The sequence below is a fragment of the Pollicipes pollicipes genome, unplaced genomic scaffold (genome assembly GCF_011947565.3).
Source record: "Pollicipes pollicipes isolate AB1234 unplaced genomic scaffold, Ppol_2.1 Scaffold_4740;HRSCAF=5597_pilon_pilon_pilon, whole genome shotgun sequence".
NCBI lineage: Eukaryota > Metazoa > Arthropoda > Thecostraca > Pollicipedomorpha > Pollicipedidae > Pollicipes > Pollicipes pollicipes.
Window position 1 is genome coordinate 1 of NW_023596545.1, and position 71,783 is coordinate 71,783.

The 71,783-nt window shown below is 54.9% G+C and overlaps 2 protein-coding genes across 2 annotated transcripts; one reads left to right on the top strand and one right to left on the bottom strand.

Moving 5' to 3' along the window:
• Nucleotides 1-871: 871 nt before the first annotated feature.
• Nucleotides 872-47,899, bottom strand: LOC119098817 (peroxidasin-like; the record flags this gene model as incomplete). The annotated part of the gene is made up of 7 exons (XM_037221864.1): nt 47,617-47,899; nt 7,245-7,316; nt 6,848-6,919; nt 4,306-4,377; nt 2,612-2,680; nt 1,666-1,737; nt 872-1,024 (listed from the first exon to the last, which is right to left on the bottom strand). Coding segments are annotated over exons 1-7 (677 nt in total), but the record flags the coding sequence as incomplete, so codon positions are not given.
• Nucleotides 47,900-61,743: 13,844 nt separating this feature from the next.
• On the top strand, nt 61,744-68,621 carry LOC119098818 (centromere protein V-like). The gene is made up of 3 exons (XM_037221865.1): nt 61,744-61,764; nt 66,715-66,818; nt 68,432-68,621. The coding sequence occupies exons 1-3, from the start codon at nt 61,744-61,746 to the stop codon at nt 68,619-68,621; spliced, it is 315 nt and encodes a 104-aa protein (XP_037077760.1).
• The last annotated feature ends 3,162 nt before the right edge of the window (nt 68,622-71,783 follow it).

Below are 71,783 nucleotides of genomic sequence, written 5' to 3' on the forward strand. Positions count from 1 at the left end.
CACGACCCGACACTCATCTCGTGTGAAGATGCGCTGCGTCGATAAAGACAAGGTCACGGGTTCAGCCCCTACTGAGACCGACCTCGGTGACCCACGCCCTCTGCACGACGACAGCCAGCCTTGCACGCTTCACCGCAGCGAGTTTTTAGCTCAGCCAACCGCGTGACACGATCCGGTACAGCTCGGGGCCGGCGGGGCGGGCGCAGCGTGGAGCGGCCGCCTCGCGCCCTTGCAAAAGTCTCACACTAACCCCGCGGGATTGTGGAAGAGAGATAAAACTGCGTTCGTGCAGTCCTTCCAAGCCCTCCCCGGGGTACACTGCTGTCGGCGTCGGTCCACCCCCAGGACCCTGTAAGCCTGCGCTGGACCCCGTGCCAATGCAGGGGATGCGCTGTAGGACACAACACTAGGCTACGCGAGCATTGTCCTCTACATCTTCCAATTGTTAACACTATCAAATAGGCACAATACCCAGTCCAACGTAGACACTCACTTCATCACCACGCCCGGTGCCAGAACTTAGAATTTCCATAACATATTGTGGTACAAATGTCATTTTTGGGCCATTCATTCCATGCAACGTCAAATCCTGATGATAAGTTGCTGAAATGTTGTGCAGGCAGCCGCACTCCTACTCAGCGGCAACGCTCAACCACGCCTGGTGCACACCGAGTTTCTGAGACAAACCAGGTACGGACCCGACACCCTGACCACGACAACGCCGACAACACTGCCCATTTCACACCTTGTTTAAAGAAATCCATTCATGATCATCACGCCACGATAACTTTGCCAACATGTGCACGGCTCAACCGCACGTGATACCATTCAAACCAACGGGCGTGCGCTCGGATCGCTTACAGCACCGCACATTTGATCCTCGATGTCGGCTATACTGCGGCCGTTTAGTTCGGCCGGCTCCTGACAGGTGGCACTGGCTACCGACCGCGACGCGTGCTCCTTCAGCATGTGCGCCAGCCACAGCATGCGGCAGTCGCAGATCAGAGCGTTGCTGTCTAGCCGTCTGAAACGACGAGAAGCCGCACTTGTAATCGAAACGTGTATGCCATGCAAGAGCACGTGTCTGTCGAGGTCAGCGTTAAACAACTAATCACCAGACTCTTGTTCCGCCCATGCGCTGTTCTGCCTGCCAGATCTTAGCAGTCATCTCCTGTCAACCACTGGAACCGTCCGGTCGGCCCGTCCGGCCGACACCGGCCGCCGGAGACGGCCGACGCCCATCCTGAACCGCGGTGGGGGCGAGGCGGCGGCGCGAGCCGGGCTCCTCGGCCGCCGGACGGCCCGCCGCACGGTGGCGCCACACGAGTCGCGCGTAAGGAAAGCAAAATAAACGCGTTCGGCGGGGCGGCGCCGGGGTTTATTTGGCCGGAGCGACGCGCCCGTCGACCCATCAGGTGGTCGCGGTTTGTATGGGCTTCCGGGCGTTTCCGACAGGTCAGAACACGGGGCTGATGGGAGACCCTGGTCAGTGACAGACGGAGAGACATTGGCGGTGACAGAGGACTGTCACACCCTAAACGATGTGGGAGGGGTGGAGGAAGGGAGATCCCGGCAACCAGTGAAGGGAGAAAAGAGAGAGAGCGGAGCTGGCCTTGGCTGATCATAAGGAGGAATATCCTGACTATCGGAGTGTCGGATACTCACAGTCGCTTCAGGGAGGTCAGGTTGCTGAATGCGCCGTAGGGTATCCGCTGCAGCTTGTTGTTGTGCAGGAACCTGGAGCAGTAGAGGGCGCGTCAGACCACTCGTCCGAGCCCCGCTGAAGACCGCTGCCTGCCCAAGAGAGGCCCCAAAGGCCGCCCGAGAGAGGAGCTCCAGAGGCTACCCAGGAGAGGCCCCAGAGGCTGCCGGGAGAGAGGCAGGAGAGGAGAGGCCGAACTGGTTGCCCGGGAGAGAGGTCCCAGTGGCTACCGGGAGGGCCCACTGGTTGCCCGGGAGAGAGGCTCCAGTGGCTGCCCAGAGGGGCCCAAGTGGATGCCCAGAAGCGAGGGACCATTGGCTGCCGGGGAGAGAAAGATTCAGTGGCTGCCTGGGAAGGGAGAGGTCCTGTGGCTGCCCAGGGAGGAAAGGGAGCCAGAGGCTACCCGGGAGAGGTCCCACCGTCTGCCCGGGAGACAAGCCCAGTGACACTTCGACAGTCGGCTGTGGTAGCTGAACGTCTCAATAGTCCGGGCCAGCCGCCCCGCCGCTGGCCGGTAGCTGCGGCCTCGCGCCGCCTTCAAAGGACTGCCGGCGCGAAGCCGTGCTCCGGATCGGCGATGAGTGGAACAACAGGCCCCCGGCGCAGGACAGGGTAACTGAGCGGCGCTGCGGCCCGGCTGGCGGCCGCCGCGGGGTGGCGCTGCGGAGATGTCCCGCCGGCATTGTACGCCAATCACTCGGCTAGACAACCCGCACTATTGTGTGGCGTGGACACAGCGGCGAGCAAAGTGGCGGCCATCTAAGTGATGCGTTATTACACATCGCACCAGCGACGCTCAGACGACCCAGTTCATCAGCCACCCTTTCCGATACCTGAGGTGTTGGGCGGACATCTGACGCGCGCACGCGCCGGCACGCCCCCGCACCGCTGTGCCACATACTCACAGGCGCTCGATGGACGGTAGGGTTGCTGAACGTTTCCGCGCTGACATCCTCAATGTAATTGTAATGCAGGTACCTGGGAAAACGGTTCATCCATAATTCAGAGCGGGGCGGGGCGGCGCCTGGGTGCGCGTCGGCGGTGCGCTGGCGGGTCGGGCCGGGCCGGGCCGGGCCGCTCCCTCCCAGAGGACAACCGCCCCAGTGTGACAAATACGGACCGGTCGGGCGCGCCGACCCGGCGTCCGGACGCCGCATCGGTCAGCGTCGCGCGCCGCCCTGGGGTCGGCGTCTGGCGGCGGACAGCCGACCGGCGGGAGGTCGGCAGACGCCGGCGGGCGGGCGGCCGGCGGGCGCCGGCCCGGCCTCTGACGGCTGACGGCAGCGACGCCGGGCGACCGGTCGTAACGAGTGCAGCGGCCGTCACAGAGCCGCCGATAAGTTCGTGCTCTCCGACTGGAGTGCGATGCACGCTCATCACGTGTGCGTACTCTGCGTGGGGGCCAGCGCGGTGGCCAGACATTGCCGAAAATGAAAGCCCTGTCATCTGAATTGCGTCGCAACGCCTGCTGGAAGTCGTGCTGGGACTCCGGACGTTCTTTCACTGCCAGCATTGCCAAATATGCACAGGACAATGCGCTGCACATCAGCAGCGGTCACAGGGGAGGACAAACCGCGGACATACCGCGCGTGAGCATGTCCCGGGAAGATAGATGTTTCGCCGGCGGCCTCTGACGGCAGGCCGGCGTAGTACCGGACTAGCGGCGCTCAGACATGCAACAGCCATACATGGCCGGAGCAGGGCTAATCGGATCGCCCAGGGCAGCCAAAGCGTCGGCCGGGAGTCCGATCGCAGTGCCAGCCTGAACGGAGCGCCGGCGAGCGGCGCTGGGTTGGCCAGCGTGCACGGCTGCACATGCTGCCAGCACGTGCCGCCGCCCCCGGCGCCGCCCGAGAACACCTGCCCGGACAGGCGGCGGCGGCTACGCTTGATCTGACCGGGCGCTGCCGCCGACTGACACTAGCACACGAGACCGCACGCCGCCAGCCTACGTCGGCCGGGACGGGAGCGGCCGCCGCACTGAAGCGGCCGGCGGGCAGCTCCGAGACGGCCTACCGGCCGCTCCGAGGCCCTGAGACGGCCGGCGGGCCGCTCCCCGAGACGTGCCGGCCGGTCGCTCCGAGGCCCTGAGACAGCCGACTGGCCGCTCCGAGGCCCCGAAACGGCCGGTGGACCGATCGAGGCTCTAGGACGGCCGGCAGGGTCAGCTGGTACGGCGCACGCCCGCGGCGGTGGTGACGAGGGGACATCACTGACTTCTGAGCCAGGTCTCAGTGAGCGCCCGGAGGACTCTGGGGGAGGGGAGGAGGAAGAGAGCAGGCATTGTCTTTAAGATATGGACAAGGCCATACAGCACACCTCAATTACATTGAGGCCTCAGACCTCAATTACATTACAATTACAGTGAAATATATTGTACACCTCAAAACAGTCGCTGCACAATCGAGTACAATCGAGTCGGAGCTTCACAGTCTCACGACGTTAAGCTAGAGCTGAACGATTTAGCGGTCACTGAAAATACAAGTAATTATAAAAAAGGCCAAATACATTGCAATAATTTCTGAGCGCACAACTATTCAATCCACACTTCATGTTCCATGTTTCATAGCCCTGGGCTACGCCGACGGAGAAAGCATACTCACAGTTGTTCTAGCTTCGGCATATCGTGGAAAGCCTCGCTATCAATGTGGCGTATCCTATTTTTGTACATATATCTGAGAACAAATGCACCAGAACGTCAGCACGAGTTGTTGCCTAAAACGCCAGCAGCCATGCAAGCGGGTCCATCTTGTGAAACAAAACAGCAATAGGTATATGTCGAAGATGAGTCGAAAGATACCACGCAAATGCCATCTAACAACAAATACCAAAGCCTATATAACCACACATAGCATCACGCAAACACTACAGCCATTCATTACTGAAAGCTTAGAGCGCGCAAAAGCAAGATTCAATAACATATGCCGGCACTGTGAAGGAAAACACACACCATCACTCTTTTAGCACCGTTGCTCTCATGTCGCTTAAGCAGGTATCACGTTGCGTATTGGAGGTGTCCTCTTCAAAGTGATGGCCCTCGTTTAGAGGAGCCGTCGGATGGCCGGCCATTTGAAATTACATATGACCTCGTGAGGTACAGCAGGCAGATGCCGGTTGTTTTATTCCGACTGCATTGATTTTATACGGCAGGCGCCCGTTAATATTTCAATCCCGAGGAGACCATATCAGGTAAGTTATGCGCCTCCAGTTGTTTGGGATCACAAATGACCTTGCAGGGCATAGGGAAGGTGAGGCGGTGGTGATTCAGCCGTTTGTCTCTGAATGGACATCATCTGGTGAGACAGGCACGTCTGTCACAGCTGATACCAACGCTAAAATTGGAACCAATAGCTCTGCTGGATCCCAAATAACCGTATTTGGCAATGACGTCCTCTGACAACCACCGGATATCAAATGCCTGCATTTGGTAAGGTGAGCGTTTGCTCGCTGATAGATGCTGAGGACCGGTATACGGCGTGCGCCCGCCGATAGAGTCGAGGGCCGGTATACAGCGTGCGCTCGCTGATAGATGTCGAGGGCATGTATAACGGCGCGCGCTATGCAAGCACGGGCTAAGCCGGGCAGGCTAGGTGTCGTGTTCGTCTTAAAGAGTACCTAACATGAAATTGACCTAGGACATGACAGCTCGTCGCAACTTCATCTGGATCGTCCTCTGACAATGGAGCGGTAGTTTGATTTGGTAGCTCTTGCGTTGGCGGGTACGTGGGGTGGGGTGGGGGTGCTTGCCTCTATTTTGGGGGGAATATTATGTAAGATAGATAAGGAAGAAATTGAATCGTCAAGAGTGGCCATGAAAAGGCGAGTGATAGTGATATTGGTGAAGCGTTTGGCTGTACTCCACAGAAAATTCATAGCGTTATCAATTAACATTCAAAATGAGAGAAAATAATCATAAATGAAATGGGAATGGTTAAGTTAAAAAGCTTTCCCGTCAGGCCACACATCAAACGCTCCGTCAGCACACATGGCGTCATGCGTTCCAGTCCGCACTCGTGCTGAGAACAGATCGAACAGGGCCTGGGACAGAGCCTCGTGCTGAATTTAGACTGCTTGGCCAGGGACGGGGACGAAATCGGCGGCTTTCGCTAAGCCGCGTCGTACATGATCAAAATAAATGTTGAGAAGCGCAAACCTTTATCAACAGCAAACAATGAGAACATGACAAGATTTCAGACTGGAATCCAACAAAAAATGATCAAATCATCTAATGTTAAGAGGGATGACGTCTATGCCGACCAACGTTTTGGCCAGCACCAAATACCAGGCATCGGAGCAAAAGCCTGTTTAGAGCATCGCCCCATTTGGTGCTGAGAAGTTCATCGACCTGACAAAGGTGATTCCAACGGAGCAGCACGAGGTGCCGTCACACAACACAAAAGCGCGCCGTCTGCCAGCGTCGCCCGTCTCTCCAGCACAGGCTCCAGCTGTGCCGCCCGATAAGCCCGGCTCAGTCGCCCGCGCCGCACTCGATTCCTTTGTTTAGTCATACGTCCCGACGTGAACAAACAATGGCGGTCAATGTGACTGGCCGACGGCTCACGGCGCTGGTGCGACACACGCACGCACACCAAAAACGGCCCGGTCACCACAGCTGTATGGCGGGCCTCCCGCGGTCCGGGCGGGCCTCCCCCGAAAACTGCGAGCCGCAATGTGCAGCCCCGGACGTTTACGCACACCCCGACACCGACCTCCGCGTGCAGGAGCGGAGAGAGTGCCCGCGTCGTGCGTGAGAGCGTGTGCTGAGAGGATGAACTGCGTGTTGGTATAGCGAGCTGCATGGACGGCCGATCTCATATTCTCAAAACGCACACGGAATAATACAATCGCACTTTTATGTGATTTGGGCACTGTCGTAAAACCCCATCGTGCATTTAAATCAAAATGGCGGCGGCGCATCATTCATCCCACTGTCTGCCGCTAACTGCCGCCGGGGGATGACTACCGTTTGCAGTAATGGTCAATCTGTGCCCGAAAGACCATACAGTAAATCATTGGGCAGGATTAGGACGGGCGGCTCTGCAGCGCCGGCGGGTCGCGGTCGGGAGTCGTCGGCAGGCCTCCTCGGCGCCGCCGCAGTCCGCAGTCAGCCGCGGCCGCCCGGCAACAGTCGCCCGCCGTACTCACAGATAGCGCAGGTCGTCCAGCCCCGCGAACGTGCCCTTGTTCAGCTGGCCGATCTTGTTGTTGTTGAGGAGTCTGGCGGCGGACGGGGCAGCACGTGAGGGCGGCAGGGCACGCGCGGAGCCGCGGGAGAGGGCGGTCGCCGCCGCTGACGCTGGGTGAGGCCGGGCAGCGCAGTCCGGCCCCGCCCAGAGCAGGCTACGCGTGCAGCGCCGGCGCCGGCGCGCGAGAGAGGGTGGCCGCGGCAACACAGGGTAGCGTCTCGGAGGCGGGGTAGCGCGACCTGGCGCCCGGGCCGGATGCCAAACCCGGCGCCAACCATCAATGATGACGACCCACGGACAGAGTACGGGGTCACAATCCCAGGGATGAGCTCCTCGCTTGAAGCCGGTCGACTCACAGTGTGTTGAGGTTGCGCATGCGCAGAAAGCTGCCCGGTGGCAGGTGCTCGATCTCGTTGAACCTGAGATCCCTGGAAGAGAGGAGATGTCTGTCAATATCTAGTTGTTTTCACGCGAGGTGAGGATTAGCGTGACGGACCAACCAGGAGTTGCATGCATCACGAACAAGTACTGGACATATCTGGGTTGACCGGCCAGCGTGTTGCGGATCATACTGACCAATAACCATTGCTCGCCTCACTCGTTCCCCGAACGGCCTTGGTCATGGCTGACCTGCTCAAAGCCTTCATTGGGGTTACCTGTGCAGAAACGTACTTCGAGGCAAAATGCTCTGTGTTCAACATCCTACGATGTAAGGACGTTGGAGCTCGCAGAAGCTGCGGGGAGGTTATGACTCGCTCCTCCCGCTTTCCTTCTACTTCTGAACCTCTCCCCAGCCCTTCGAGCCTGTAGCCACCCTTCACTTTGCTTTCCTTGTCTCACTGCGTAATAATAGCCTGGGGAACGCCTGCTCCTGCGTGAGAAAGGCAGGCATTCTCAAACGCGAATGCTTGAAATGTTGAACGAAACGTGAGCCCATCTAGCCGTTGCTTTGGGGACCAGTGAATCAAGATGTTGACAGGAGCATCGATCTTCCTTTCATGAGGTCGATAAACAGAAGTACACTGATATATAGTGTTCGTGCATATGTCTGCAAAGAATAACACTTAAAAATCGTCTCGCATTGGGCCTGACAAGACCGGGGAAATTTAATACGTGAAATCGAGGCATTCAAAATGGGTTACAATTTCGATTAAACTGTGACCAAAGCATAGCACAAAACGAAAAATGGATGGGTATTGTTTCAATAAACTGGGCTGCTGTCTCTGCTGCAGATCTCATGGCCCAATCTATGTTGGTTAAGGCCACAGCAGGATGCACTAACAGCGGCTTTCGAAGACCGTGGCATGAACTACTGCTTGGTCGATTGCCGACACACTTTTGGATCGGATCTAGTGATAGGCAGCTCGAAATTTGGCGGGTAATACCAAACGTATTTTTTGCCCAAGTCGCTATGTTTGAGGACTACCTGCAACGGTTTGGAATGCACCCACAACAAAAACACCGTGGGTCAATATGACCCCAACATGAGAACAGAGTTAAGGTGAGGCTTCCAGAATGCATATCATGACGGACGGGTGCAACTGCATGCTTGAACACGACATAGTGCCGACGCGTCCTCGGCATAGGCCATCACTCATAGGCAATGTGACTTGTCTAGTCAAACGTCGACACAAGATGAAGGAAGTTAAAGCCTAGTCTACTGGCAATTTCAAAGTCAAGCGCTTACAAGTTTAACAACTTTTCTAGAGAAAGTCTAATGGAGATTCTGAGGTCTCTCGCACGACGGAGGTTGAAAACACGCTGGTACACTAGCCTCCCCCCCCCTCTCTCTCTCTCCTCTCTCTCTCTCTCTCTCTCCTCTCTCTCTCTCTCTCTCTCTCTCTCTCTCTCTCTCTTCCGAAACCTCTATGGTGACCAGCCAGACAGCATAAGATTAAACATACACGGCATATTTAGTTATTTATTTGTTTGACATTAGCTACCACTCCACACAAATAAGTGATTATACACACATGGCGTGGACTTACAACCCGCCGTTTGCGAACAGGCCCGATTTCAAATATTCGCCATCATATTTGAATATAGTTATAAGATGTGTAAGGGGTGAAAACAACGGTTTCGTTGAAAGCTTGTGATGCGGCAAATGCCATCCACATGCTGCAAGGCTGTCCGCAGTCTGGCATTACTGGTACGCCAAGATTACCGCACGGTATAACCTATTGCCCAGGCAGTCAAGCTGATTTATGGAAGTCAATTGCTCTCTTTCACGAGGGCTCATGGTATGAATCTATCTCTGGCCACCTGCACAAAGAGATGCATGGTTACTAGGCAGCCAGGTGCTTAGCCAGGCGTTGATAAAGGTGCAGGAGAAACCTGCAATCAAGTAGTCATGTCGTTCCACGTGGCTCGAGAAATCTATTGAGGTGACCTTAAGGCTAGCATTCGTCACAAGTTAAAATCATTCATATTATGTCTGTTGCATACAAAACATACCTTAAAATATGCGGGGAGAGGGGAGCGAGCTCCCTCTCATCCCCGCTACGCCTTGTTGCGGCTCTGCGCCGGCGCCGGTAGAGATGGAGGCTGTCTCCTCTCATCCCCGCTACGCCTTGTTACGGCTCTGCGCCGGCGCCGGTAGAGATGGAGGCTGTCTCCTCTCATCCCCGCTACGCCTTGTTACGGCTCTGCGCCGGCGCCGGTAGAGATGGAGGCCGTCTCCTCTCATCCCCGCTACGCCTTGTTACGGCTCTGCGCCGGCTCCGGTAGAGATGGAGGCTGTCTCCTCTCATCCCCGCTACGCCTTGTTACGGCTCTGCGCCGGCTCCGGTAGAGATGGAGGCTGTCTCCCGGGGCGACCGCTGCCCTCGCCGCCAGCGGCCGCCCGGGAACACCGTTGGAGTGGCACGGCCGCCGCCGCGGCGCCTGATAACGAGCTCGTTACGCCCCATCCGGCTTAATCAGCGGCCGTAAACCGTGCCTGACCACCGCCGGGCACAATGGCTCAGACCGTGACCCCTACGTCTCCGCACTCTGTGGCATCTGACCACCGCCGGCACACCGGCTCAGACCGTGCCCCCTCCGCCTCCGCACTCGCTGGCATCTGACCACCGCCGGTCCACCGGCCCAGACCGTGACGCCTCCGCCTCCGCACTCGCTGGCACCTGACCACCGCCGGCACACCGGCTCAGACCGTGACGCCTCCGCCTCCGCACTCGCTGGCATCTGACCACCGTCGGCACACCGGCAAAGACCGTGCCCCCTCCTCCTCCGCACTCGCTGGCACCTGACCGCTGCCGGCATACCGGCCCAGACCGTGCCCCCTCCGCCTCCGCACTCGCTGGCACCTGACCACCGCCGGCACACCGGCCCAGACCGTGCCCCCTCCGCCTCCGCACTCGCTGGCATCTGACCACTGCCGGGCACACCGGCCCAGACCGTGACCCCTCCGCCTCCGCACAACCGCTCAGGCGGCTGCGAAGAGCCCGATATGGGACTTTGAGTGCCACAGATTATCGGAGCATGCGTTCACGGGAAATGTAAGGGTTGTCGACTTTTCGGTCACCACGCTCGCGTCCTCCAGTCATAATTATAAAAAGCAGGGGCGCCAAAATGGTCTTAGCGTCGTCAGGACGTCCGTAGTCTCCGACGCCGCGGCTGTGTGGTGGGAACCGTGCACAACTGTACAGGCTAGCGGCTGTCCCACCGGGCGTGCGCGGGAGCGGCGGAGTTCTCAGGCCTCGACAACAGACGAGGCCCGAGAGCTGGCCTGGGTCCGCCCACTGCCCGAGCCGGGCGGGTGGGTGGCAGCTATTGAGGCCGTGGGGCGACTCACTCAGGACCCTCGCCCAGTCCCCACGCGTCCAACACAGTATCTTTCACAGCAGGCGTTAAATTGGGTTTGTCCATAGCGAGATTAGGCTGTCAGCTAACTGTTGGAGTCCCCGGTCAATATATGTCCAGTATCTACTTCATCAACACGAATGATGGGTGTGTTTCCTCATGTTACATATTTCATAGAAACTGGACCCCAGATCACTGAAGCTAAGTTGCACATTACGACTCACGAAAATGTCACGACAGCTTCATTGCATGCGGAATGTGTGCCGATCGAATCGCAATTGAATATTTGGATCCACCTACCAGAAGCACATCCAACTTAGCCAACCGGGTCCCCGGAGATCACGCCAGGAGATCACAGCGGGAGATCACGTCAGGAGATCACAGCGGGAGATTACGTCAGGAGATCGCAGCGGAGGCCAGCCTGGACAGTGGCCTAGCGCTGGCATGGTGACGGTGGGCGACGGCGGATCCCCAATACCGCCACAACTACACCGTTACAGCAATTCTAATACGTCGGTCAGGACGAGGATGGACTTCATAGCAGCTGACATTATTCTTAGGAATAGTTTGGTCTGACTGAGACGGATAAAAGTTAGTGTCGCGGCACCAGGCAGGGCACATTGCTCCTGTGTGAGGGTGCACTCGTGTGTCAGTCCCCTGCAGTGAGCCCTTGGAAACGAGCCCCCGTTCGCACAAGCGGCTGCTGGCAAATAAAAAAAGCAATGCACGCGACGGGCTGGCCATGCCCTTTTCGGCACGCCACGACATGGAATCACGGCTCGGCGGGCTCCGCCAGCTCACGTCGGCAGATTGACCTTTGCACTGGGCAAACACAGCCCAGGGACGCCGCCGCTGCACGGCCGCTTCGCTGGCGACCAAAGGCGAAACAGCGAATTGTCTTAAACGATTCAATACAGCGGGCGAGCAGTCTAGACTCGCCCCACGAGCGTGCCTCCTCGCGGCTGTCGTCTGCAGGCCGGCGAGTTGGCCGACTGTACGCTGCTGGACGTGTCCCCCCCCCCCTGCCTGCCTGGCCGAGGGGGGTAATCCCGTCTGGCGTCTGCTCAGCCATGTCGCGCCTGTTTGACCCGCGCAGGTGGCCGTGCACGGCCCATTAGGACTGGGAGAAGCGTGCACGTGACGTGTAAGCATCGCCCTGAGCTCCTGACCGGCACTGTGCACCGGCTCTGACCAGCGGAGGCCAGTCCGGCGGTGGCCGATGTCCGACCAGCGACAAGCAGCGCCTGCTGGGCGTGTCACCATTGCCTGGCTGGCGTGGGTGTGACTTGCACACGGCGCACCTGCCTGCTGGGTCGCAGCCTGGCACAGCAGTTACCCACGCCAGCCAGCCAGCGCTGGCCCAGCCAGCGCTGGTCCAGCCAGCGCCACCGTCCTATCAGCCCCATCGTCGGCCCGCCTAACGATGAGCCGGCGCGCCGGTCAGGCAAACAGCCGGCCGTGACGGCGGTGTCACGGCGGCACGCGGCCTGCCGACGCCTCGTGCGGCCGCGGCTCACTTCGCCGCCGAATTCTGCCGCTCCAACTCAGGGCGCGCGGCTCCGAGCTGGCGACCCAACGTGCGTTCTCTCCGACAGCTGGGTCCGGGCGTTCCGGGCCGCGTGGGACATCTCCGCCAGACACCACCGCCTCTCAGCTCATCCGGACTTCAGCGCCTCTAGCGCGACACCCGGCTAAGAGGGCGCACCAGCCGAACTAAGGGCAGCGTATTTGCTCGTTGTTTTCGATATCCAGCGACTCTACCTAGGTGCCTGGTCTGGCAGCTGTTTTTGCCGCATTTCTTGCCCTGTGGCGGCCCACCCCGTTCACCTTCTCGGCATGATGCCGCTCCTATGATTCGCCACATTACACTCCAACCCCCCCAGAAGAGAAGCGACCATGGTTTCTGACACACAGTACTCTCCGGGCTGTAATCGACTTTGGCTTTCATTCAATCCTTTTCCTGACCATCGACCTGGAAGCTCGGTTGGTTGAAGCGTCTGTCTTCCGATTCACCTGCCCGTGGCGAAATGATTCAAGATGCTTTCAGGCTCGCTGTTTTCCTTAAATTGTGAGATTGCGACCGGTGGCGACGGCTTTGCTAAAGGCCAGTTGACGTCGAAGGGCAGGACGGACCGTGCTGAAAGTTGCGTGGTGTGGTCAGACCTCACGCAACAAACACTGTTTAGCGTGGGCTCTGATTTCAGAACTTCCTCCAATGAAATTGCTTGGACCGAACCTTTACACAGCCATTCATGAATTTATCTGCTCAGAAGAATTACATTTTCTTTAAGTGCTTTCCACCCCTGGCGACTTCTTCACTTGAAACCGGCGAGACAGACATCGGCTTAGAAACCATAGAAACCATTAGAAACCACCATGTTCTGTGTGTCTGTCCCCCGTACCGTGCGAAGGTCAGGCTGGCGATGACGTCACACTGTAGGCGAGGTCGTCACACTGATGACGTCACACCGCAGGCGAGGACGGCTGCGTCTGCCGTGGCAGCTACCCGATAACGTCTACTGGAGTGGGATGTGGGCTGCACCACGCATTTGCATATGGTCGCCAGCAGACGTCGACCCTGTTGTCACCGCCGCCCGCTCATTCCGGGCAGTCGGCCGCCGCACCCGGCCACACTGGCGCTCGGGCTCGACCAGCTGCATCGGTCGGTCCCCGTGTACTCACAACTCGCTGGCGTTCCCCCGAAGTGCAGACCACCACAGTGGTCTGACCAGCTGGCGGCGTGAGGTTCTCAGCAGCCTCACAGGCCGGCCTCTCCAGTCGGCGCGCGCGGAGCCGTGCCCGGACACTCAGAACACTCCGGCGTCGCCCGAGTGTCCGGGAGCAGCTGAGCCCGAGTGTCGCCGGCGCCGCGTAACCCGCCCACTCCCGCGGAGCACTCCCGGGTGCGGCGGCAGCGGCCGACCGCAGGCGAACCTCCGAACAACAAGACGCGCGAACTTTGCATTCGGCAATCGTTGATAGAAGGTGGGACAACATAGTTTGACCCGATTCGCATGTTAAATATATTTCAAAAATGAAAACATCCCCCGAAGTTGACTGAAATACCTCAAAGACGAAACGATGCTTTACTCGCCTACTCTAGCATAGGGGCGAGCGATTTTCCCCGACGCCAGAGCCAGCGATTTCGTCAGTGTGCGACAGCTCATCGCGAGCGCCCGGCGCCGGCCGACCCCCGGCTGTGTGGTCTCCGGCTCGGTGGCATTCATTACCAATTGCTTTTCACAGATAGCGTGGCGGCAGGGCGCAGCGCCTTATTGATGGCCCGTAATTCGGCGCGCGCCGCCCGCCGCGTTACGCCACCTCGAGGCGCCGGCGGCGTCGCCGACCGCGCCGATCTCACGCGCGCGGCGACTGTAAATCCCCCGAGAACCCCGGCGCAAGCGGCACTCGGCGCCGAGACGTGCACTTCGTCAGGTATACTGCCGGTGTGTGGCCGAGCTCGCCTGCAAAGTAATGGCCATCGCCGAGCAACGGTAATTTTGGTGATAAAGCGCCGTCTTAGATCAGCGTCATTTGAGAACTCGCTGTCCTCGTTCGGCGCTATTTCTGTACAGCCAATTCAGGTTCGTATTTGTGAGAGAAGGGCGGTGGCAAATCGTCTCGATCTTATCTAACATCTACCTATTGAGCGCGTCGAGGTTCCTTGTTTATGGAAGGGCGGCCCGGTGTCGGACAATACAGCCGGTGTTTATGCGCCGGGTCACGAGCCGCCATCTGCGGGGACGGCTGCCGAGGGTCGGAGGCGGGCGCGTGCGACGCCGGCCCGATCTCACAGCAGTCCGCTGGTCGCTCCCGACGGCGACCGTCCGCTGGCACGCGGCCGCGCCGCCGCGCCCGTGAGTGCTGCCGTCCAGTCCCGGACGCGCCCCGTCGCCACGTTCGCAGGTGTCGCCGGCGCCTCCGGCCATCCGCCATCGCGTCTCGATCCACACCTGGCCGTCTGCCGTCCAGCGCAGCCCAGCCGGCCGGCTGTCTCGTGGCGTCAGGCGTCCGACCCCGGCCGGCGCGTCCCCGTGTCGGCCAGCCGCCGCCGCTCGCCGCCTGACACGCAGACACGCATTCCGCTCCCGTAATGAGCCGGCGTGAATGCGCGCCGCGGCTCCGGGAGCGACGGCGCCGCGCCTCCCGCCAGGACGCCGCAGACGGACGGCGGCGGCCCGGGCCAGCTGCGGGCACCCGCGGTCATGCGCGGTCCGTGCGGTGCCGAGCCACGCTGGGCGGAGGCCCCGGGGCGAGGCCGGGTCAGTGATGTGGCCAGGGGCGAGGCCGGGTCAGTGATGTGGCCCGAGGCGAGGTCGGGTCAGTGATGTGGCCAGGGGCGAGGCCGGGACAGTGATGTGGCCAGGGGCGAGGCCGGGACAGTGATGTGGCCAGGGGCGAGGTCGGGTCAGTGATGTGGTCCGGGCCGAGGCCCGACCCGACCTGACCTGGCCTGACCAGACCAGACCAGACCAGACCTGAACTGAACTGACCTGACCGCCGCCACAAGCGGCCGGGCCTGTCTCGGGACGCCAAAGCTCAGACGCTGCAATCAAATCGTATTCGGAGAACGTGGGAAAACGCCGCTGATTAATTCGGCGTTGATCAGGGGGGCCAGATATGCTAATAGACCCCTCCCATGTAATTCGCTGCTATCACACGGGCAGTGCAAAGTTATGAGATGGCGAAGCCGCTAGCTTTCATCGTCATGTCAGTACCTACCGTGCCGAGGCCGGCTGCTGCTGGAGCGTGTAGCTCGCTTGGGACGAGCCAGGGCTGCACTCAGGTCAAGCTCGGGCCGCACTCGGATCGTCGCTCAGCGTACGACAGAGCGGGCCAGGCGTGTGAACTGACCCAGTTCGGCCAGCCTGTACGTCACAAGGAGACAGACAAAAGCGTGTACGCCGGAACCCACGTGGCGAGCTCGCAGGAGCACAGCGGCTCGAGCACATTCCCGCTGGGGATCACACCCCGCTGGTCGCTGGCTCACACTCCTACTGGGGCTCACACCTCCGCTGGACGCTGGCTCACATCCCCGCTGGACACTGGCTCATAGCTCCGCTGGACACTGGCTCGCAGCCCTTCTGAGTCTCACATTCCCGCTGGACGCTGGCTCACACCAACGCTGGGACTCACATCCCCGCTGGACGTTGGCTCACATCCCCGCTGGACGCTGGCTCACACCTCCGCTGGGGCTCACATCCCCGCTGGACGCTGGCAAACAGTCACTAATGAGCGTCCCAGAAAACAGACATGTCAACACAGGGCGTGTCGGCATATAATGACAGGCAAACAGGGACAGTGCTACCGAGCAGCCACCGCCATTCCGACAGCGCGGTCGCCAGCCCAATTGCCCCACTCATCTCGGCGCACAGATCTGTCCGCCAGCCGCCCGCAGCACAGCCGTCTAAACATTCCGATGGCCGTCTCAGAATGGCACAGCCGAGCCGGGTAAGAGCTTTACCCAGTTCATATTGAGGCTCTTGATGAGCCAGACGCCTGATTCGTGGTAGCTGCTATTCCAACGAGTTTCATTCTTCATAAACATAGCCGTGCCATGAACAGACCTTGTTCGTGGGAGCTACGACGCTTATCTCACCGGATGTTCACCGTGCGCGACAACACTACTAAAGAAGCCATGATGAGAATAAAACCATCGAAAATCTACCCTGTCGTCCTGAGCATTTAACAATGACGTCACCTTACGTTTGGTTACCACATTTCTTCATGGACGCTGGAGATCTAAGCCAGTGAAACCGCCTGCATCTGAGCTCCCTCCTGACTCGATGCCGTCATCATCCCCTGAGTCCTGAGTGGCCAGCGCAGGCCGCTCGTCGCCGTCATCATCCCCTGAGTCCTGAGTGGCCAGCGCAGGCCGCTCGTCGCCGTCATCATCCCCTGAGTCCTGAGTGGCCAGCGCAGGCCGCTCGTTGCCGTCATCATCCCCTGAGTCCTGAGTGGCCAGCGCAGGCCGACCGACCGGAGGTGTGTCTCCGCTGGGCTTGGCTCGGCTCGGAGAGGTACCAATGCCCGTTCCAGAGAACCGGACTAGAACTGGTGACAGCTGAAGAGGGCTGTCGACGGGAGATCAAATCCCGCTTGTCGCCCGCTGGGAAACACGAGTCTCATTTAACGAAAGCTGCTGCTGCGAGCAGACTCGGTTCAGCCTCAGCTGGGAGCGGCCGCTATCTGGTAATCTCATGGGTCGATCAGACGTCAGTTGTGACCCGCAGTCGGCCGCCCCATCACACAAGAGTGTGAAAAATGAGTGAAACGTGCGAGAGTCTGCATACCGCTCCTGGATCTCATTCTGTCGTTACGCACATTCATGCAAGCCTCGTGCACCAGAGCCGAACATCAGTAAGTACCAGACAGCGAAGCTCATATAACCGCGGCCTCCTGGTAGAGAGCGCATTGCCACTCTCGGTGTGACAGTGGACGCCAACGATGCCACCCTCAGGGGCCGGAGCTGCAGTAAGAGGCATGTGCGTGTAATGAAGCGCATATCCACGCTCAGGCAGTCACCATGCGGGACAGTGGACATTATGACACGTCAGAAGACAACCCTGTGGCGTTATTTGTGTCCTGATGCACCAGAAGACAACTCTGCGGCGTTATTTGTGTACTGATGCGTCAGAAGACAACCCTGCGGCGTTATTGGTGTCCTGATGCGTCAGAAGACAACCTGTGGCGTTACTGATGTCCTGACACGTCAGAAGACAACCCTGCGGTGCTATTGGTGTCCCGATGCGTCAGAAGACAACCCCGTGGCGTTATTGATATCCTGCTGCATCAGGAGACAACCCTATGGCGTTATTGGTGTTCTGATGCGTCAGAAGACAACCCTGCAGCTTTATTTGTGTCCTGATGCGTCAGAAGACAACCTCGTGGCGTTATTGGTGTCCTGACACGTCAGAAGACAACCCTGCGGCATTATTTGTGTCCTGATGCGTCAGAAGACAACCCCGTGGCGTTATTGGTATCCTGATGCGTCAGGAGACAGCCTGTGGAGTCAGTGGTGTACGGATACGTCAGGAGACAATCTGTGGCGTCAGTGGGGTCCTGACGCGTCAGGAGACAACCCTGTTGCGTCATTGGCGTCCTGCTACGTCAGAGTGCATCTTAATGCGTCATCGGTTGATGATGATCATATTTGAAGGTTTTATGAGCGCATTGATTGACATCAAGGCAGCTTCGCACTCGATTACAGCACTTGCTGAGCGTCATGCTGCTAATACGGGGAGTAAATGGCAAGTGTAGTGCACAGAAATATCAGCACTTGATGCGGCTCTTGTTCAGTATGCTGTTTAACCAATAACTTCAGTGACCTGGGGCCAGCGAATAATTCCTGTCTCCCTGCAGACAACTGTCGACAGCCGATTAAGAGATGACTTACAGCACGTATTGCGCCGCATCTTCTGCATAAGGGAAGTTCTCGAGAGTTGTTTTATCGAAACATGTGCGGGCTGTACGTATGGCCAATGTGTGGGTGTGTAAGTGTTGCCTTCCAGAAATGGTGACGCCCGGACGCCTTTGGTTGGTCTGATAGCTTTCAGCTTGTTTGAATGGTGCTCATTGCTCCACCTGACTTGCCATTTGCCTTTTGACTTGTCATTTGCCAACCATATGCTCACTCGCTTCTATGTACATGTCATTTGCGGGCATTCACAATGTACCGTCAGATGTAAAAAGCGTAGCATGCTTATCAGTCCGGTCTGCCGACTCGTTGCCCGCCAGTCACACGTGGCTGGGGTCCAGAGCAGCATCGTGCACTTAAAATTCTCGTTCAGCGCAGCAAGTTCTCTTACAATCGGCAAAACCCGATATAATGGCGGACGTAAAGACGTTCTCCAAAGATATGACGGTGAGCGTGTGGGCGTTCTCCAAGGATATGATAGCGGACGTGTGGATGTTCTCCGAAGATATGATGGCGGACGTGCGAATGTTCTCCGAAGATAGAACGGCGGACGTGTGGGCGTTCTCTAAAGATCGCCGTCGGGCGTGCTGCCACGTCAGGGTACGCCCTGTGGCGTCACCAGACAGGCGCGCTCCTGGCGCAGGCGCCGGCTGAGTGCGTGATTCACCACACGAGACGGCGCCAGCCTACCCACCGCCGTGAAGTCAGCCGTCTGATGCATTGTGCACGTCCTGTTGATCTGGAGCGGGCGACACGTGCCGAGCCAGTCCTGGCCGCCGACGGGCTCAGCTGGAGCCGTCCCCAGAGCGGCAGGACGCCAGATATGGCGGCGTCATGGCGGCGTGTCGCACCCAGCACGAAAACGAGCACACCCCAACAAGGAGAGGCACACAGCGGTGCCACCAGCGTCCGGCAACCAGGTGCACACCGCTGCGCAGCCGGCAAAGGACCGCGTGTAACCCGTGGAGGTTCTCAGCACAAAGGACCGCGCGTAACCCGTGGAGGTTCTCAGCACAAAGGACCGCGTCCAACCCATGGAGGTTCTCAGCACAAAGGACCGCGTGCAACCCGTGGAGGTTCTCAGCACAAAGGACCGCGTGTAACCCGTGGAGATTCTCAGCACGAAGGACCGCGCGTAACCCGTGGAGGTTTTCAGCACGAAGGACCGCGTGTGACCCGTGGAGGTTCTCAGCACGAAGGACCGCGTGTAACCCGTGGAGGTTCTCAGCACGAAGGACCGCGTGTAACCCGTGGAGGTTCTCAGCACGAAGGACCGCGTGTAACTCGTGGAGGTTCTCAGCACAAAGGACCGCGTGTAACCCATGGAGGTTCTCAGCACAACTAGCTCGCTTTTCAACGAGGTTGCTGCTTTCATAACGAGACTTAGTGCTTATGGTCATGTGTTTCTGTCAGCCATAAATGTTTGTAGAATTTTCATCATGTACTTCATGATCTGCCAGCATGATTTGTGTGAAGCAGCGTACATACATACACCCCGCTGCATATTTCATTCCCTCAGCTGTGTAAACAGCTATGAATTAGGGCTACTGGTCTTCTGAAACAAAATATTGACGATGACATTGCAAACGTAGCCCGTAAACCATGGGCTCATTGACCATAACACCTAATCATTCAAGCGAGGATTTCAAAAATAGATGATTCCAGACCACAGCTACCAAGGACGTAGACAGGTCACTAGTGCATCCTCATAAGGTGATGCACAAGGAGGAGGAATTGACTGAAGGAGTGACATAACCGTTCTGCAGTATCTGGAGATGACATCACCGAACCGTCGCGCCAGCGGTCGGCATATTCACAAACATATTCTCTTTGGACCGGAAAGGCCAGAGTTCGTGAGGCTGAAGACGTACAACGCAGCGCCGATTTCATCCAGGTCATATTGCAAGCCCCGCATCATAAGCGACAAGAACACACGAAGGCACGGAAGGCTGAGGGAGGCCATGCGTCACGTGGTGCTTCCCAGCCACGGCCAATCTCGCGGCAGCACTATTTGGCAGCGAAAATATCCATCCACCAGGTTGTTCAGCCAGCCTGCGGAGAAATAGCCGCCTCAAGCTCTGGCCTATACGCGTGCGCACGCGTTTGTGCAGCCACGTAAATACATCTTACAAATGCGGCGGGGTGGTTTTGATGTTTTGGGTTTATTATAATTTGAATTTGTGCGTGTCTGAAAAAGGTACACACGTGCAACTATACGTCGGTAGTCAGTACGGGCTAGATGGTTACTATGGTTCCTTGCTCATGCATGTTCCCTGCCTGTGTATCCCAGTTGGGCCAAAATGCTTGCGCACATTTTGGGTTGAGTTCGAACGTGGGCAGGTAGATCAAGCAGATGGCAGATCATGTAACAATACGTCATAACCGTAGGCCATGCATTCATGTAAGTCAAGTGTATGCGAACGATTTGGCGCAGGCTTATATCCTAACAACGCGCGCCAAGGTGTGAATGTAGAAATGCTTGCGATGGGCAAATACCCTTCGGCAGTATACTCATATACCGCGCGGTATATGAAGGCAATAAGTAATGTGCTACATTATGTATAATATGACGCATAGCATAGAACCTTCCTTGGAAAATTTTGATGGCTCAAGCACTTTTTGAGCAAAAACGAACAGCAGGTACACCGTCATCGCAATCTGTTTATTCACAGTTCAATCCTTTCTAGTTGACTTCAACGGTGAAGATTCCTTTCAACCATTGTCTGACGTTTGTGAAATATCGTCTGAAGTGAGGCTTCAGGAATTCGGACGCCTCGTCTGGGGCAGCGTGTTCGGCATGTGCAATGGGAAGATCGGGGCTCTAAGCGACTGCTTGGGAATTCAAACACTCACCTATTATGGCCTAAAATGACCATCTCACATTCGAGAGCAGCAGATATCTGAAATATCACGTCACATTCGTACCACAAATCACCCATAAAGCGTAGGCTTTTATTCCAATAATCTGAATTTTTGGTTAATTTCTACCAACTGCACGCTATAAATGAAACTGGTAGGGCGTCTCGTACTTGACGCCATGAGAAATGTATCACATTTCGGAGTCCGTCGCTTTGCATACAGCACTCAAGTGTATGCAACATTTCCAGCGTTCAATGGACACGCAATCGCAATCACACTCTTGTGACGGCTGGACGTCAAATACACTTTCACCCTGTCAAAGAACAGGCATTCCAGCCGAGGCGCCTGCCGCACCTGCGCCGGTAACGCACGCTTGTTTTCCTGCCCGCGCCGGCGATCCGACTTCGGCCGGAAACGGGCCAGGCGGGCTCGATCGCACCGAGAGAGTGCCGCTGAACGAATGCCCACAACAGCGATTTCTCCTTGCCTCGCAGAGCGCTGACTCGCGATTATTCATCGGGCAGCTATCAAGGCAATCAGCATGCGAGACGTCGGCCTCATCAGCATACAGCCACAACCGGCCTGGTCCGCCGGCGCACCGCCGGTTGCCACCCACGGCAGGTTGCGTTGGAAACACACACGCCCTCAAGCCAGGTGGCATTGTCGAGATACGGTAAGTGCTCGCGGCAGGGCCCCAGATAAGACAAGACTGCGTGGCGGCAGATATGCCGGATATCCGATATCCTGTCACACGGCTGCACACCAGTATGAGTCGGAGTCTGCGGGCCTTGTACGGCTCGGCAGCCGTCTAACCAGCTGACCCGAGGTCAGGATGCGGAGCTCTTCCGCCCAGCGTGCTGACCCGATGTCAGGGTGCGGGACCCCGCCCGCCCGGCGTGCTGACCCGATGTCAGGGTGTGAAACCCCGCCCGCCCAGCATACTGACCCGAGGTCAGGGTATGGGCCCCATCAGCCCAGTGTACGTACTGTGACGTCAACCCACTCCATCAAGATCGTCTTTCCATCAGCTATCTTTTATGCCGACGGATGAATCAGCCACCGCAGGCGTCAACGATAGACACCGTCGGATCGGCGTAGCGGGGGGCGGCGACACGTGGCCGGGGGACGGCGGCACGCGGCCGGGGGACGGCGACACACGGGCGAGGGGGGTGGGGTGGAGAAAACGGCCGCTGGTGACGCGCTAACCCGTGGCCTGACCATACTCCACGTCACGTTGCCAGTAAACACTGACCGAATCGGATGCAATTTCGGAAGAGGGTGAAAACGTTCGGAGACAAGCAAGCCCATTTCGATAAAAGTTCACAGCAAACCCAAGAGCGATAGGAAGGCGTTCATGTGCAAAAGCCTTTGTTTCAAAGGCATTACATTCACACTTGCACATCACGTTATGCGAAAAAGAACTTAGTGTCTAACTTAGTGTCTCGGCAGCGTTAACTTGATAACCATGTTCGAGTGCTAGGCTTGACTTGACGGCTGACGTTTATACAAATCACAGAGAGATTATCTGCATAGCGGCAAAGAGAAGGCATGAGTAGTGCTCTGTATTGACACGGCAGCGGCGGAGAGAAGGAATGAGTAGTGCTCTACAGTGGCAGGGCAACGGCGGATAGAAGGCATGAGTTGTGCTTTGTAGAGGCACGGCAACAGTGCAAAGGAGACATCAGTAGTGCTCTGTAGTGACACGGCAGCGGTGAAAAAGCATGGATAGTGCTCTATAGTGACAAGACAGCGGTGAAAAGAAGACATCAGCCGTGCTCTGTGGTGCCACGGCAACATCATAATGTGTTGTGGTCAGCAAGTGTACATCGAATGTCGTACCTGGAAACATATGCGTCGGTTTTTCAGGTTTGAAATCAAGTGGAGCACAAGGGCCAGCGGATGCCTGATGGAATACCTCACACACCGGCGTGACAGGTGGCGCTGGCAGGCGGGGATGGTCGAGAGCCGGGACTGAATGAAAACAATGATTTGTCCACACCAACAGAATGTATGCGTGGACAGCCGAAAATGTTGCCAGGCACCGTACTACTAGAGCCCACCAAAGCAGCAGCTAATGCTAAATATCGCGATAATGTGTTGGGTCTAGTGCGAGACTTTAAGGACAGCCCGAAACGTCATTGGTCCTTTATTAAGTCCTTGAAGTCATCAGCGCACATATCTCCCGTTCTTGCGTGTGATGGTAATGTGCGCGACGGTGATGAGGAGCCTACCAACAGTCTGCATACGTGTTTTGCCCGTAAGTTCTGCGACGCTAGCGTTCGCATATTGCCTGACCCACCCTTGGTCGATGCGCCTGGATTAGAATGGCTTACCGTACCACACGGCCGTATCGCCCTCCCGTTACCCGATCTCAGTGCACACCAGGCCTGCGGTCCCGACGGGCTCAGTGCCCGGATTTTCACGGAGCGTGCCGAGGAGCTAGCTCTCCTGTTAGAAATACTATGTAAGCTTTCTCTAAACTCTGGCGTCCTCCCTGCCATGCGGAAGCAGGCGAACGTGATACCGGTGCACAAGAGGAACCCCAAAAAGCTGCCTGAAAATTACAAGCCTGTGTCTTTGCCTCATATCTGCTAAAAAATATTGGATAAATTGTGAGGAAAATCTACTACAGGTCTGTCTGTACGCCTTTCCTTCATCCTACCACGGATTCCTTTCAAAGCGCTCCTGCATCACAAACCTTTTAAAGAGCATATCAAGATGTCAATGCACTCAAACTAACGTAAATGCCGTATATCTTCGCAGCATCAGACGCCCAAAATGCAAGCGTATTGCATTGATGCGCGGCACGTTTTGAAGCCTAATGGTATCAGCGACATCGATTAGGTTAAATGCAAATCAAATGTCAATTTGAGAAAAAGCTCATCCTGAGAAAACAAACTGCTTTGCAGACAGTTCACTTAATCTAGATGGTTACACAATTCCAAGTTGTTTGCAATGACCGACCAAAGCCAAGGCACGTCAGAGCGCAGATCGGGTTTCCTTAAAATAAGCACGTCACAAGCACAGGGCCAAAGCTATTGTCTTCCATCGTTCCAGGGACACCGTAGCCTGCCACATAAACATATCCGTTTCAGATAAATGCGAACTTTTATTCGCGTCTGGCTGACTAAGTTCCGTCGCCCGCCAGCAGCGTTGAGTCGGCGCCGCGTCACGTGCGGACCCGTTTTTGTCTGGCCGTCGGGCGCCCGCAGAGTCGGCCCACCAGGACCGGCCGGCCGTCTCCGTCGTCCAGGCGGTGCGTGAGACGCTGCCCGGCCGCCGCCGCCCTCCGCCGGCGGCCGGGCCGCCGCCCACTGCCGGCGCTCTCGCGGGGCGGCTCTCTTGGCCGTGCGCACGCCTGCCCGCGGTCTGCTGTAAAGGACGCCGCGATCCCTGACAGGGCTTATTTGGAGTATTTGGAATGTACCAATCATCGTGGGCGACTGAGGTGTTATCATTATTAGCCATTCTAATTAATAGCGAATCGTCGGCGGCAGTGTTCAGAGCTGGGCGGATGTGTTGAAAGAGAGGGCGTGGCACGTCTCAAGGACGAGGACGCGTGCGGCATAATGGGAGAGGACAAGAAGATAAGGCACAGAGTTCGTTCCGGGAGTAGAAGACGGTAATTGTAACTCCCTACCGAGCTCGCTCCGTCACATTGAGCTCAGTTCAGTCCCATGAGTCACATCGACCGCCCCGAACCCACGCGTGCCGACGGCCGGCGAAGATATGTTGATACTGGCGCTAGGACACATGAGTAACACGGAAAAGGGTATTTCGTTACGTGCTGTCACTATGGTCTAAAACAATGACCGGATGGGAAGTGATAGTTCGATACGTAGCAAAAGAATTTCGCCGATAGCGAAACATTTTCTTTACTTGTGCTGCATAATACGCGCACATGCGAAAGTGTTGAGAAACTGAAATGAATGAGTGCGGCCCACCAGTAGTTCTGCATTTTATAGCAATTGTACTTTCGATCTATTACAGCCCCTTGGATAGATGACTGGATACTGTACGCTTCTCGATTTTTTTCTTCTAATTCTTGGTCTATTCTTACGATACGGCAATCGGTTACTTGAAGCACAACTGGTTATGCATTTGTATGGCATGACTGACCATACAAATGTTCCTATTTCACCGAAACCTACATGTCTATTACGCGTAGACATGCTAATAATGCATGTAATTAAAAAAAAACGAGTTTCTCGCGTGGCGAATTAATTTTTCTGTAGGCGGCAATCAACACTGCTAATAAAGTATGCTGCAGTCAACGGAAGGCGGAGTCAAGTGTTTCAAACGATTCAAGCTCATCAGTACGGGGCACCAGTTATTACCTCCGTATCAGATCAGTGTTGATTTCCACAGTAATCAGAGTGGTGCAGAAGCTGCAGTTAGCAGCGATAGTCGCCGCCTTCCATGGTCCCACTGATATCCCCTGGAGCCTACAACGGAGCTTATCGGAACATTGGTTTTGCATGCCTCTTTTTGTACATCATCGTGGGCTTTGCCCCATGGCCTGGGGTTGCTCTGGAACTGATCACACAGCGCTGCTTTGTTCCCTTCTAATTCAATGACGCAACGTCTCTCCTCAAATAGGGTCTCGCAAGACGTGTACGATTATTTTAACGTTTACGAAAAAAAACACACAGAGCTAATGTTTTGGGTTTGAAAGCTGTTACTGGTGCGTCCGTGGGTTGAACGGGTCCTATTGTTAACTCACCGCGAAATTTGTAACTTGCCCTCAGACCGGCCCAACCCGGTTTGTAACGCTTTTGATCTTGGTAGATCTTTGCTATCACAGGCCGCACCGCCCAGAAATTTTCAACAACCTGTGGGACGATACTTTACATCATGAGCCGTGATGATTTCAAATGGTTAAATGCAGGCTATTTGACAAGGCGGCGTATTTCGGCAACTTTGCAAAATCCCCGCTACCTCACCTCCCCATTCCATTCATATGGGAAGCACACAATTCTTAGCTCGGAAGGAAGTCGAACACCCCGGGTAGGAAACAAGTCCGGATCTCGGCGACCAGTTATTGCGTCAAGACGAGCTTGGCTAGTGTTGAAAAAAGAAGAAAACGGGCGATCGCGTCGACAAAAGATCAATTCTTGTGCAGACCGTCATGTGCAACCGTGCACGAACCACGTATCTGCCCCCTTTCGGGAGTTGGCAGCCATAGCAGGCGGAGACAAGAAATCAGCCCTGTGACGTAGGTGCTCGTGCCGTCAACAAACACCACGCGATCTAAACACTGTCCGAACCAAAGGCGCGTCAGAAATACAGTGGGATGCCACCAGTCACCTTACTGGGAACCGGGCCCCAATACAACACGCCGTGGCCTAAAACGAGACGAATCGCACCTCGGAAAGGCACGTGGTCCAATTAATTGCGACCAGTGCCTGCTCAAAAAGATAGGCATTTTTTCCAATGCTCTTGCCAGTCACCAAATACGTTCATTCCTTCAATATTTATTTGCCTCACCTCTTAAAATTGCCGATCTTTGACAGACGCAACGCCAGGCAATATTTCAGCGAAGCATACCGCGGACGCTAAACATCAATGCGCCTCCGAGTACCAAACTCATGAAGTGGTATATTACATTGCATTGATAACTCCCATCAAGAGGATTCCTTAAGGCGACAGTCACCATTCCCTTATGTTTAGATAGCATTTGCTTTTGCACGGCGATAATTACATCTGTTATCACCCACCGTTCCCAGCCCAGACGATGCACATTACTGAGTACTAATATGCCTTCTGTTGCCTATTAATAACACTATTACTTGGCACGTGTTAGTGTAACGGCAGGTCCGCCCATCGTTATAGTGTAACGGCACGTCCGCCCATCGTTATAGTGCAACGGCACGCCCACACATCGTCACAGTGTAACGGCACGTCCGCCCATCGTTATAGTGTAACGGCACGCCCACACGTCGTCACAGTGTAAACGGCACGTCCGCCCATCGTTATAGTATAACGGCACGTCCGCCCATCCTTATAGTGTAACGGCACGTTCAGCCATCGTTATAGCGTAACGGCACGTCCACCCATCGTTCGTCATCATCAGCTCAAAATGTGTAAACGCGGGGACTTTAAAGCGCGACTAACTTGCATGCATGTTTGATCCCACACGTTGTCACTTCCCCTCAGCAGGGCACGCGCCTTCCACCTGACTTGGACTGAGTGTAGGGGGGCGGGCAGGGGAAGCTTCGTCTCCAAACAACCGCCGGCAGGTATGTGCATACATACGGATCGGATGACATGGGGTAACTCATCACCAGAACGCCAAGAACAACACGGTCGGCGCTGGCCGGCCGTCCGACCCGGGCGGCGGCCCCGGCCAGCGGCGGCAGCGCGGGGTCCGTGGGTCGTGGGGAACAGACCGGGCGCTGCCATCGGCGGCAGCAGCGCTGAGCAGGAGGGCCACGGGGAACAGACGAACCCAGCCAACAGCGACAGACAGCACGGATCTGGAGGGTCATGGAAATCCGACGGCCCGAGGGGACAGCACGGATCTGGAGGGTCGTGGACATCCGACGGCCCGAGGGGACAGCATGGATCTGGAGGGTCGTGGATATCCGACGGCCCGAGGGGACAGCATGGATCTGGAGGGTCGTGGACATCCGACGGCCCGAGGGGACAGCACGGATCTGGAAGGTCGTGGACATCCGACGGCCCGAAAGGACAGCATGGATCTAGAGGGCCGTGGATATCCGATGGCCCGAGGGGACTGCATGGATCTGGAGGGTCGTGGACATCCGACGGCCCGAGGGGACAGCACAGATCTGGAAGGTCGTGGACATCCGACGGCCCGAAAGGACAGCATGGATCTGGAGTGCCGTGGATATCCGATGGTCCGAGGGGACTGCATGGATCTGGAGGGTTGTGGACATCCGACGGCCCGAAAGGACTGCATGGATCTGGAGGGTCGTGGATATCCGATGGTCCGAGGGGACTGCATGGATCTGGAGGGTCGTAGACATCCGACGGCCCGAGGGGGCAGCACGAATCTGTAGCGTCGTAGAGATCAGATCGTCCCCCCCCCCCCCGGAAGAGGTGTGCATCTCCATGCTTGCGTACAAAACAGGTGAGCCAGAGAATGCAGATTGCAGCCTTGAACATCATGTCTCCGCGGAAAAGAAACGCATGGGGAAGATTGCGGGCCCCGATTCGCTTGATGAGAGATGACGTCACGAGCCAGAGACCTTAAGCGTGTACGCCATGAGAAATGCCCTATTTATTGGCACAAGCTTCGTATGACGTTACTGATAGCTTCTGAAGTTCAAGATGAGAAGACAACCGTATGACATGGCTGTCACGTTACATGGCTCAAGTCTGACGGATAGTACCATTTGTTCGGGCGGGTCCTGCCCAGTGACGACAGGTAGCCTCTTAGCACGGTCATGGCCTGGTCGATTTCAGCCGAGCGGCTCCATAAATATGACTGACGTAATATGAAGGTCGTCTGATATATCATGCAGTCGGCATGCGGCCCGCTGCAGTCATAACTCCGTCCAAAAATGGGCACGGACCACAGATCGGCGCCGCCAAAAACCAGTTTGCGGCGCGGGAAGCGGGCCGGATGGCGGCCAGTTCTCCTTACAAGGTCGCAGACGGACGCCCACTCCCGAGGCTGAGGAACTGTTTTTCGGTCGTGTTTTTGTGTTCGCTCCTGATAGCACGTGATGTCCATTCATAGCGCGCTTGCGCCACACAAAGTGAGTTGAGGCGGGGGCGCACGAAGTGAGCTGGGGCTGAATGAAACCTCTGGCACCACGATTGACAGGCCAGCAGCATCGAAGACATTTGACGTGTCGAACGGCGATCAAACTGAACGTGACGGTCAGCCAGCCGTCACGCGCACATACATGACGTGACCGACGGCAAACGGTCAAGCCAAGAATCAATGTCGCTTGAGGGGCGACAACCATTTACACCGAAGCAGACGTGATAGGCAATTTCCCGAAGAAAACGGTGCAAATGACATACATATGGCTCAAATAATCTTTCCTGCGATGCAAGTCGTTCACCAGCACTTTTGACCTCATCTACGACATCATTTGATGACATTACGGACAGAATAATGGCTCCTATCATGATACGTGGATCAGGATTTGGAGTTATACGTTGCAGCATACCAGCCCAGCCCAGGTTTTGGCCGACTACGCTGATGTCCGCAGCACCCGTATCAAAGCAAAACAAGTCTTTCTACGACGTTCCAGCCACTGCTGCGATGTCCATTGAAGTAGCACGTGACCCTAGCGTGGTTCTGTTCCGAATTCCATTTCAGGCATTGAGTTTTATTTCCGCAATGACGGCGTCCATCTTGCAAGAATCGCAGCTTTCTCATGTAAATCTGCCTCACTGCAGCCACTGCAGGGAGTACTGCATATACCTACAAACAATACGACATTCGCTTGACCGGCGTCATAAACAGTTGTTCCAGCTGCACCTTGAGCTTATGTTCCTTTACGTGAAAAATCCACGGAAAAAGGCAAGTCCTCTCAAAAGTTCGGGTTTCTCTGGAACCGGGTTATGCCAAAAATGCATGCTCTTCCGGTGGCTTATGTTGAGGCTGACGCTACCCTGAAGGCCCTTGCGTCTCAGAGCAACGTGTGAGGTCACCAGCAGACAGTGTGCTGACCACGACAGCTCCCTAGGCACCACTTCAGCGGCGTAGTGGTAAACAGACCCGTTCATGTGCATACCACCCAAAACCGGGGAGAGAGTGGCCTTGCTTCGGATTCAGCCAACAAAAATGCGGTCAAAGATCAAGAGCGTGGCATCACCACATAGCCTGCTCGTGTAGAACACAAGGTTACAGGTTTGGTTATGGTTACTGGTTGGGTTACACAGGGTCATGCCAATGGAACAGGGGCGTCGAGGCATGGGCGAGGCAAAACGTGCTGCATTGTGTGCATTAAACATACCGCTGCGACAGCTCTTGTAACCGGGCCAAATTCCCGAGCATCCACGGCATAAAATAAACAGTCGCTGGCCCGCAGAACGGGCGGAAAGGCATTTCATTCGGATTGGTCTCCCCGCGTGTCTGCTGGACGGTGTGTAATGTTCTGCACGCAGCAGGGATGCAACCTATGGCTGTCGGCGAGGGGTTCAACGGTACGGGGACCACCCGCAGGCGCAGACCGCCCGCCAGGTCTCGCTGGCGGCGTCCGGCCAGTCCCGCTGCCAGTCGTCGGGTCACATCGTGCATCCTTCACCCAGTCGTGCTGTCGTGGCTGGCATCTCGGCTACGTCCTTCTCGGGGCGAATACGAATCAATCAGTCTCGTCAGACACTGAAAGTGATCTCCGCCTTGTCTGAATTCGTAATTGACTCCAGCAAAGTGTTGAGTTAATGATGACTTTTTATCACGTTGAAAGCAATACCAGCGCCGAATCCTAAGCAGAATTGTCCCATCCGACGTCGCAAGACGGGCCGCCATCACGACGTCTCGCAAACAACCGATGGCAAGGCGTCAGCCGCGCCAAAACACTGACGTCATTGGCGCCGGGGAGACGGCCGGACTGAGAGCGCCGTCCGCGGCGTCTCGTGGGACACCCATCTCATCCCTCAGGGTGCACGCCGAACAAAATCGTGCCGCAGATTCGTGTACTGCACGCGATTTCTTCCGGTACCAAAACGGGATAACACATTTCAAGCAAAAATACACAAATACAGCACAATATATGGATAGACATATGCCGGTTGCAATACTTTCCCAACATATCTTATATGGTAGGCGATTACACACACAGAGTCTTGAAAACTAAGCCTCGAGATCCGGCGGGACCTCTCAGGATCAACGCGCCAATCCCTGCTCGTTGAAAATTTTGTCCCATGACCTTATTTGTTAACATATAGCCTCAATACTTTCGGTCTTCGAGAGCTTTACCTACCGTCATTACGTGCAGCACCTAAGGGAGCTGTTTCGGCTCTGCGGCACCGGGGCACAATCGCACTGACAATCGTGTTAAATCTTGCTTTGTCAGTAGAAGCAGCGTGTTCCCACAACACCCACTCGTATATCGCCCGCCGCATAAGCTGCACCACTGCGGACATGAGCCCACCGATGGCATCACGTCTGACGATGCGATCGCATCACGCCTGACGTCATCACGTCACCACGTCTGACGTCATCACGTCTGATCGTCCGCGCGTGTCAGCGGCCGTATCCTCTCGAGCTGGCCTCTCCCAGCAGGGCTGGCTCCGAACTCATCGGCGCCGCCAGCTGACCCCAGGTTCATTGAGCCGTCTGACCCTCTCAGACCGGCGCAGCATCGCTTACCGAAGGTCAGCGCCAGAGGCGACGGGGTCTTCCGCTGAGCCCGGGGAATGCTGTGTCGTTTCCATACGCCGGCATGTGGCAACTCGCCATTTTCCAAAGAGAGGGGCTGTTTCGCGGTGCCCCGACCCGCCCGGCCGGGTCAGCGGGTCGCCGGGCTGGTCGAGGAGAGCGGTGTCAGCGGGGAGGGGAGCTGGAGAAGACGCGCGCCGCCGACGGACCAGCCACCACTGCGGACCAGCACCGGTCGGGTGCGTTCTGCCGCTAACATCACCTCGCAGGCGCAATTCGAGGCGGGATCTGACCAGGTCCGACTCAGGCCCCTGACCGGTAGCCCGGTCAGCGTCGCCAAACGTCGTGTGAGACCGATCAGGGGCCACACACCGCCCGCTACAGCACCCCCGATAGCCCCAAACATGTCTGGCAATCCTGCACTGGATCATTTCTTAATTGGCTGCATACCCTAACAAGCGTCTGTCGCCTCCTCCGCCTCATGATGCATGCTTGTGATTGTTTCTTTGAAGTGCACCTCACTCATCGCTGATCTAGATGCAGCCTGTGCCAGCCGCCCACATCTCAGTTTCACCTATCTTGTTTGTTGACGCACGTCATCTGAGCGCCGCCCGGCTCTGTTTACGTCACGTATCAGCTGAGGGCGTCAGTGAGCGGCGCTGCGCGCCCCTGAGTGGTCACGTGACACGTCGCCGGTCAGCTGAGCTGCGGTGCCTCCCTCTGCAGCTGCGGCGTCTCCCTCTGCAGATATACAGCTGCAATGTCCCCCTATGCGCCTGTGGCGCCTCGCTCTGCAGCTGAAGCGCTACACCCTGTAGAGGTACGTGCTGCGATGTCCCCTCTGCAGGTCTGGCGCCTACTTCTGCAGTTACGGCGCCTTCCACTGCAGATGTACAGCTGCGATGCCCGCTGTGCAGCTGCGGCGCTTTCCTCTGCAGATGAGCAGTTGCGATGCCCGCTGTGCAGCTGTGGCGCTTTCCTCTGCAGATGTACAGCTGCGATGCCCGCTGTGCAGCTGCGACGCTTCTCTCTGCAGATGTGCAGCTGCGATGCCCGCTGTGCAGCTGCGACACTTCTCTCTGCAGATGTACAGCTGCGATGTCCGCCGTGCAGGTGCGGCGCTTCCCTCTGCAGATGTACAGCTGCGATGTCCGCTGTGCAGCTGCGGCGCTTCCCTCCGCAGATGCACAGCTGCGATGCCCGCTGTGCAGCTGCGCCTCTGTAGCTGGTTGGGGACGGTGTGAGGAGCTCATAGCGGGCGACTGGGAGGGAAGGCCCGCAGCAGCCAGCAGGCGCTGATTTACGAGCAATGTGAATAGCCCGGACTGGCTGGCGTCGTCTGGTCACGGGTACCTGGACCGACGCCACGGCTGGCGCCGGCGGACCGCACGGGGACCCGGTCTGGTCCGGCGGAACCTGCAGACGGAGCTGGTGCCGGCGGACCGCACGGGGACCCGGTCCGGTCCGGTCCGCACCTGCAGACGGAGCTGGTGCCGGCGGACCGCACGGGGACCCGGTCCGGTCCGGTCCGCACCTGCAGACGGAGCTGATGCCGGCGGACCGCACGGGGACCCGGTCCGGTCCGGTCCGCACCTGCAGACGGAGCTGGTGCCGGCGGACCGCACGGGGAGCCGGTTCGGGGTCCGGCGGAACCTGCAGACGGAGCTGGCGCCGGCGAGCCGTGGCGCGTCGTACCGTGATGTGGAGCGGTGCAGTCGTAACGTGATGTGGAGCGGTGCAGTCGTAACGTGATGTGGAGCGGTGCAGTCGCATCCCCGCAGCCATTGGACTCCGGTCCGGGCAAGCATATCTCAAGGCGGGCACTAGGGAGCAGGGGTCAGCGATCATATAGTGAAATATTGATTGGCAAACATCCTAGCACTAGCACCACCAAACAAACTGCTTTGCCCAGTCATTTTTAGCACTTTTAACAACAGAAAAAAACCTAAGGTAAAAACAGTTTCACAAGATATTTTAATTCTGGCTGAAGTGACTCACGTAACCGAAGTCTGTACAGGCGGGGTTGCACTTCGTACCGCCAGATGGCATGGTCAAGCTGCAGGAAAGATGCTCGATCAAGCACCTCCTTTTCCCTTGAGCTTGGTTCTACAGTTCAGCTTCGCCACATAGCCAGCGAACTGCGTTGTCATTCAGACTCGCTGCCTGATTGGAGGCGATAGAACGGGCGATAGTAGACCACTCGTCATTCAGGAGTGGCTGATCAGAAGGGATCTCGCGCGCCTGGCCCCCGCGGGTCAGCTGATCGGTACGGATCTCATGCGCCTCAGCATACTGGATCACATGATAAGCAGCCGTATATCGAACACTGCGTGGCTTGGGTATGGCATCGATATCGTCCATCCGACGACAGCATACAATTAGTATGGCCACCCAGCATTACGTGACACTTGTATTTTGCCAAAAATGCGGTAAAGATAGTATATATATATATATCTCTATCTATCTATCTTCTTTCTCTCTCTTTCTCTCTTCTCTCTCTCTCTCTCCTCTATTCTCTCTCTTCTCTCGCTTTCCTCTCTCTCTTCTCTCTCTCCTCTTCTCTCTCTCTCTCTCTCTCTCTCTCTCTCTCTCTCCCACTCTCTCTCTCCTCTCTCTCTCTCCCTCTCTCTCTCTCTCTCTCTCTCTCTCTTCTCTCTCTCTCTCTCTCTCTCTCTCTCTCTCTCTCTCTCTATATCTCTTCTCTCTCTCTCTCTCTCTCTCTCTCTCTCTCTCTCTGCATATCTAAACGACTCTTCTTGCTGCAAGCTCCATGGCGTTGATTGCGATGCTCAACTTTCGTTCGGTATACTTAGTGCAATATGCCGTAGTGAATGGCGAGGGCACATTGCGATACCCAATGTCATATCCACACAATTGTCACCTCCCTTTAAAAACTGATCTTACAATAAAGCCCTACAAACAAGTATTCCTAATGACGCTAAAGGACCATTGAACCAGGCGGCTACGCGCCACAAATTTTGGCACTGCAGCATTGCTGACTAGCCCTGCCAAAGCCACCGCTGTTCGCCAACCGCCTTGGTTTGGGCCAGGATCTTACCAACATCTCGGCCCGTGACCGACATTTAACGCCTAGTTATTTGACGTTGCTTGCCGCATTGTAAGCGGACGCGGGCCAATATTTGTGTGCGCGTGGTGCGTAATTCGTGGATCAGAACATAACTTGAGGACTTAATTAACTTGAGAGAACGTGATCAGAAGGGCATGCGTAGGCCGTATCATAACCGTCATCTGCCTAGAAAGCCGGGCCCCATTTCAGTACCTAAGCTGCCCCGGAGGACTGGTGCGGTAACTAAGCTGTCCCGGCGGACTGGTGCGGTAACTAAGCTGCCCCGGCGGACTGGTGCGGTGACTAAGCTGCCCCGGCGGACTGGTGCGGTGACTAAGCTGCCCCGGCGGACTGGTGCGGTGACTAAGCTGCCCCGGCGGACTGGTGCGGTGACTAAGCTGCCCCGGCGGACTGGTGCGGTAACTGAGCTGCCCCGGAGGACTGGTGCGGTAAGTAAGCTGCCCCGGAGGACTGGTGCGGTAACTAAGCTGCCCCGGAGGACTGGTGCGGTAACTAAGCTGTCCCGGCGGACTGGTGCGGTAACTAAGCTGCCCCGGCGGACTGGTGCGGTGACTAAGCTGCCCCGGCGGACTGGTGCGGTAACTAAGCTGCCCGGAGGACTGGTGCGGTAACTAAACTGCCCGGAGGACTGGTGCGGTGACTAAGCTACCCCGGCGGACTGGCGCCCTCATTTCAATAAACATATAGCACGAGCGTGTGCAACGTTGTGTGGGCCAATGTCCAAACCCACAAAAAGGCCGGGTCCAAGTGGCTCGTTTTTTTTGGCCGTATCCCAGGTTGTTTTCCGAAGCACAGAGCCATTGCAACATTGCAAGGGAATGCAGACACAACCTGTTAGTTTGGAGGCAAACAACAGGCGGAATGTCGCCATCAATCAACATTGTCATGAACAGAAAACAAAGCATGAATCACCATCACTCTACCCCACTCCCATCATCACATTCCTAACAACTCAACCTCGAGCACCGAGAACACTGAGAGACACTATACTCTCCTCGATGTTCGCCCAGCTCGGTTTCAGCGTTAGTATCGGGCTTTGGTTTGAGCCCACCACTCCTCGGCCGGCGGCATTTCTGCCGCCGCGGCGCCGCTGGTCGTCGGCCGCGGTTGGGCCGGCTCCGCGCAGATCGCCGCGGCGCTGCTGGCCGTCGGCTGCGGTCGGGCCGGCTCCGTGCAGGTCGCCGCGGCATCGCTGGGCGTCGCTAGCCGTCAGCCGCGGTTGGGCCGGCTCCGTGCAGGTCGCCGCGGCGCCGCTGGCCGTCAGCCGCGGTCGGGCCGGCTCCCCACAGGTCACCGCAGCACCCCTGGCCGTCGCCGCGGTCGGGCCGGCTCCGTGCAGGTCGCCGCGGCGCCGCTGGCCGTCGGCTGCGGTCGGGCCGGCTCCGTGCAGGTCGCCGCGGCGCCGCTGGCCGTCGGCCGCGGTCGCTTGCGTCACTCGTATCGTCTTGCAGGCGGCCGGAGCAATGTCGTCAGGCCGACCTGAACCCGCCGTCGCGCGCGCTGGCCGCTGGCGCGGACGGCGTCCCGGCGGCGGCTCCGGAACCACACTCCGCACCGCCTGCACGCCTCAGTTAGCGGATCGTGCAAAAAGCGTCCGCCAGCACGTTTTCTTTCCAGATGCAAGGTTAAAACAGAAGGCTCCCAGAAGGACCGAGGCTCGACAACAAAAAAGCCTCGTGCAGCTAAGCCATTTCCGAATAATGTCAACATAGGAATTGGTTATTTCCAAGATATCGGAAACAACACCGTCGTCTTGCGCATTTCGGCCAGAAGGCTGTCGTCATGCATGTCAGATGCGTCACGGAAGTCGGCCCGCTTAGTATTCGTTTCATCATGCCACTGCTTATCTGGTGGGGCGACTGGAGGTAGCTACTAATCCAGCCAATATTTGTTACAGCTGACTTGACCATAAGGCGAGGCGTTTATTTAATGGTGTCCTCGGGCAATTTAACAGTTCTTTGGTGTATTCGTCACATCACTGCTCCTTGTCATGGTCAGACAGGATGTTCTTGGACATCTGAAAGTTTGGTAATCACCGTATATCTGATGCGTCTTAGTCGTACCGGAAGTGTATTATCCCTCGCACAATACAATTTCGATGAGATAAGCCACTGGTCTGATGTTGTTTGCTCATGAGCTGCGTGACGAAATTCCTTTCACCTAGAGACATATTTCAAGAGTACGTCTGCATTTAAATATTCGGCGCGCTTTGATACTATTATTATCCCAAAAACATTTATCAATATCAAGCCTACGTACATTTTGCACAAATTTGGTCATTTTCTAAAGCTTGAAAGAATGGAGAACTTCTAAGACCTATCATGACCTTGTGGAAAGCCCGAGGGAAGTGTTTAAGCTGCAGCTCTTCACTGTCAGAAGTATTTCGACGAGCGAGTCCGCCAGCGGGGAGCAAGTACCTTCTCTCCCGCTATCTCAGGATACAATTTTCGTATCGGAAACTTCCGAACGGCGACTGATAGCTCTAGTCCATCCCCCCGCCCCCAGAAATTAGAACATCGACGTGTGTCACGTAACCCGTGACGTCATAGGTCGACCAAAATATCTGAAGAATCAACAAGCTCACTAAACTGCTTCCGGGACGTCCAGCACCCGCAGTCATGGTCACAGGCCTTTGTAACGAGCGCTATTGTCGACATAGGTTTGAGAGGAATCGAGGGTCGAGATACGTCAGGTCAGGTCAAGGCCAAGCAAAGCTAGGGTCAGGCCACCCCATTGCTCACGATTCTTCTTCGTCTTTTGTTTACATGATCCGTATTACCGACTTGTTTGCTATGTGGTACCTATGTGGTATGGACTTGTTTGCTATGTGGTACCTACTTGTTTGCTATGTGGTACCTATGTGGTATGGACTTGTTTGCTATGTGGTACCTACTTGTTTGCTATGTGGTACCTTGTTTGTATGCGTATAACCTATGCATTCATCGTAGATCACCGGGACAACGCCTCTTAATTCGATTCCCAAACGCTGATATCATATGACCTATCGCGGGAACTAGTGTGACCTTGTGCACCACGATTGATGCTTACTGGCAAAAAAAGAGAAGGAAACTGCGCGTTGCTGCCTGCATAATTAACACAACCATGAAAGCCTTCACGGCGAGCGGGAGTTTTAGTCTCCTGTGAATGCGCGGCCAGGTTAATGAAAATAATTCCATCGGAAAAGCGAAAATAATCAAAACCATACCCTTCAATATTTCTGCACTCTTTGTTTCTGCGACGGAGCCCTGGAAGTATCACATTTCTGCGAGAGAATACATTAGGCCCCACTGCGTCATCCTTATCGTTACACCACACTTCCGTCAATCGCCGAACGACAGCGGCGGCTCGTGGTCAGCTGCAGGCTGATGGTGCTGTGATTTCTCAGCACGTGACACTTCTCTTTCCTTCAAGCATCCTCTCTTGCATTAAGGCCGGTGGACCATAATGACACTCAATGTCATGAACTGGAGCGTTCCAAATAATCACAAGTTTATGGCTATGAACGTTAGAATGTTTAAGGACTGCAGTCTGGCTATGCCAATTCAAAACACCCATCTGGTCATATCAACCGTTAACTCTCTTGCCCGCGTTCACTGAATGATCATGACCTCAAATGGGTTAGATTTGCACGATAAATTTATTGCACCTGTTACTTATCTCTAAACACAGAATTCATGGTCAACCAATGTATGCAGAATATTTACTTTGCATCTCCCTGAATGTAATTTCAGCACTGCTGGGTGCATCATATCTTTCCAGCGGATGTGCCTATTTAATTCTACCTGATAGTGACAAAGACATCTGAGGAAACACTCAGATGTCTTCGTCACGAGCAGAACGAATAGATATGCACGAGTTCGCTTCCACATTTGTTCTTCCCAATACATCATTACGTCCCAACATGTCTTGGCCCATGTTTCTGGGATGATCCGCCGGTCCAATCCAATGTGTGGATCAATCCATATCCCGTGGAGTTGTTCGAGGCCCGACAAGCAGCGCGTCGCACGTGGGCGTTGGCCCACCCCGGGCCAGGGGAGCTGCGGACCTCCAGGGGCAGGGGAGCTGCGGATCTCCAGGGTCAGGGGAGCTGCGGACCTTCAGGGGCGGGGGAGCTCCGGACCTCCAGGGGCAGGGGAGCTGCGGACCTCCAGGGACGGGGGAGCTGCGGACCTCCAGGGGCGGGGGAGCTGCAGACCTCCAGGGACGGGGGAGCTGCAGACCTCCAAGGCGGGGGAGCTGCGGACCTCCAGGGGCAGGGAAGCTGCGGACCTCCAGGGGCAGGGGAGCTGCGGACCTCCAGGGGCAGGGGAGCTGCGGACCTCCAGGGGCAGGGGAGCTGCGGACCTCCAGGGGCAGGGGAGCTGCGGACCTCCAGGGGCAGGGGAGCTGCGGACCTCCAGGGGCAGGGGAGCTGCGGACCTCCAGGGGCGGGGGAGCTGCGGACCTCCAGGGGCAGGGGAGCTGCGGACCTCCAGGGGCAGGGGAGCTGCAGACCTCCAAGGCAGGGGAGCTGCGGACCTCCAGGGGCAGTAGAGCTGCGGACCTATAGGGGCAGGGGAGCTGCGTACCTCCAGGGGCAGGGGAGCTGCGTACCTCCAGGGGCAGGGGAGCTGCGGACCTCCAGGGGCAGGGGAGCTGCGTACCTCCAGGGGCAGGGGAGCTGCGTACCTCCAGGGGCAGGGGAGCTGCGTACCTCCAGGGGCAGGGGAGCTACAGACCTCCAGGGGCGGGGGAGCTGCGGACCTCCAAGGCGGGGGAGCTGCGTACCTCCAGGGGCAGGGAAGCTACAGACCTCCAGGGGGGGGGGGGGGGAGCTGCGGACCTCCAGGGGCAGGGGAGCTGCAGACCTCCAAGGCGGGGGAGCTGCGTACCCCCAGGGACGGGGGAGCTGCGGACCTCCAGGGGCGGGGGAGCTGCGGACCTCCAGGGGCAGGGGAGCTGCGGACCTCCAGGGGCGGGGGAGCTGCGGACCTTCAGGGGCGGGGGAGCTGCGGACCTCCAGGGGCAGGGGAGCTACAGACCTCCAGGGGCGGGGGAGCTGCGTACCCCCAGGGGCGGGGGAGCTGCGGACCTCCAGGGACGAGCTGCGGACCTCCAGGGGCGGGGGAGCTGCGGACCTCCAGGGACGGGGGAGCTGCGGACCTCCGGCAGCGCTCGCCAGCTGGCGATCTGCCCACCGATTCTGAGCTGTGCAAATCGGCCCAAATGCCCGCTCATGAGGGTTTACGGCCATCTGTGCTTTCCACGCCTTGGCAAAGCGTTTTGATGTTATCCAGCCTTATCATATTAATGCCATCAACAAATTTGTCACCAAAGGGATGCTGCAAAACGCCTGGAAAATGGCTCACGTCGTACCTGTTCACACATCTGGGGACCGACCCGACTGGAATAAATTCCCGCCTATCTCTACCCTGTCTGTTGTTTTGCCAAGAATGAAGGGTAAGGTTGTCTGCATGCAACTTATATCGTTCATGCAGGAAAGCCATATGCTTTGGCAATATCGATATGCCCACCGACACTGCCACTCCACGGATGAGGCCCCGCTCGACGCAGTCAAGTCGATCTCAGAGATTATCGGCGCGAGTGAAAAAGTGTCATCGACAACGCTCGCTTTAAACAAAGCTTTTGATAGTGTCGATCGTGGGTGCCCCGGACAAGCTAGAGTGGTATGACGTGTGCTCGGACCGATTCCGCAACTACCTGCGGGATCGGATGCAGATGATGGCGGGCGGCTCTGGCCTGATCCTCTCGTTGACCTGCGGCGTCGCCCAGGGTTCCACCGTCGGACCTTCCCTCTTCCTTATCTTCACCAACAGCCTGTCCTCATGCCTGCCCCCATGGCCGGCTCCTGTTCTGTGCTGATGACACTCAAACTCCTGGACCACTCCCCTCCCGACGCCGTCAGCTTATCCGCCTTAAGGCTCGTGCCGAAAGCCTTTTTCTGCACCTTCAGAATGATTTTTAGTCATACAGCCTCAAAGTAAGTCATGGTGGGGCTAATTTAACCATCTTTGGCATAACGTCCTCAATAAAAAAAACAAAAACCCCAAAAAACAAATCAAGCTCAAGTCTCCTTATTTGGGGCGGGGCCGCCCAATCTCATCTGTCACAGATTCAGAAAACTATCAACTTTGCGCGAGGCTCACTGTGGTACGTCCCTATGGGGATTCCTGACCGGACTCCAAATCGTTAGGGTGGCTGAGTGCGAGGAAGAGGGTGGATCAGATTACCTCAGAGTTTTAAATGGGCTGACTGAAAGCACTGTCCGCCAGCCCTCGGAGTTCTCTTTGTTCGACGCTCTCGGGTGTTCCAGAGGGAAACGAGAGCGATCGCTGCAAGAAAGCTACAGATGGAGCGTTGTAGCCTGGCAACCGCGCAAAGGTCATTTTCCTATCGGGCCGCTCGTGGGTGGAACGCCATCCGAACCACTATCACTGAGGTACGAAGTCGCGGGGCTCCTGCGTGCCATGAGTCAGCCAACATCAATGACAAAAGGTTGTCAGTGCTGTTGTTGTTTTGGATGTGTCGTGACGGTGACCATTAGTATTGTATATGTGTGAATGCCCGTCACTTTTACCTACAATGTAAAACCTGGCTGAGCTCGCAATTTTCACTTTGTGGATTAATCTTAAAAACGAACAAACATGAAGTTGTCCTGAGACTTTGGGACTGTGTGTCCTGGGTCTCTGAGACCTTACGCTTTTGGTATCTGCGCCGTCCGCTCCGGGTCTCTGGGACCGTCCACTCTGGGCCACTGGGACCGTGCGCTCCAGGCATCTGGGAACATCCATTCTGGGTCTCTGGGGCCGTGCGCTCGGAGACTGGGCCTAGCAGTACGGCTGGGACATTTCAGACCCGGCCGATGGGTCTGAGGCGACAGCCAGACGGCGCGCGACTCCTGGAGAAGCGTCACGCCAGGCTCGCTCTGAGCGCTGCGCTGACCTGACCTGACCTGACCTGATCTGACCTGACCTGACCCCCGACACTGGTCCCGCCCGTGTGTGGCCGGTAGCCGGGCGCCCCGGTAACAACAGCCCGGCCGCTCCCGGCGGGAGTCGGGACTGTGGCGCGGCGAGGCGCTGATACGGAGCAGGCGCGGCTCGGGCTCCGTCGGCCGGAACGGCCAAACAAACTGCGAGACAGGCTGAGCACACACGCTCACACCCACGCGCTGGAGCGGCGCCGGCGCCCGATCCCGGCCGCCGGCGTCGGAGGGCGGCGCCGGCCGACCGGAGCGGACCAGGCCCGCACGCTGGACCCGTCTGGAGCCGCAGACCGGGCCGGTGACCATGAGCGCCTGCCTCGGCCGTCTGGGAGCGTGGGGAGCCAGGTTAAGCGAGCTGCGTTTGTGGCTTGAAGGTTTGGCATGTCACTTCAAAAACTGCGCAAGCGAACCCGACGCACGTAGTCTCAGTCGGCGGTGCTTTGTGCCCTGTAACCTCCGTGCCCTGACTGGGCAGCTCAATGTGGCGCAGCCGGCAGTCTGCCAAGCTCACGCCTGCGTCCGGCCCCCAGGGGCAGACGATCGTTTGACTCGTTTCATGTCGCAGAGTCACCACGGGACATAAAGACGCTCACGCACATGCTCCGTAACAGGAAGACCACGAAGGATACACGGAGGGCTGCCGACCTGTGCCTCTCAGCGGTCTGGTACCCTCAGCGATGCCCGAGTAGCCACGTCTGCAAAAACGTCGGGTCTGAGGGCTCTCGAGACACGTGCTCCCGCGTGACCCACATCCTACAGACCTTGGCTGCGTTCCGCTGCCCGGTCGAAAGTCAATGAGATCTTACTCCGCTGCAATGACTGCAATTATCACATCAAAAGGCGCAGGTGCACAATAATGTTGCACGCCTCAATTGAAGAATGGTTGAGTCACACTATCTTTGCATGACACCAATTACGTATGCACCGACAGAGCTCAGTGGCGGCGTTTCATCATGTGCAAACTTCTGCTCCCTGCAGCTCTAAGTGAACTGCATTGATTCTGACTCAACACCTTTGCAGCCAAATTAACTCGGCAAACTGATCATAATTGGTGAATCTGAATCAAATAAAGGCCAGTGCAAGCGCACTTTGGAGCGGGTATACCCCACATCAGGATATCCGCAGTTTTGACGGTTTACTCTGAAGCCACGCAGAAACATCGGGACGATGGGGATCCAGCGATTCACAATGACGAATCCAAGTGATGCAGACGAACATGTCAGTGTTGTGAACTCCTCACCCACGGATTTCAAAAGTCGATAGAAATTTGGATAGGCGACTTTCTTTTCCTGCACGTGTGGATGCCACGGCAAACGTCACAGTAACTCGTCTCCAAGGAGACACGAGACCGATTCGCCATCGGCAGCGACCCTTGAGCCGACTTCCGCGATTGATAGGACTGTCATGCTGTGGTGTGACAATATGTTGTGTCATGCTATGATGTCACTGGTGCGCCATCACCACAGCGTACCATATGGTTCTTTATCAACGAGTCGTGCCAACCGACTCTTCCAAATAACGCTGCACGCTTTGCAGCGAAATGTCTGTTCTGATCCGGAACTGAATAACGTTAACGACCAATTATTTTGCAACATCCCCGATGCCATGGCGATGTATGGTTAGAGGTTCCCCCCACGGAAACACGTCAGTCCTAGCAGCTCTGCAGCTCGGTCACATCCGCGCGTGGGTGTGAGCGAGCCAGAGCGGCCACGTGGGGGCGGCCCCTGCCAGACGCCGTGACCACGGCGTCTGGCGGAGGTCACCAGGGACCCGGTATCGCGCTAGCCAAGCCGTGGACGGGCAGCCGCGTGACGAGGCCGCGGCAGCCACGCCTTAGAAATACCCGGGTAATTTTGGACCAGTCCAGCTGAATTACGGCACGGGCTTCAGCCGAACGCCCGTAAACATTGCCGCATTCAAACGCCAGTTGAAATGATGCCGATGGTTCCATCAGATCTTCGTTCGACTCTGAGAGAAGTCAGGTTGACTTTGGAGTCCGCTTTTTGCTTAGTCCAGGCGGCGCTGACGAAGATGATTGATGTTCGTGTTATGGGTTAGAGCTGAGTCAGTCGTATCAAATGAAATTATAGACCAGTCGGCTCAAATGCAAATGCAAATGGCATCATGTTTTGCCATCTGCTAATAAGCGGCCAAAAGAATGCCGGATGCGTTGCCGCCTGCTTATCGCGCATAGTCTGTCACAGCTCTGGTTGTCCTGGGTGCAGTGCTAAGTTGGAAGCATGACTGCATGATTCCGACCACTGAAAGGCTTATTCTCGACAGACAGTGATCCCTCTGAGAGACTGCAGCATAGTCCCAGACAGACAGCAACCCTTCTTGCAGACCACGGTCCCATGGAAGACAGTGACTTAAGCAGACATCGCCCCCGCCCCGCGACAGAAAGCTATTCTCCCGCCCTCGACAGAGGACCGGGGACCAGCGAACCAGTCAGACGGGCACCAGCCAACAGCCGTCCGGTCCCGACGGCCGGCCACTGAGACGTGCTCAGCTGGTGGCCACCAGATGACCACCACTGGTGGGCAGCCGCCGGCCTCGCCACGGTCCCACATGGACCCGAAGAAGGTCCGTCGGGCCGATCCCGCCGGCGACCGCACGCCTACATGGTCCTGGCGACCGCCCCACCAGACCATACCGCACACTCGCCAGACCGTACCGCACACCGTCCGGGCCGTACCGCACACCCTCCGAGCCGTACCACACTCCCTCCGAGCCGTACCACACACCCTCCAAGCCGTACCGCACTCCTTCCGAGCCGTACAGCACACCTTCCGAGCCGTATCGCACACTTTCCGAGTCGTACCGCACACACTCTGAGCCGTACCGCACACCCTCCGAGCCGTACCGCATACTTTCCGAACCGTACCGCACTCCTTCCGAGCTGTACCGCACACCTTCCGAGCCGTACCGCACACCTTCCGAGCCGTACCGCACACCCTCCGAGCCGTACCATACACCCGCTGGGCCGTACCGCACACCCGCCAGACCATACCGCACGCCTACTGGCAACACGACGCGGCTCACACAGCGCCGACTGTGAATGGCGGCGGAGGGGCCGGCCGGTTCATTGTTCCCTGGTGTAATCAGTGTACGTCACAGCCTTGCATTGGCGTCAGAGGCGTATTTGGCGGCGCCTGGGGCGTGCGAATGCCGCAGCCGCCGCTTGGCGACTGCCGCGCACGGTCGGCGGGGTCTTCGGGTCCGGCTTAATTTGTTGGCAAGGGTGGCGCGGTTGTTTAGTCTTCACTCAGTTATGACTGGTCCAAAGGTTTGTTCATACCGATTTGATAAAATCAAGCCGTCACCTATCACACGAATTGTTTTTCGCAAACACCATCCTTGTCCAGCACGCTGTGCAGACGGGGCCATGCGATAGGCAAGTGAGGTAAGTTATCAGTGTCGAGGACTTTGAGGGCGACATTGTGGCGTTATCGCTTGACGCACATGCTCTTCTCGTAATTTATAAACGCATCAACGCTGAAATGACGAGTTAGTTTCTTTTAGTGTTCTCCAGAAAAATCAACATGGTAAGCACCCGAGAGGTCATGTTTAACACGCGCCCGGGTGGCCGGCTACATACCCTTCGCCCCGGGTGTGGGGGTCAATTTGATCCCCCTGAGATCTCGGGAACTAAGAGAGGTAGAGACACCAAATTCACAGGGTGTGTTAAACTGTACGTGAACTTACTCAGGTCAAGGGTTGAGATTCCTAGATCATAACATTTGTGTCAAATAAGGTCAAACAAAGTCGAATTCCGGGTTGGTCCCCAAAGTGCCCCCAGAACCTACATAACTGTTTCTAAGAAAAAGGTCATATGCTCATGTGAGGGCAGTGACCTTATTGGCCTTTTGAAGATCATGGTAACCAAAATCATACAAGACTGCCCTGAGTTTTGCATTTGAATAAGCGACAAAGATAACGCTAGGCGGTATGTCTCCGAGAAAAAATGTTGACCTGGGTCATTTTGGGTCAATGACCTATTCTGAGCTCTAAGAAGTCCATGGAAGATGCATAATGCAGTTCCTGCAATTAATAAATTCGAAATGAGCACCAGAAACTATCCCATACAGCAAGCTCTTGAGTAAAAAAACAGGTAAGTTTTGACCTTGGTCAACTTTTATACCTGACCTTAGGTCAACGCAATTTGCTCATTTAATATTTGTGGTGCCTGAGAAGCATCTCAGAGATTATGGCTTCGTCTAACACTCCGTTGTCGCATCAGATTGAGCGATTCCCTATAAATTGGCTTCGCTGAAACCGTGACCTGACTTTGACCTACCATAGGTCAGAGACCCGATAAGGAATACCTAAATTGTTGATTCCAAACGATCCGCTATTTAATTTTCTAGAGCTATGGAAAATTTGGCGCGGCTGCGCCGCGCCGTTCGGAAACCATTCCGGAAAACCTTCGGGAGTGGGAGGGGGGGGGGGGGGGGGTTCAATCTGACCCTCCACTCGAGCGCGTGTTATGGAAATGTTCCACATTACAAGATATTGAGACAAGGATCAGGTAACGGAATAAGCTCGCCTCTAGCGAATGGTGTACTTTTAAGTGAAAAATACTGCTGTATATATCATACTTTCTTTATTTCGTAAATATGCTCCTCAACACATCACTGTTTGATTGCGTCATGGAACATTTGTAGGACGTTCAAGGTGTTGCCAAACTGGCCGTGCGAAATATCCACTACGGCACCCACTGTACTCCCGAGAGGTGGCCTTGGCAGTGCTGGAGGTGTTTGCTGGGCCAAATATCGCCATGCGCTCCTGTTTTGGCCCTTTCTCGTGGCGTTTGTGCATAGGTGTCCGTGGTTTTATATCATTAACCTGCATTCACATGGTTGTTTATGATGCCGCTCTTAAGCCAGTCTAATTCCCTCACGACTAGCACCACTGTCCGATTCCTGTCTGGTGTAGCACAAAAAACGATCCGACCCTCTTATCTTCCTTTTCTTGTTTTATCCTGAGCCTTAACAACGTCCCGCTTGTCGGGGGCAGGCTGCATGCGTCAGCCACGAGTGGACCGAGAAGCCCATGAAGGGGACCCCGACCGGGAGCCCTGCACACACTCCGAGTGGTCCCTGCGCGGAGCAAGTCACGGCAGTTGGGGTTCAAGGCGCAAGCATTCCTGCCCCACCGTGCTCCATTCTTCTCCATTCCATGAACTTGAAATTATCACCATTGGCTGAAAGGGCGCTAGTCCAAGTGGGCGTGTTTAAAAGCTGCACTGAACGCGTTGCATTGGTTAAGGGCAAATTGAAGTCCGTTGATGTCAGAAATGGTGCTGACGTACGCCAGAAAAGAATAACTCCGTGATGACATTTTTCTTGGCTTTGGCTATTGCATAACCAGTAAGGTGGTAGTATTAGCATAACGTTTCTGTGACACAATGCATGCCTTGATACAATGTGACCTTTCTGTGACACAATGTGACCTTCAAATAGTCTGCTCGAAGCAGTCTGCACAAGTTTGTGGGCGTCAGCACAGAAACCAAGGAGTTTTAAATAAAAAAGGCAGGGCTGTGATCTGTACCAGATGATCTTCAAGATGGTACCTTGATGCAAAACCCTATACAAAGACATCAGGAACGCAAGATAGCTACTTGTACAGAAATACTGATAGATACTGATTGATAGATACACCCCGTTAAGTACTTGTACAGAAATGTAAATTCCTGCTGTACCTGACGATAAAAATTACTGGATCCGTCGTCCATGTGATATAAATACGCATCGGTCTAAGCCCATACATTCAGCCACTTACGCGGGTGAAACAAGGCACGTAATATGAAAAAACTTTTACTTCAGTAAACAAAGCACGGCGTAATCAGCCGCTCGTTCATAAGTCTAAGCGGTTTTATTACTTGACTCAGTTTTAACCCTATCACGGATTTCAGTCAATCCCTTTCAAAATGAAACTGAACTTCAACACAAGCCATCGGTCGGAACAAAAACAGCACGCATTTTCGAAGGCATTTCAAACAGCGTGAAGCATTCTCATCCGCAGGTGTCCAAGCAGGCGGCCGCGGCGGTGGGGTGCGCGCCGGTGACTCCGCCGCCGGCCGAGCGCCGGCCGGTGCGGTGCAGCGTCAGAGGAGCCGCCGCCGGCGCCGGTGGCACAATCGGCCCATTACCGTGACCACCAGCTCGGCGGGTCAGGCCGGGCCCCCGGCAGTGGCCGGCCGCCCGGGCACCGCGCGGGACCTGCAAAAGAATGGAGCGGCGGGCGCCGGGCTCGGCCGCACGTGCAGTACTCACAGGATTGTGGTGGAGGCAGGCACCTGCGGCAGCTGCTTCAGGCCCAGGAACATGCAGCGCACGGTGGTGCGGAAGCACAGGCAGCGCGGCGGGCAGTTGACCTGACCCAGGGTCACCGGCACCAGACCCAACAGCAGAAGCAGTGCGGCGGCCCACACCGTCGCCATGACAACGCCGCGGCGCGTGTGTCCAGTCTTGGAGGGGTCGGTCACGAAGCTCCTAGCTCATCGCCGACCGGAGCGCACCGTCGCCTCTCCCCGCCCCTCGCTCCCCTCGGCGGTGAGCGTCGCCAGCGACTGACGCGGCTCACGCTCAGGAGCCGCGGCCGGGCCACACGCCCCGAGTCTGCCGACGGCCCAGCAGCGCCATCTGTCGCCTCTTATCGAGACTCTAGTTGGTAACCTGCACGGCTGACGCGTGACGTGCAACCTGCCCTTCACCCCTACCTGACGTGCAGCCTGTCCTTCACCACTACCTGACGTGCAGCCTACCTTCCACTCCTACCTGACGTGCAGCCTGCACTCAACTCCGCGCCTGACGTGCAGCCTGCCCTCCATCCCTACCTGACGTGCAGCCTACCTTCCACCCTACCTGACGTGCAGCCTTCCTTCCACCCCTACCTGACGTTCAGCCTGTACTCGACCCCGCGCCTGATGTGCAGCCTGGTTGGTGTCACATCCACCCCGTCCAAGTGTCACCACAGCCACCTGAATGTCTCCTTCACTCTCTCCTACGCGTCACTTCCACCACCACATGGGTGTCACCTCTGTGACCCTCTCCCGCTGCTCATGTCCTGAGTTTCCATGGACCTTGGACCTTGTACCAGCCGCCATCAAAATATTCCATACCAAAATAACCCAACAAATGTCAACTTTCCCCACTCATATTTTGTCAAAACATGACAACGCGTTCACGGGGTTGCATTAGTTTTGCAGGATAGTTGTGCAATACTTAAATTGTTTAGGGCCAACGTCATCGAGTCTCAGCCTTGGACATTCCCAGAGGTCACGCTGCGTTTCTGTCGCTGGCGGTTCAAGATTTATAGCGAAATGATCCGGATCGCTATGATTTTCGTATCAGTGGTTTTACCACGACGCAGGAAAATCTGTAGTTCGCTCTAACTTTTCATTCTTTGGGGCGTTTCAACAGTTTGAATAGGGCACGATGGCATGAGATCTCGTGGCATCGTGTCACCTTGCATGACCTTCCTGCACATGTGGGATATCGAAAGTACACTTCGAGTCCAAACACATTTTGATCAGTTGCTTCACATGACGACAAGAAAACGGATTTCTCCTCTAATCAACCTTTCGATTCCCTTGTAAAACAACAACAACAGCGAAAAAGGTTTGGATGCTGATGGGAGCAGCACCTCCGTTCGTCTCGTGACGCGCTGGAGATTCCGAGATGCGGTAGATGGCATTTAATTAGATTAGCGATTCTGTGCGAGGAACTTAGCACAATATTTGTGGTATGACGGCATATTCAATGCCGTACTTATCGTCAAGTGCAGGTTAATGTAAAACATTGTAATTCTATCTCGTAATCGCCATTTCAGTGTCATATGTAAAATGCACCTGTAAGGTGTCAGAGAACACCTATGTGCTGCTAGTGAATGTTTGCTTAGTTTAGCGAGCGCCACTTCGAGGCGCTCGCGTTCCCCTCCTCCTGCCCCGTGCACCCCGTGTGGGGAGACGACCGCGTGGGCCAGGAGAGGGGGATTAACAAAGAAGAAGACTCGGAGAGCCACCGGCGCGAGGACGGATACGCCGGCGAGACGGACTGTGTGGAGTGCCTGTGACGCGTGTCAAATACAGAAGTGACTTTGGACGTGCTGAGTGTACCAGTGAGCCGGAATCGAGACGCCAGAACAGCAGAACTTACACATCCACCTGACGAATGCATGAATGACATTCATCGGAGTTGGACTTTCTCTTTTTCTCTATGCTATGCTCCATTTCTTATGACCTAAAAACAACGCAAAGTTATGTCACGTGGAACGTATTTCATAACTTGATGCATTTTCCCTCCGACACTGCTGTGTATCTCATCGTGCAAAACACAAGATCCGCTTGGCTAACTTATACCAGAGCTTCGGATAACAGCAATGAATCAGCACTCAATTTCACGCACGCCGGTGCAGCTTAATATTAAGAGCATTGACCTTGTCAATACGGTGTCGGCTGGAGGAGACGCTCTTTGTATAAACAGATCAGAGACGGCCGACAATCTGTGCCGGGGACTATCGGACAAACTAATCAGCTGAACAGCATCCACGTTTGTGTTTAAGCACTGAGCGAGTGCTCGATCCTAGCCAAGTTCTGCCGTGGAATTATCTGGATTTAATTTAATTAATTTTGGCCTCCCGTCCCGAGTCTGAAAACAGCTCACGCACGATTGAAGCTAGAATATGGATGTAGGCAGCCGGTTTTGAATCAGTCGGTACTTCAGTGAAACGCATCCTTGACGCAGTTCACCGTGATGGAATACGCGTTGCCACTGGGGCAGTTAGAACCAGTCCGATACCCGGGCTCTTGGTTGAGGCGAACAAACCGCCACTGTCAATCCGACGCGAAGTGCTCAGCGCAGGATGATGACGTTAGCTCATCAGAGCCTATGCGTGTGAGGGTTAAGAGGAGTTTGCTGGCATATAACATCTAAAGGAAGGACCCCACTAGCGTGATCTGCCTGCTATACCCATCATGGGGCCTCCTATTACCGATCTGCGATTTTTCTCTCCATGCCTTGGCCAAAAGATCGACGAGTGCTGAGGAGCATCGCTCCGAGTTTTTTTTTCCTGCGTGTGTGCACCGACCACGCTACTTACTTTCACGTATACACGGATGGCTCAAGGTCTGAAGCAGTGACAGGGTGCACTGCGGCATGTGACAGCTAAACCAAATGTTTTACATTATCCCCTGTTTGTTCCGTTTTTACCTCTGAACTATTTGCAATCACGGAGGCATCAGCCTCTGCGTAGGAGGAACGAGCGGAGCGGTTTCTTATTTTGTCCGACTCCTGGAGCAGTATTCTAGCCATTCACTACTTGAAAATAGAACGTAAATTAATTGACCAGTTTATTCAACTTACTGCATCCGTTGAACAGATCGGGAAGCGTGTTGTCTTTGGTTGGGAGCAATGTGAACCCACCCAGCTCGCCTAAAGTTCGACCGACAAAAGGCATGGCATCGGAAGAGTACTAACGCCTGTGGAAACGTGCGAAGCAGGCTGAGGGCTATCAAGGCAAACCAAGGCGAATGGTAATCCTCTCACCGCAACAATAGAAGGGATGAAGTTAGCCTGTGCCGTATCCCAATAGATCACACACACGGGTCACATGGTTTTCTCCTCTCACTAGGGCGAGCACTGGAATGTTCTCAACGTGATCACGCGCTGTCCAGCGCTCACGCCCCCGTGCAGCGCACACACTGCCACGAAGCACTATCGCCAATCCAGTCGGCATATGCAACGTACGTTGTCCTTGCATTCACTCCTCGGCGAGGACCCGATTTCGACGTGAGAACAGCTCTTGTGTTTGTTATCGACATCGAATACACGATCGTTTATTCACCTTTACGGCATCTCATGGCGTCGTACACCCTGGTTGAAGGCACCCTAGCTTACCTGCTTTGCACTCTGAGTGCTGCGACCGCTTATTTTGCACAAATTGTGCGTTTTGGGCACGCTTGGGAAACCTACAACAGCGACCTTATTTGAGAAAACACAACACAGGTTTGCACAGCCATAGTTTGGGCGCGAAATGACCGCTGTCGACGCGCCTTAAGCCCAAATAACAACAGCTCCCTGACGAATATGGTTGTTGGGTTTTTGGACGAGGATCCGTGGAACTGCGTCCTTTACTATGACTGCTCTGGCGAACCGACCACTGAGCTGGCATGCTGCTCCAGTCACTTTTACCCGTGAACGAAAACATATTTTAAACACGAACTTTAGAAAACATGAGTCGAAAGGACTGCCCCAGGTCAATTAGTCGGCACATAGTGGAGCTTAGCAAGCATGGCTATCAAGTCCAGGTACCGTCTGCGTATTATACATGACAGGACGAGCCTTTGGCGATTAGAGAGGCGATAGTCCATGGCTATTTCGCTGAAGCCTATTTGTGTGTGATCCTAGACGTGAGGCAGGGGCTTTCCGTTGTGATTAGTCGCAGTGGCCCTTGCGCCTGCTTGACGTTTGCTGGCGGGAGGAGATGGAGCAGCAGGTATGCTAGGCCCGAGCTGCTGATTTTTGATGGCCTAAAGCATGGCGTCGTTATGGTGCAGCTTTGTCTCCGGCGACGGATGCTAAAGATTCGGACCATGACATCTGCCCTGGAACAGTTTCACAGATGGGCGTGCAAGGCAGCGTAACAACAAGATCACTTCACGAATGTAGTTAGTGCGAGGATGGTTTTCAGCATGTGCCGTATGATCAAAAATCTCTTCGTTACCTCCGTACCTCTAGCGTGCTCGTGGAATAGTAGCGAGATGACCGATGCATTTACGGGGAGGAGGAAGAGGGAGGGATACCTGATGGCGCACGTGGGCCAGATCGATGGAGTTTCATTGTACTTCTGACGAGGGCAAATGTGTAATAGTCCCAAGTGATATTCCTGCCGAAAGAGCACCCAGCTTTTTCACCTTGGGATGGTACGCAATGCAAAATTCAATGAAGATTGGCACCATGCCACAACAGGTTTGGGTAGGAACCAAAAATGGTCAGTTCAGCTTTGGTTGTGTTGAGGTTCAGAGTGTGAAAGTGTTGCCAGGTGTCTGAAGATGATAAAACACGCTCCCTAGTAGCAATTATCCGAGGGTGTAGGTACTTTTACCTGAGAATAAAACTTAAACTTACCAATGTACTGCACCGCTTGAGTCCCGGTATTGAGAGAAGAAGTTGTCAGAGAATATATGGAAGAGCAGGATCTGTCGATAAGGGGTCTCGGAGGAGTAAGAGTGGGGAACACTTCTCTCCGAATACCCCAATGCTTTCGGGTTGCGATTTGGAGAAGCATCAGCTACCACTTCTCCTTCATCTATACATTCAGACTTGCCTTGGCCACAAATGTGCTAACCAAACCAGATAAGTCTCACAAAGCGGGTCTGAAGCCAACTGGCCATATTTCTCTGCATCGCTTAACACGCGCCTGAGTGGCCGGTTAAACACCCTTCGTTTGCGTGCGGGTACTCACGGGTGTGCTGGCCTGTATGTGCGCTCACCTGTGTCAAAATCTAAGGTTTCTTGGCAATGACCTTTAGGTCAAATAGGGTCAAACAAGGTCAATTTCCACATTGACGCCAAAGTTGATCCCACAACCTTTTCATGCAGCAGCCGTGAACCTTGATAACTATTCTAGGCAAAAGTTCACTGGTGTTCATTTAAGGTCAGTGACCTTGTTTGACCTTGAAAGGGTCACGGTGGCCAAAATTACAAAAAGCTCCTTTGATTTTTGCGTTCGAATGCGCGCCAGTGATTGCGCTAGGCGATATGTTCCGAAAAGCAGCTTGTCGACATCGATCATTTTAGGTCAATGACCTATTATGATTATTAAAAAGTCCATAGAAGATGCATAATGCGGTTCCTGTTATCAATAAATTCGAGATGAGCACCGAAAACTACTCATTACAGCAGCCCCTAGAGTAATGAAGCAGGTCGGTTTTGGGAATAGTCTGACCCTCATTTCTCACCCTAACTCAATGAAATTTGTTCATTCAATTGTTGTGCTGCCCGGAAGCCTTTTTCAGAGATGCATGACTTTATCTCCATTGTTGCACCAGATTGAACGATTCCCGAGAAACCACCTTCGCTGAATCCATGGCCTGAATTTGGCCTGTCGTAGTTCAGCGACCCTACACGGCACAATTACATTTTGGATGGCAAATGATCTGCTATTCAATTGTTTACAGCTCTGCAAACTTTGGTACGGCTACATCTCGCCGTACAGCAATCATTCCGGAAAAAAAAACATTCCGAGGCGGTCATTTTGAACCCCCACTCGAGCGCTTTTTAAAAACTTCAAATGTGTCACCGAGCCATAATCAGACATCAGACAGTTTATTCAGTAGAAAAGCCTGACGCTGTGAGCTGGTTGCTGATGGTTGGTCGCCTCCTTGTTTGGCTGGTTGTGACCTGGCTGTCTGTCTGTCTGTCCAAGAGTGGCGGCTGAGCTGCTGCTCAAACTACGTAATTTACCACTACTGTAGCTGTTTGGCTTTTTCGTGTTTTCGTCTGCCCAACCGAGTCATGCATGTCATGGCTCTAGTCGGCCCGTGACATACTGGCCGCCTTCAGCGCGTGACATGTGGCCTTTTGTAGGGCCGACGGTATCTGCGTCTGCGCTCTGAAATGCTGTTTGGCTGGTTCCAATTGCCACTGACGTCTGAAAGACATGACCAGGGGCGTGAGGAGCATTTTACTGATGGGGGAACGGTTGCACAAATATCAATTTTTTACTGAAAAGCTAATTTCACCGCACTGCGGGCATTCAAAATTCCTACCTGATATGAAACAACGGTGCGTGCTGTCAATAAAGCTTTTCTTTTTAACCTTTTTTAAAATGGCAAACCTATATTTGCATGCATATCGATTTACTTACAATTTTATTTTAAGGAGCAGTGCAAGTACCACCCGCTCCCCGCAACCTGTCACAATGCACAGCTATTAGCATAGCAGCTAACAGCCTCCCCAAGGTTATGGATGAGCGTAGATTACTAAATATAGTTACTGGTCAACACTGACGCCGATGAAAGAGTATCGAAAGGGTACCCATAGTAAAGCAGAGTAAAGAAAGTGTAAAGAAAGAGTACCCATAGCACATCCTAAGTTTGTTTAGGACATCTGCTGCCCTTTGAATTCACAGACACTTGAGAGGTCTCTTCGGACTGAACTGTAGCCGGTGTGTCTGTATCGGTGGTGTTCGGTACTCATGGTGAACTGGCAGGTGGCTGTCCACCGGCAACCCTTCTGACGAGGGCAAACCCCACCCGTTCCGTTCCGGGTGTGGCGTAAGTGTGCCGTGCGCATCGTTTGCAGCGTAACGCACTGAATCCCGCACCGTTATGATATCACGTAATCTCGTGAACGCAATTCACCCTTTTCAGGAAGCGTCAAACTGGACAACATGGTCGGCTCTCGCATTCCGCGTGCCACTTTAACTCGCGTTTGGCATTTTCTGCGTCGCACTGCGTCGCATTCCGCGGCATTACGTCAGCAGCTGGGGACGGGAAGTCACGTGCCTGCTGCACACCCTGTCCGCCGACGTGCCCCCAGGGCCGCAGCGCAAGCGGCCTGCACACGTCCGCGGGCGCGCCCCGGGCCGGCGCCCGTGTGCCTGGTGTGACTCTGCGTTTGAAAATACTGCCGCACGCACACAGGCTGCGGTCACATGCCGGGACCTGTGGACCGCGCGGGAAATCCCGGCGAATTATTGAAGTCATCACCCGCGTGTTTTTCAGCACTGCGGTCGCATGGCGGGGACCGGTGAACCACACGGGGCATCCCGGCGAACTATTCAAGAATCATCTCCCGCGTGTTTTCCGTCACGCCGGATGGGACTGGTCTGCCGGTGATGCAGGTACATAAAAAGAATGGCAAAGTGCCCCATTAAGAGTATGCACGCCACCACAAGGTCAGTCATTCTGCAAAAAGTAAACTTGGGTATTAAGACCTGCATATAGCTCGTATACAAGCTTTTTGCAGAGTCATACCATGCCGAGGGTGAAGTAGTTATGCGTCATTTGCCTTGTGGTGATAAATTTAACGCGCCAAGATTGAAAAAGTTCGCAAGCACCCTTCTCAGCACTTACTACCTTGGACGCTTTTGCGGTCTCATTTCAGTTGTGGAGGTAATAGGTCACTGGGCTACATATGCGCAGTTTCCGTAGCTTCGATCTACGAAATAGAGGGGGGGGGGGAAGGGATGCTTTTCAAATGGGGGTAGCGTTTGCTTTGCGCCGCGCACTGAGTCGCGGCTGGGCCCTTCGACATCACGAGGGCTCCCATGTTAGTTAGGCTTTGGAACGCATAATCTCACCTCAAAGTTGACGGTGACATCACCCAAGACTCACAAAGAAGACGACATCCAAAGTCACATCTCACCAAATACCGTGGTATCGCTCATCATGCAACCCCCTATGGCGAGCTGATTCAAAACTGAGAAATTCCTTCCCATTACCTCTTCTCGTTTCGGAGTTGCATAGGTGTCAAATCCGTTTTTCACCTTATGCGGTGCTTTGCATCCCATAGTGAGTAGCCTGGCAGTGAACGAGGCTGATGTCGTCGGCAACTACGAACTTGGTGCTGGACATCGATGTAACACATCGGTTCCCAAGCAAATTACGTTGAAAAAGTTGCCACCCCTAAAATAACGGCGAAAATACCTCATGGAAGCTCAAAACTCGTGGAGTACCTGCGTTTTGATACGTTTTTGGGGTGACAGCATATTCTCCCCAACCTTACTTGCATGAGAACAGACAAGTTATGTGTTCAGCTACCGTTTATCTTAACATCGGCGCAGACGCAGGAACCGACAACATTAGGTCCGTTGACTGCCATATCTCAATCGGACATAAATCATTGGGCAAAAATGCCTTTACTGCGATGCAGCCCAAATTCAGTTTTATGAAAATAAAGAGATACTGTTAAAGTTATGGGACAAATATGTTGAACATATGACATATCTGATTCGCTGAATATTTACTGATGGAACATTGGCCTTGTGAAACTGACGATAAAAGCACAGCTTCTATATCCCCTTCACCTTGGAGCGTGCCGATGCGTTGCGTTTACATCGTGAAAGTCCTCCAGATAACACACTTCGAGAGTTTTTGAAGCGGTTGTTCGTGTGGGGTGGCCATGGGCTGAATGTGGCTGACATGACCGACATGTTTGATGGCCACGCGCCGGTGACGTCATGAGTTGCCGGTCTGGGACAGCCCGGTGAAGTCATGTGTTGTCCACAGGGACAGCCCGATGAAGTCATGTGTTGTCCCCAGGGCCAGCCCCTGTGGTGGCAGTGCGCCCGGCTAAGTGCCCGTGTTTTGCATCGGCGGCAGAAGCCAGGCAAGGACGGAGGCGGTTGTGCAGCTCATGGTGTGATTGATGCACTATGGCGTATTATTTCACTTTCGAAAGTGTTGGCATGGCTCTATTTAATAATTCTTTTTTGAAAATGCAGCATGCACTTCTTTCCGATGCGGCAATTCCCAAGCTATAGACGGCTAACCAGACACATATCAGGCCCAATAGTCGAACAACTCCGAACTAAAAAATGACATCTGCTCCAAGCCTTTTGAGCTGTCCGCGAAACAGCATTGTCCGGAATTACAGCGAACAATACCCGTTCAATCCATGCCCAATACGGTGCTCAGGTAAAAATTCACAAAGACGGGGGTGAGATTTGACTTTTTTAGGGTAAAGGGAATCGGTTACAAATGTTTAAAAAGGGGTCGGTCCTGCCAAAAGAATTGCTCCAAGCTGAACATGATTGTTTTCTTAGTCATGCTGTACTTTACCGTTCATTCCGTACCTTTCCATCCCCCCGTAAGTTTCCTTTTAACGCTACAATAATTTAGTAAAATTTTGACCTAAGCAATGTCTAAGCGGGGGACGAATACTACCTGCCAGTGATTTTATTATAACAGTCCACCCCTGTTGTAGTAGCATTGCTGTACAACGCTGAGATGCTTGTAAAACAGCACGCGCAGGAGCGAAATCCAAGAATGCACAAAAAACAAAAAAGCCAATAAATCTGATCCGGAAGTCTTTTTGTTCACCCGCCATACACGTATTTGTCATTTCATGCCTGTCGTGTGTCTCATGGAGCGACGTTCCCAAGCGTAAAATGAGGGATAGGAACATAATGATCAAACAAGAACGCCCGCTCATAAAACTTCACCGGGTTTTTTGGGAGGCCTGACGAAAAACGGTGGGTCTCGCTTTCGTTCATATTAGTCTTCATGCATATCCGATTTGTTGCCTTATCAGAACCATGTCCAATAACGCCAGCGGGAAAAGGGTTACAGTATGCTTTGCAGTAAAAAATAAGTGTGACACTGAGTGATGTCCTCATGTACCAGCACTGACAGTGCAGACATTATTTCTGTCATTTCCGTGGCACGATGTTTCTTTATGCTGCCCGCACATCTTGGTGTGGGCGGGGAGGGGAGAGGCAAGCTCAGAGGACCATTGTGGGTGGAGGGACTCTACTCAGTTTTGAGGGTCCAGGCCTCCTCAAAGTCGATGAAGTGACGCCCTCAGGCCGGCGTCACAGGAGCGCAGTTTCACAAAGTGTGTGCTTGCGGGAAGGCGAATAGAGAAGAATGGCTTAACCTGCCCCCACCAGAAAATATGGACTTCTCCGCGACTTTTGCCCACTTTCTTCTCAAAATTGGGGCAGGAGCTGGAACCTCACCAGCAAATTTGGAAACTAATTTGCTGGTGAAATTAAAAATAAAAATTCAAACGATCCGCTATTCAATAGTCTTCTGCTGTGCAAAATTTGGCGCGGCTTCGCACCGCCGTTCAGAAACCACTCCGGAAAAACCTCGGGGTCAATCTGACCCCCCCCCCGCCCCGAGTACGTGTTAACCATCTGCTTCTTAGCGGGGAGTTTTCGCTTCCGTATAACAGCTTGCCGATATCAAGCATAATTCAGTTGCCCTCTCAAGATATATTAGGTTACCCACCCGGTCAAGCTGCAGCGTGGACCCAATTGCCTGTGAGAATGTTCCACATTTGGAGATATTGAGGCAAACATCAGATATGATGAAATAAGCTCACTTACAAGGCATAACTATTTGATACATTCAAGTGAAGACACTGTTCTGGCCAATGCAATTTTGTGTTCAGTAAATATGCTCATCAACGCGTCGTTCGTGTTGGAACGTTTGTATGACGTTAAGGTGCTGCCAAACTGGCCGTGCAAAATTTGCCATCTTAGCACTCACTTATAGCACTTCAGTCTCCCGAGAAGTGGCCGCGGCAGTGCTGGAAGTGTTTGTGGAACCAAATATTGGTATGTGTTCGTGTTTTAGCCATTTCTCTCGGTGCTCTTGCATAATTATCCGTGAGTTCGAGGTGTTGGCTTGTATTCACGTGCTCGGTTGTGGCGCTTTTCTCAAGTTGCCCGATTGCAAGCTTTATCTCTGCAATAACTAGCACCCATGTCCGACGTATTGCATTATTTAACACAAACCGCGATCATAACCAAATCTTGCACAGGCTGCGCAACATTGATTGAGCGTCGATTGACGTTCATTATGTTTCTAAGCCGTGCTCATGAGCACTAGATATGAACAACTGGGCGGTTATGTTATTTTTTGGCCTTAAACGCCACACGACCAATGGAGTGTCAGGGTTTGAATTATTTTCTATGACGTTATGCACGCCTGAATAACCTTGAAATGGTCTGCACGAAATAGTCTGCACATCTTCGTGGGCGTTCAGCTCAGAAACTAGAGGGTGTCAGATCTTAAGGAGAGCAGGACTTTGAACTGCGTCGAATGATCTTCAAGGCGGTCATTTTAGCTTAAAGCTCCATATAAATGTGGCACAATCTCTCTTAGGGCGCTTGGGCCTCTGGGCCAGACCTCTCGCTCACACCGGGTGTCAAGTCTCTAAGGTAGATTCTCCGCATGATTACTGACGCTGCCGACGTCCCTTTGATGCTTCGTGAACTACAAAAAATGAGTGAATGGATATCGAGCTATGTGAGTTAGTTATTGAGCGTTCGCCAGTTGCTGTTTGCGAAGCGTTGCACGCCAATGTGCTTGACGGCTGTTATCGTGGAGACATCGTGTTGGAAAAAGGTTTCTGAACAGGCCTGTCGGATTCCCTTATTTGAATTTGATGTTCAACAACATATATGAGCATGCTGCAATTGCAATATTGCAGAGACTGCAGGAGAAACTCATGACCGGCATAATTATTTAGCCATTCATACCAAGCTAGAGCTGCACGTCGCGGATCCTCAAAATAAATGGTAAATGCGTTACTAAGAGCTTTTTGCGCCACTTTTCTTGCAATAATTATGCAGTATGTGGCGATATGCAACACGCAATGACATGAGGCTTCCTTTGGTGACAAGCGTGCAGTCACCTCTATACCCGATCCGAATTCGGTCGAGACGTTTTTGCTGTTTGTATATATATATATATATATATATATATATATATATATATATGTATATATTACACACTTATTATATATATATATATGTATATATAATATATTTTGGTAGCGTGTTGCGGCTCTTCCAGGCAACGTGTTGTCGTAATCTTGACGCTTTAATCGCTGAGGATGCCTTCCTTGACATAATCGTCTGTGAACGGAAGACTGAGGCATGTGGCATCCATAATTTTGTGTCGTGGGTGTGTCGATGTCTTCACTGGGGGTCTCGAGCATGATTTGGCTAGATATCTACTCTTTTGCATCATCCTATGTGGATATCCCTTTGATTCGAATAGATGTTCTATTTTTGCCCATCCCCGGATGGCAGCTGCTCCGTCGGACGCAAGGCACTGCTTCCTCAACAGCTGTGTGTGAAGTACCCCTTTTGGTTTTCACTGAGTTGGCTGCTGTGAACGGCAAAATAATTGGTGCCACCACTGGTTGGATGCAGAGCTTGATGGTATGTTTGCCGTTCTTTACTGTCAGCAGAGTGTCGAGGAACATAATTTGGCTGGTGCTGGAGCTAGGCGTTCTCTGAATAACATTCTTATGGGCATAATTAGTTTCTTATTTTCTTTTTCATGGATTAGGAATACGAAGGATGAATGCGTGTACAATGCCAATCAGCCGATGCTTAAAATCTAAGACATGGTGACGGGGGTGATAGGCGAGATCCTTCGCAAGGTGCATTATAACCCGACTCATGTCAGGCAATTGTAGCACGGGAAGAACTCCCTCTCCCCTCACACAAACTCCTCCAAATGTCGTTACACTCCTTGCATCAACCTCGGTTCTTCCCTTGAGCAGTGAAGTTGCTTATGTGTCTCACCAGGCTTTGGCCAGCCTCACAACTGTACATAGTTCTGAAAGGTGCACGGGGTGCAGCACGCTACTGAGCAAAGTATTCGTTGCGTTGCAAAGCGGTCAGTTCGGATGAACACTTGGGCACTACTGTCATGAAATATCACAGGGGCATCAAAGAAGAAAATAAACATTATACATGGTCTTGCAAGATTATTCGTTGCACAAAAACACATTTTCAAAATTATTGCGCATGTTGTAGAGTCTTGCAAATAGCAAACACTGGTGTGCTGCAAATTATAGAGCTCTTTAACTACCTTAAATATTCTTAAATGCACAGGAACCATTTTGAGGAATTATGGAACAAGCTGCACCAATGCAGATAACAAATGCTGCATGCACGCAGCCAGCTGCAAAGCTGCAAAGGCTTATTGCCATGTGGCATAACATCGAGCTGTCTGTGGCTGGATTCCCAGGACGCAGAGCTGTAGGCGGCCGGGCTCGCAGAACACCGGGCTGTCGGCGGCTGGAATCTCAGACCACCGAGCTGTTGGCGGCCGGACTCGCAGAACGCGGAGCTGTGGGCGACCGGACTCGCAGAACACCGAGCTGTCGGCGGATGGACTCTCAGAACACGGAGCTGTCGGTGGCCGAACTCGCAGAATACAGAGCTGTCGGCGGCCGGACTCGCAGAGCACGGAGCTGTCAGCGGCTGGAATCTCAGAACACCGAGCTGTCGGCGGCCGGACTCGCAAAACGCGGAGCTGTGGGCGGCCGGACTCGCAGAATACAGAGCTGTCGGCGGCCGGACTCGCAGAGCACGGAACTTGGGCGGTCGGACTCTCAGAACACCGAGCTGTGGGAGACCGAACTCTCAGAACACGGAGCTTTGGGCGGCTGGATTCGCAGAATACAGGGCTGTGGGCGGCCGGACTCTGGCGGGATGCACACCCTTAAGGGTGTTAAAATTGACGGCGCGATAGCCACCCTCCTCTTTCACGTGCAACGCTATTCGACCGGGCATCAGCAGACTGTAATGCCGCCACCAGCCGCCAGGGGCAGGCCGGTCGCCGGCCTGACGCTTCAGCGGCGTCACACAAAACACAGCGAAGCGTCCGGCGGCGCGGAGTGCTCCGAGGAGCGGCTGGGGGTGACGCCATGCACTACAACATATTCCAGGTGAGGTCCTGCGGTCAGCTGAACTCGGACGTTGCCTGGCAACACGAGCAATGCCATCGCACGATCCTTGTTTTTTAAGTTTTGAATGATTAAATTGTGGTACTATGTGCACTTATAGCAGGGTAACGGACTTCTGCACGTCTTGAAAAAACACAGAACACGCATGTATTGATACATTTCTAACATATTCTGCGATGCGGAATTAAGAGCGCGCTATGTATACATAGGAGCATCAAATCAACGTACAGAATCACCTCTCAGCCTGTCTACTTTCCTCTTTTGCCCCGTGCTGAACTCCAGACATACGTCACTATTTTGTCACGAGATAGCTAAATAGTCCCAGGGTTATCTGTTGTTTAAAGTGCGGCATACTTCTTTCTTTGATATGAACAGCTCAAAAAAGTTGTGGAGAGTGTTTGTTTGAACACAATTTCAGGGTCCCCTGTGCTTTCAGTTAGGCCAGAGCACAAAATATTTTGGTTGTTCTGCGCGCGTGCTGGTTTGGCGCCCCTCCAACAGGTGTATAGTCATACATCGTAACAGAGATGTCGTAGTCATTTCAACATTGGTGAAGCTACGGAGCCGGCACTATCGGTACGAACATCTCCGTCTGTCTCCGTATTGGCGTGCTTTAGTTGGTTTTGATCTCTTGTCAGGTTGTCTTCCACAAAGGGAATGCAAGTTGTTCTACTCTTGTAATGGAGGGGTGTAAGTCTTATTTCGATGTCTCCGATGGTGGTTTGACTGCTCGTGCTAATGATGGTGTATGGAACATTTTTATGTGCGCGCACTCAAACGCACACACGCACACGTACGCACACGTGCGCACACGTGCGCAAAACCGCCCATAAAGCTGTCATCGTACCGTTCCAAGCGCAAGGCGGGTGCAGTGAGGAGATCTCCTCAGCTTCCTGGTATGGATATCTTTTACAATGAAGTACGTCAAACATCAAACTGGCTAAACGGATTCCCTGATGTGCCCTGTGCTTCATGAGCTGCATCGGCGTCGACCTGAAACTTTCGCAGTGAATGTAAATACATGCATGACCATCTCCGAAGCAGACGCCTTGAACGAACCAATCGGATGTCTATAAGTGCTGCTCATGGGTTGTATTTTTACGACTTACTCCCGCGCAGTTCTCCAGTTCCGCCACTACCCGCAAAGGCAACCTCTTGTTCATGACCCGAAACCGAGTCACACCTAATTTGTTCAAATGCAAATTTGTTCTACTTAACACCTGTCCATCCATCATGTTTCAAGATGCCCTGGCGGTCGAATATGGCTGGTGTGGTTACAGTTACATTTTTAAATTGTCTTTGAGCATTTCCGTCCGTCCCAGTCTACTTGTGCTGGTCAGAATTTAGATTCGCTCTTTGTCCTTGCCTTGTGGAGATTTTCCGTTACAGTGGAGTCAAATCCATGAAGAGCTCTAATGTCTGCACATTTGGGCCTTGTCGTAAATGAACATCGCCGTGGAAACTTACTGTAAGTACCATCCACTCCATACGGTATAAGGTCTTCACTATAATGTATAAGGTATTCACTCCACTCCATAAGGCCCCTTCAATTTCTCAAAAGAGCAAACGCTTCGACCACATTAGCATGGACGTCGTATGTGCAAGGTGCAAAAATACTGTTCGCCATATGCCCGTCCAAAAGACGGGTGGTATTAAGGCATGCACTGTCAAGAGTGTCTTCTCATGCCTTCTTCATACAGATGGATTCCTTTTTGAACCTATTGGCCGCGACGTTTTTTATTGCAAGTGTTTATGCTCGTCAAGACGGCACCAATGTCCGACTTCAGGAATCCTTGCCACCGTCTGCCCGGGACTTCTTAACTGTAGCTGTACTGAGAAACATCCGTTTCGAGACTTTGAGGTCATCCACTCTGAGAATACAAATCATCCACTCTGAGACCGGGACCGTCTATCGTGGTCTCTGGGACCGTCTGTTCTGGGACTCGGACACCGTCTGCCGTGAGCCTATGTAACCGTCCACAATGGGACGGCCCATGTCCAGGAACCCCAGGATCGGCTGAGCAGGGACCATGGGCAAATACACTCCGTAGCTTTTCGAACGTTCGTCTGAGAACTCTGGAGCCATCTGGTCAGGGATCTCGGGACCTGGGTCTGTCTGTCCCGGGGATTTTGGACTGCCTGCCCTGCTAGTTGGGGTTTTGGGGTAACCTGGCCCAGAACTTTGGGGTAGTCTGGGCCAGAACTTTGGGGTAGTCTGGCCCAGAACTTTGGGAAAGTGTGTCCCGAGGCTCAGGACCCATCCGCCCCGGGACTTTCCGACTGTCTGCTCTGAGAGTCTGGGTCTGTCTGTCTCTGGAATTGTGATTGACTGTCCTGAAACCCTGGGACCGCCTGCCGTGGACTCGCAACCGTCTTTCCTGGGACACTGGAACCTTCTGTCCAGGAACCCTGTGACCATCGCTCTAGAACTCTTGGTTCGTCTGTCCCGGTAGTTCAGGACTGCCTACGCCGGGACCCTGAGCCGCCCGCGCTGGGAATCTGGGACTCTGGAACCATCTGTCTGAGGACTTTTTACCGAATGTCCTGGGTTTCCAAACCCGTCCGCTCTGCGGCTTTGAAGTAATGTACGCTAGGACCTTTCGACCGTGGCGAGTTCGCACTGGGCCCTGGGACCGCCTGCTTTGGGACTCCGTGACTGAGCCGTGACAGAGCATTATGGGACTTTTGGACCACTCACTCGTATACTTTGGGATTCGGGACTACCTGTCCTGATGGGGCTGGAATCGCCTGCTTTGAAACTCTGAAACTGACCGTTCTGAGACTCTGAAACTGTCCGCTCTGAAACTCTGGAACTGTTTGCCCTGAGACTCTGGAACGGTCCGCTCTGAAACTCTGGAACTGTCTGCCCTGAGACTCTGGAACTGTCTGCCCCGAGACTCTGGAACTATCCGCTCTGGGACTCTGGAGCTGTCTGCCCTGAGACTCTGTGACTGTCTGCCCTGAGACTCTGTGACTGTCTGCCCTGAGACTCTGGGACTGTCTGCCCCGAGACTATGTGAGTGTCCGCTCTAAATATTCAGAATCATCCATTCGGACCTTTGGAGCCATCCGCCCTGTAACCATCTGCGACTGTCTCCGGGACTCTTCCTCCGTCCGTCTCGATGTTTGGAGCCACCAGCTCTGCGACCCACGCTGCCGCTGCGCATGCGGTAAGAACTTAGTGCTATTCACGACATTAAGGCCAATCACTGACAAACGCATTTTGCTCCCCGCCAGCCCTCACCATCGGCGAGTTGTTTGCTTGATCCATTGGCACACATCGGCCAGCGTTATCAGGGTCAAGTTTATCATTACTCCCGTCGAGGGTCGCCACGTAGTCCCCTTCACGCGCTAACGCCCGCGACCACACTCAGAGCCCCTGCCCCGATCGCCACCCCAGGCCAGGGCCGGGCCGCGGCCTGTGGCGTCATCGGTGGCCTCAGGGTGGTACAACGGGGTTCCACACCGTAACACCGAAGCCGTCAGAGCACACCAGCCAGGGCATGGCTTGTCGAAGGGGTCAATGCTGGGTGTGGCGCGATGCGTTCACTGGAAAACTCAACCAAAATCTCTCGAGATAAGCCACTTAGTCTGAAGCACCGTACACAACACAGCCCGGCCCACGTCGCAGCGCTTCCCCCAATTCTCCACGTTAAAGGTAATGAACGGGACACACACCATTACGATTTACTATTCAGTCATGACTAAAACTAGAAAGAGAATCGAATTTTTGTGAGCACCTGAAGTTTCTAAAATTGACAGATCCAAGTCCGAGTATTGTTCACTTAGGCACGAGTCCTAGCATAGTCTTGATTTCATTGTTTTTGTTCAAGCTGGTTAGTCCGGGTCTGACTCATCTGCACAGTGAATCGGTTTACTTTGTTCCAGGTAACACAAATTCTTGAGCGCATTATCGGGACTGAGTCCGGCCTGACTCACGCTCACACCTGCCGGGGTGTTACCCAGCGGTTCCTGCACGCCCGGGGCCCCCGCCCTCCGAGCTGTGTCACGCCAGAGGAGCCAATCGTGGCCGCCTCGCGGTTCCGCCGTGCCGGGGCGGCCGGCGGGGGTGGTGTCCCAGTGATTCAGTGCATGACAAGCGCGCCCCGGCATGTCCCCGCCGCTGGAGGCTCCCGCACGCTCTGGCCGCAGCCGCCAACAGGTCCGTCGCATCCCACTGCCGCTCGGTGACATAACGGTCTGGCTGCTCTCAAACAAGCCCGCTTTCACCGGCGGCCGGCGCGTGGTCGGCTCCACACGCACAGCGCGTGGTGCGGCGGCGCGGCATCAAGGTCGCCGTCAGCCCCGCGGTCCGCGCTGGGTGGCACGAGCCCGCCGGACCGGGGCGGGCCGTGAACACGCCGACCCGACGTCAGCACCGCCGTCCCCAGCCTCGCCTCTTCCGGGAGAGCTGGCGGCGTGCGGCGCCGCTTTTTGTCGGCTTTTCTCGCGCGCTGTCGAAGCTCGCGCCGCTGTTTGTCAGCTTCTCTCGCGCGCTGTCGAAGCTCGCGCCGCTGTTTGTCAGCTTCTCCCGCGCGCTGTCGAAGCTCGCGCCGCTGTTTGTCGCGCGCTGCGTGACCTGTGGTGTACTGCGTGGCGTCATTGCGGGCTGGGTGCCTGCGCAAAAACTCGCCCCGCATGTCTGGGCTCCAGCTCGACGGCCTTCTTCAGCTCTGTTGTTGACATCGGAACGAAAGGCACAGAGTTAGCTGCCAGCGAAAGTGTGACCTCTCAAACCCTAATCTTACCAATTGCACTTCACGGTTGGGATTAAATAGCACGCGAGACATGTGAGGGAGGTTGGTTTTCAGGTACTTTTTTGGTGGCTGCAATGCGCCGAACCGTACACCAGGCTGTCCGTGGTGTCGTAAGATTCGCCTGGCGGCTGGACGGCGCTCGCTGTGCTCACCCTGCGATGCTGTTCGGTTGTAGATGATCGAAGCCCAGGGTCTGAGGAAGCACAAGGGCGGCTGCCACTGCGGCCAGGTCAGGTTCGAGGTCACGGCCCCCGTCCAGGTCACCGTCATCGAATGCAGGTTAGTGCAGCCCAGAAGGACCAGATAGCAGCACCAGGTAACAGGACAAGTCAGTACCAGGTGACAGGACCGGTCAGAACCAGGTAACAGTAGTGTTCAGAACCAGGGAACAGGACGCTCCAGTGGGTATCATAACATTGGTCAGAGTTATAATGGGTTCGTTTACTGACATTCTTGTGGTGGTTCGGCGGGTGGTCACGGACACCATCCATTGTGGAAGGGGGTATGGTAAACAGAGAACCCACCGACCTTAGACAGCCCAAGCATGTCGCACCGGAACTAGTGCAGTAACATGCGTGAATGTTTTGCGGCATGTTTTGATATCCTATTGTGGAGTGACTCGTGGAAGCCACAGATAGCACAGCGGAAAAGGCAAGGATGTTCCGGAATAGGAGGAAAGAGACAGCGAGGGTGTGCGTGCAAAAGGGTAGCCCTGAGACTCCAAAACTATTTCAAGCATTTCAAGGCAAGGGCCTAAGTTGGTATGAAACTTGAAACGCACAAAGAGTAGAATAAGCAGGATCGAAACACGTAGTTTGTGTTAGGACGATCAAACTATTGCCATTGATATGTACGCCAGAGGGTTTTTTTGTAACATCGCCAATCTTTTCGTTACTGCACGCTTGCGGTGCTTCCGTTGAGTTGAAAACCAGCCTGTCTCTGTGGTCTAGCGGTACAGACACGAGCTCTGTTATTCGGTTGCGGCCCGCCCCGCCCGTGCTACCGGCTGTGTACCTGGGGACGGGGCCGGTCGGCCTGAGAGCTCGCGTCGCCACCCACCGCAGTCTGTGATGACGTCACAGTGTTGTGACGGCACCCGACAGGTCGTGCCCATCCATTTCACGCTCGCCGAGCTGTCCAGTTACCTCGAGGTCAATCGGTGTCTGCGGAGGCCAGCCCGCAGAGGCGCCAGACCTATTTGACGTGATTCGAGAGCCAGTGGCCGACTGCGGTAAGCGAGAAGTTCACGGGCTTCAGTTTGTCGGCTTTGCTAACGGCAGACAGAAACCGGCGAGATGTTCACGGGACTACCAAGATATGCTTAACATTGGGAACGTTTCACTGCCTGCTTTATTCGCTATCAACCAATTATCAACAATTACCTCACACAGCTGTACCGCAACTGGCGGGTGACGGTCCGATCCTCCGGCAGCTGCGGGATTAGCTGGGCCGGTGACGGTCCAATCCCCTTGCAAGCTGCAGGATTAGCTGGCGGGCGACGGTCTGATCCTCCGGCAGCTGCAGGATTAGCTGGCGGGGTGGACGGTCCGATCCTCCGGCAGCTGCAGGTTTGGCTGGCGGGTGACGGACGGCTGCAGGATTAGCTGGCGGGTGACGGTCCAATCCTCCGGCAGCTGCAGGATTAGCTGGCGGGTGACGGTCCGATCCTCCGGGCAGCTGCAGGATTAGATGACGGGTGACGGTCCGATCCTCCCCGACAGCTGCAGGATTAGATGGGCGGGTGTGACGGTCCGATCCTTCGGCAGCTGCAGGATTAGCTGGCGAGTGACGGTCCGATCCTCCGGCAGCTGCAGGTTTAGCTGGCGGGTGACGGTCCAATCCTCCGGCAGCTGCAGGATTAGCTGGCGAGTAACGGTCCGGCCTCCCCACAGCTGCAGCGCCTGCCAGAAGCGCCAGAGCCGCTACTTCCTGGTGGAGGCTGACCGTTTCATACTGCTGAACGGCCACGGCCAGCTCAGCACGTTCGGCTCGAGCCACCAGAAGCACTCGTTCTGCAGCAAGTGCGGCGTGCAGAGCTTCTTCATTCCCAGCTCGGGCGACCACACCGCCTCTGTTGGGTGAGTGGCCGGGACGGCGGCTGAGTGCGCCGGTTCGCGTGGTGCCGAGCTGGCGCGGGCTGGCGCTGAGGGGGGTTCCGACCCCGCCGACCCAGTGACGCCGTCAGGCCGGAGCGGCCCGGAGACGGCGGCGCGGGCGCTGCGAACCGACGTCATCCGGTCCGGGATCTGACTCAGAGCCCACACCGGCCCTGAGTCAGAGCCCGTTTGCGGAGCAACCAGTTTGTCTCACCAACTTCTCACCCCGTCGACCACCGAGGTCACGACTTGCGCGAGGCCAGCGTACACTGACCTTGACCCCATGTACTGCACTCACGACACCTCAGCGCCACCTCCAACACGGGAGGACCTCAAACCGCGGCACCGCGCCTCCCAGACAGCCGGTCGGCATGCAGAGCCACAGGACGCCGGCATGCGTCGTTTGACGGCAGAGCTTCTGACCGAGCAGCGCTTCTCCCAATCCCCGATACCGCGGCGACCTTCTGACCGAGCCGCGCTCTCCCAATCCCCGATGCCGCGTCGATTTGTACCTCAACAATCACTTGATCATCTTAAATGCTTGCCGGTTTACAGTCACACCCGAAATATCCTGAAATACAATTTTCTGAGCTCGTGCATGCCGTTGGACCTTTGTACTGGCACGTGAGGAATCCAAGGCGCTGAACCAATTACACCGTGGAGCTGGTTTCGTGCGTTACGTGTTGGATGCGCCACAATAAACTGCAATTTTCCGCTCTCGCGATTCACACAAGTTTTCGTGGAGCTGGCACCCCGGGGTGTGACGTTTAACATCTGGCGTGACTATAGTAATAATCGATCATTGTCCTGCCCTTTCCAGGCATTATGCCACATTGTCTGGATCCAGGCACCATGAAGAAGGTCAAAACAGAGAAGCGGAATCCGAAGAAACTGCAATGGGAATCCACGAGTTTCTTCCCTGAAAGATGCTCAGATTCGCACCTGTGCAGCTGTCCAAGTGCTTGGCTTGGCTTTCGCAATCTGGTGTATGATGATGCATGCGACTGCATTTAATTGAACGCTGTTGACGACCCTTTCAAGGGAGGAGGATCTTATCACATTTTTGTTTATCCATATCCTCACGAAGGCTTCGATAGTGATCGCACGTATAACCAGGCTGTACATATTTGGTATGCAACGGAAAGTTCTGTTTGTTATTGGTGTTTCTCACCGCATATCATATACATGCAATGTTGTATGAAAATACACTGTGTTTGTCGATTGTGCTCGCTGTGCGGCACCAGGGGGCGGGGACGCACGGGGCGGCTCCTCACAGCGTTCGCCGGGTCCCAGCGGTACTATCCGTGGAACAGCCGGCGGCGTGTGATTGTTGACCCCTCATCCGGGTGAGTGGCGCAAGTTGAGTGTCTGACTAAGCGTGACCGGGCACGGTGAGAGTGACCACGTGCAACGTTGCAAGCTGGACTGCGGGACCGGCGCGCGGCGGCACTGACCGGGCCCGACCGGCCGGTCCGTCGCCGCATCGTGGCATTTGGAGTGATGCTCGAGGCGGAGTGAACGGTACGAACCGTGACTCCCGAGTGTACACTGCGCCGCCATCGTGATGCGCCCCGGTCTGCTGCGCTGCCTTACAGCGCAGGTCGTCAGGTGCCAGTGGAAGCTCACCGCGACGCCGGCCCCCGGCCCCGGCGTACGTGAAGACTCCCAGGGCGGCGGGCGATGCGGGCCCGTCAGCCGCCAGTCAGCTGATCGGACCGGTCACAGCTAGCTACCGGGCCGACCTGACCCGCCGCCGTGGACTGCCGTCCGAACACGCGCAGTCGAAGGCCGCCGCCTCGACCGCAGCGGGCAGGGGCGTGCGACCATACCAATCAAATGCCATGTCAATAGCAGGGCCAGGTATGTTGTCGGCTCAATACCATGTAACGGTGCCAGCTGATAGCACCTCCAAAGTACTATTAAATGTTCACGGCCGCGCACGAATTAAAGTATTTTAGATAGCTGCCATATCTTTGCAAATTCACGGTCCGGCGGCCCGCTGTCTTTAAATGATGTGCCGTTAGGCAACTATTCCAATGAAATGGTTGCGGTCGGCCGCCAAAGACGACTCGTTGCAGCGTGATAACCCTCCGTATGTGCGCGTGCGCAGTGTCACCCTCCGCACGGAATATAAGTGTTTTATAAAACGATGCCGCATGTCGGAATTCACTCCTAATCTTCGCGTGACCGACAATGATATCATACCAAAGATATCCCACAAATGAGATTATACCAAAGGATAGGCGTCTTAGGCGGAACACGGTGTAACGGTGCCAGCTAATGACCCTCTCGGTGCTATAAAATACACTCGGTCACACACTCAGCAAGAATATAGCGTTTTTAAGTGACGGCGCATTTTTGAAACGTTGCTTTGGACGCCTGTCAACATTTAGTGAAGCTCAGTAAGAGGGTAATTGCAATAAAATAGGCGCCGTCGGCTGACAACGATGTTACGCTCTCGCTGAGGTAGCGAATACACACGGCCATACCCTCTCCGCACGACCATTTTATGAAAAGGCAATATTAGGTTAAATAAAAAAGGTTAAGTTAGGTATTTGAATGATAATGAATTAAGTATTTTGAATGACAATGAATACAGTAGGTTTCTTCTTCGGCCGAAACCATGCTATATTGCGAGCTGGTAGTCCTCCCGCAATGCTACCACATACACGCACAGTCGCAACCTCCTCGCACGATAAGAAGCATATCTGAATGACAGCTGTGTCTTTAGAAATACACGCTCCAGTGTGGCCTAAAAAATGGACTGATTTGCTGTCAGGGGGTCACGCTAATAAAATGCCTGTCGTTGACAGACAATGATATTGTGGTGCCGGGTGATAGCCCTGCTCCGGTGCCATCAAATGGTCACTATAAGCCCTCCGCGCGCGACTAAGGTGGCCCCGACCAACGATTTTGCATTTCCCCAGAGGGCGGCCGTGCCGCCGCGGGAGTAGAATCCAGCCGACCATCCGGAGGCCGACCGGCCAGAGGTCAGCTGATGACACTGTACCGCCCCAGGGCGGAACGTGGCATGGGGAGGGGCACCCCACGGCGGGTCCTGCAGTAGTGCTGTCCAAGGCCCGAGCGAGCCTCACTGAGACATCATAAGGAGGTGGGGGAGGGGCGGGGGAGGGAAATCCAGCCGACC

Bases quoted from the DNA above. Each gene is read 5' to 3' on its own strand.
- LOC119098818 (XM_037221865.1), top strand. From the start codon at position 61,744: ATGCACTACAACATATTCCAG. The intron at 61,765-66,714 runs GTGAGGTCCTGC...GTTCGGTTGTAG, and splicing joins TGCACTACAACATATTCCAG to ATGATCGAAGCCCAGGGTCT. The intron at 66,819-68,431 runs GTTAGTGCAGCC...GCCTCCCCACAG, and splicing joins GTCACCGTCATCGAATGCAG to CTGCAGCGCCTGCCAGAAGC.